The following is a 72089-nucleotide window of genomic DNA, read 5'->3' as shown; positions in this document are numbered from 1 at the left end:
TCGATTTCCGGTCGAAAGCTCTGACCACTGAGCTATGGAGGCTTATCTCTTACCCGCGAAATTATTCAATATATGCTAGTGTTTCATTCAACAATTACTGCTTGTTACATTTTTTTCACCTGAGAACAACCAACTTTATTTTATATGAGAAAGGCATTGTAAGTGCTAACTCTCTCACTAGATGGCGTTGAGACAAATTGTCTACATTTTTAGGTGAAATACTTGAACTTGTCAAATATTAATTATTATTTTTTTGATAAATTAATGTTTTTTTAAGACAGATTTTATTTATGCATAGCACAAAGGATAACAATTATTTTTATAAGCAATAATTGTTCGCCTGAAACACTCATCCACATTGAAAAATCTCCTGATAAAAAATACATGACGCCAACGGGACTCGAACCCGTGTCCCTTCGATTTCGTTAACCCTTCAATACTTTCATCACAATTTTGTATAAAAACTTTGGGTCAACAAAACTACAAATACTTAGGAACAAATTTCTTCCATAAATTGCTAGAAATTATAAAATCACTTAATGATAGATTAAAAAAATTCAAAACACAATTTAAAAGAATATACTGAAAACCTTAACTAAAAAATAAAAAAAAATGTAATTTAAAAAAAATAATAATTGAAAAAAATAAAAAAATTTAAAAAATAATAATAATAAATCTAAAAAACTAAACAAATAATACCTCATCCCATGCACACAAGCAATTGCTTATTGTGGGAAATTGACTAACTACCTAGTTAGACTCTAAGACTCTAGAGCAGTGTTTCCCAGCCTTCTTTATGCCATGCTCCACCGTAGTCTTTTCAAAAGTCAGATGCCCCACCGGCATCTCCTTTTAATTAAACAGCAGGTAAATTTTCAAATCACATTGTAATATGTTTATAAACATATGAACCCCTAATGAAATTAAATAAAACCTATTATAATGCATAGTTTATAACTGAAATTAAATTTCTGTAACTATCCATGTTCGCAGAAGTCAAGCTTAATGGCAAAAATTCGCATTCATACTAATGAAAAACCTTTCTCATGTTCTTACTGTAACTATTCATATTCACAAAAGAAAATTTGACTAACATTTGCATTCACACTAAGGATAAACCAATTTCATGTTCTTACTGCGATAATTCATGTTCACGGAAGTCACGTTTAATGAGACACAATAGCACTCATTCTTAAAAAAAATCATTCTCTTGTTCTTACTTTAACTATTCATGTTCACAAAAGATAAATTTAATGACTCACATTTGCATTTGCATTAGCACAAAGTTTATGCATAAATAAAATCTTGTCTTAAAAAAACATTAATTTATCAAAAAAATAATAATTAATATTTGACAAGTTCAAGTATTTCACCTAAAAATGTAGACAATTTGTCTCAACGCCATCTAGTGAGAGAGTTAGCACTTACAATGCCTTTTTCATATAAAATAAAGTTGGTTGTTCTCAGGTGAAAAAAATGTAACAAGCAGTAATTGTTGAATGAAACACTAGCATATATTGAATAATTTCGCGGGTAAGAGATAAGCCTCCATAGCTCAGTGGTCAGAGCTTTCGACCGGAAATCGAAGGGACACGGGTTCGAGTCCCGTTGGCGTCATGTATTTTTTATCAGGAGATTTTTCAATGTGGATGAGTGTTTCAGGCGAACAATTATTGCTTATAAAAATAATTGTTATCCTTTGTGCTATGCATAAATAAAATCTTGTCTTAAAAAAACATTAATTTATCAAAAAAATAATAATTAATATTTGACAAGTTCAAGTATTTCACCTAAAAATGTAGACAATTTGTCTCAACGCCATCTAGTGAGAGAGTTAGCACTTACAATGCCTTTCTCATATAAAATAAAGTTGGTTGTTCTCGGGTGAAAAAAATGTAACAAGCAGTAATTGTTGAATGAAACACTAGCATATATTGAATAATTTCGCGGGTAAGAGATAAGCCTCCATAGCTCAGTGGTCAGAGCTTTCGACCGGAAATCGAAGGGACACGGGTTCGAGTCCCGTTGGCGTCATGTATTTTTTATCAGGAGATTTTTCAATGTGGATGAGTGTTTCAGGCGAACAATTATTGCTTATAAAAATAATTGTTATCCTTTGTGCTATGCAAAAATAAAATCTTGTCTTAAAAAAACATTAATTTATCAAAAAAATAATAACCATGTAACTGTTAATTTTCCTAAAATAAAACATATAATTACAAAAAGAACATGATACATGAATTTTTATAAGCATGAATGCGAATTTGTAACAATAAGCTGGATATCCGTGAACATGAATGATCGCAGTAAGAACATGAGAATGGGTTTTGCTTAGTATGAGTACGAATGTGTCTTCTTAAGCTTGACTTTTGTGAACATGAATAGTTACTCTAAGAAAATGTGAATGGTTTATCCTAAATATGAGTGATAATGGGTGTAATAATTACAGTAAGAATGGTTTTTATTAAGTGTGAGCGCTATTGTGTCTCATTAAACGTGACTTCTGTGAACATGAATTATCGCAGTAAGATCATGACAATGGTTTATCCTTAGTGTGAATGCAAATGTGAGTCATTAAATTTATCTTTTGTGAACATGAATAGTTAAAGTAAGAACATGAGAATGATTTTTTTTAAGAATGAGTGCTATTGTGTCTCATTAAACGTGACTTCCGTGAACATGAATTATCGCAGTAAGAACATGAAATTGGTTTATCCTTAGTGTGAATGCAAATGTTGGTCAAATTTTCTTTTGTGAATATGAATAGTTACAGTAAGAACATGAGAAAGGTTTTTCGTTAGTATGAATGCGAATTTTTGCCATTAAGCTTGACTTCTGCGAACATGGATAGTTACAGAAATTTAATTTCAGTTATAAACTATGCATTATAATAGGTTTTATTTAATTTCATTAGGGGTTCATATGTTTATAAACATATTACAGTGTGATTTGAAAATTTACCTGCTGTTTAATTAAAAAAGATGCCGGTGGGGCATCTGACTTTTGAAAAGACTACGGTGGAGCATGGCATAAAGAAGGCTGGGAAACACTGCTCTAGAGTCTTGGAGTCTAACTAGGTAGTTAGTCAATTTCCCACAATAAGCAATTGCTTATGTGTATGGGATGAGGTATTATTTGTTTAGTTTTTTAGATTTATTATTATTATTTTTTAAATTTATAAATTTTTTTATTTTTTTCAATTATTATTTTTTTTTTAAATTACATTTATTTTTATTTTTTAGTTAAGGTTTTCAGTTTAAACTTTTTAATTATGTTTTGAATTTTTTTAATCTATCATTAAGTGATCTTATAATTTCTAGCAATTTATGGAAGAAATTTGTTCCTAAGTATTTGTAGTTTTGTTGACCCAAAGTTTTTATACAAAATTGTGATGAAAGTATTGAAGGGTTAACAAAATTACTCATGATAGTGACCATAACATATTATGACTCTAAGCATCGGTCTCGTGAAAGACTAAGACTGGAAATAGTGCGACGTTCACGTACATAGGTATCATGCAGTAATATATACATAAGTGAATGAATGAAGAGCAGAAGTGCTAAGGGATTCGTTACGCACTGCATTCGTTACGAGTCGAGGTCGACGGACGGTATGCGTGGCACTATTTAGGCTGGATAATCGACGACGAAGCTCTGACGAGCTGTACCGAAGTTCGTCGTACGCAGCGCGTTCTTCTTCTTTCATTCTATACATATTACCGTACGCGACGATGTTTGCGTACGTCGGTCGCGTTTAGTGATCAGATTAATTTGGAAGACGGCTATGGGTACCGCTGTCAGGGTAATCATTAGTTGGTTAAACAACATCTCTATTATGGGTCACACCAAGTGGTTCGCTTCGTTTTAGCGTGAGGCGCCGGATGGATGCCGGTGGCGGATTTGTCTTCCCATCAGCTGCGCTTCGTTTCCTTTTTCTATGTTATCTGTACACTGTAACTCTCTAATCAATTGAGAATGTTTTTATAAAACCCTTATGAAGATTTAGGTCGAATCGAAACCGGTTGGTTTAAATATTATACCAAAATAAAGTGGTCTTCGACCTGAGTTATTTTATTCCGATTATGTACTCTTATACCCAAAAAGTGATTTCTACATGTCAAAATTATTAAGTGGGAGTATTTTGTAATTTAGTTTATGAAATGTGTTTTGATTTTTAATGAAAATACCACCATTCGGAAACGAAACGTTCAATTTAAAATATCGTAGAATCGTCTTCATTAATTTATCCTTTTGACCGGGCGTAATGAGGCTGCGGGGGTAGTCGGGTAGGTGTTGTGTGGTAACGGGACTTGTCCCCGACACCTTCGTGCGAGGGAATGTCTCCAAAGCAGGATCATGCCTGATCCCTTTAAGGCATAAACAGCGCCTCTAATCCACCTTTTCAATGTGAGACTAGATTGATGGGATAGAGGGATGCTTCCCCCACTCCCAACCTTAGATACTTAATACCACCTTCGTAGTTTGCATACCAATTATATTTTAAATACACTTCATAAAACTTCACAAACTATCATACGTGCCCATGAGATACATCAATAAGATTTTAGATTCGAGTTTTGTCGTTTATATTTGTAGATGATTTGTACCGATAAAGTTCAAAACGTTGGGTTCTCAGCCAGTAGTCACCCAGCAATGCAATATACAATTGAAAAATAAGATAATAATATTAAATCACAGACAAGACACAGAAAAATAAAAAGATAACGGTCACAACTAGGAATCGAAGCATGTTTATCCAAGACGCTGTAAGATAAGTTTTTGACCATTTTCATCAAAAACTTTTTGGACATTTAAAAAGGTAGATGCCAAAAATATTGGGAAAATTAATTCTGAATTTGAAATATGTGATCAAAAAATATGAAGCTCAATGAATAGGTCATTTAAGACGCCTGTCCCGGTAATACAAGAGATCCTGGGTTCGATTCCTACTTGTGAAACAGCTGTCACAATAATAAAAACTAAAACACTTGCAGAACTTAATAATAACACTTTTAAATTTGGTTTATATTCAATTTCAGAAATATGAAATGAGTTCCAAAATAACAAGTAAAAACACGAAATTAACTTACACAAAAAAATAATATGAATGATTACTTTTTGTCTTTAAATATTTCATAATATTCTTTAACATACTTTAAATTCACAGCAATACTGTAACGTAACCAAGTGAACACCTCAGCACAGTGGGGTGTTTTTACGCTACTTTATAATACAGTATTTAATATTAATATTTAATATTTAACAGTACCTAATGTCATTCTTACAAATTTTACATAATTTATAGTAAAAAAAATTTATTTGTTGTACTTGTATTATAATTGCATTATTGTAACTGTAAAATAAAAAATTAAAAAAATGTTTTCAAAATGCAGTCTTCAATCAAATAAGTTAATTTTCAATTTAAATTTTAAGTTTAATTGAAATTCTTTTATATCTGGACATTACCAGTGTCCCAGGCTCGAACGCATCAAAATTATCAACATTGACAAGATGAAGTTATTATCAATTAGTTGATACATGATCGCCGGTCGCGATTCTGCTAAGTTGTCGATAGAGCTTTGTTAGTCCCCCTGGAGAACAAACCAAAGTTATTAAAACATTCCCTTAGCTTAAAAGAAATACAATAATAAAAATAAAAATGTTTTCATTTATGTTTCTTGGTTTATTGTACAAACATACAGTCTGTAAATAGAATAAAAAAAATAAAAAACCTTCATTTCTGTATGTTTTTTTTTCCAAATGCCTAGAGGGCTATTTCTTTCTAATTTACCTCTGAAATACTTTTTTTATAAAATTGAAATCTTTTCCCTTTGAATTAAAAAAAACCCTTTTAACTTGATAGGCTTTGGGCACAAACTGGCAGATCTTCAAAGCATTTTATTTTGCGGCTGGATTAAAAATGGCAAGTAAGAAGATACTTGGGTATTTCCACCTATATAAATCATTAGAATTTTTCGATTTCCAACATTTTTTTGATTCAGTAGAATATAGGTATTACGATGAGTAGGTACCTTTCTATGTATTTTATAAATCAATTTTGTGTTTTACAACTACAGCTACTTTCTTCCCATACTTTTAAATTACTGCAAAACTTCATGGACTGCCCTCAAATGTTTAGTGTTGTAAAAATACTCGTGTTCCTGTTAAATCTACTCCACTTTTTTCCATTGTGATAACCTTAACACTAGCAACTATTCATGTAACCATATATGACACACACCAGCTTTTCATCAAACCAAGGTTGTGTGGGCGTGGTCACTAAAATTAGAACCACATTCGCTCAACGACATTTCTGGTTCATCTCTTCTAAAATAATATAAAATACATTGAGCACCTATGTAAAGCCAAATGATACTATATCCCTTTTTACTATCTGTTTTCAACATTGGATATTTGAAAAGGGACGAACTTTTTTTAAAGAATACATGAGTTCCTAACATGTTTAAAAAACAAAATATTTATATATTTATTTTATATTTTAACATTCTACCTTATTGATTTTTTTCACATCACTAAAATCAAATGTGACCATAAATAATTTAGGGGCGGGTTTGTGTACCGCTGCCCCGGAGAGCCTTCTATTTGTGGTTAATGTAAAAAATATCAAAACAAACATATACTGTTTTCGACAGGTACCTTACCGTGAATAAATTGGCTTACCTGCGTTAAAAATTTTGTCATAAAATAATTGTTATTATTTTATTTTCTGAATTTAAATCTTACTTAGGACGGGTTGTTTCAGAGAATTTGAACAATTCATCAAATTTCACTGTTAATTTATGAGGACTGTGAAATTAATATTCAATTTCTATTATTATTTGAGTTCTGTGAAGTAACTGGCCCATGTTTATTTACTAATACAACTTCAATAAGACTTTCACAGAACTTTGAAATTAACTTTGAAATTTGATGAATTGTTCAAATTCTCTGAAGCAACTCGTCCTTAGTAAAATATTGATTTTTATTTATATTTTATATGGTATATTGTTTTTAATTTTATTTCTGTTATGGATAATATAATAATATTGTTTTTCCTTTTGTTTTATTATATGTTTCCACGAGCAAATAAAAAATACTAGTTTACTTTTATTTATTTCATTTGGACAATCACAGCTCATTTTACGATGGGTTATAAGGTAATAACATTATTATTTATAGCATTATGACTACCACAACACGGGCATAAGCCTAGTGTGGGAGTTATTAAGTATAAAAAAATTGTAATACATAAAATTTACAGAATAAATAAAAAAAAAATAAAAAATAAAATATATATATATATATATTGAATTATAGTTTGTCCTTAAAACGTCGTGGTAATTTTATCTGGAATGAAAATCATTGTTATTAATTCTTACTTATGATGGAGGTATAAGTAATAATATAGAAAAATACTGAAGAGGTAAAATTTATGTGGAGATATGTAGAGAAAACATTTTTTACCAATAAACAAACGAAGCTCTGGAATTAAAATCGACTATTAATAAAAGCTTCGTAAAAAGTCTATCGCGAATTGTTTTAAAATGATCAAAAAAATTATAAATTAGTTTTTTACGTTAGAAAAGAATAATATGATATGTCTTTTTGAAATAAAAAGTGTATACATTAAATATTAATTATTATAATTTAAATCATATACGACTTCCATAATGTGAGAATATGAACCTATTATTAGCCCGCCAGGCAATAGGTTGTCTTTACTGTATAATGTGGCAAATAAAATGCTTTAAAAATTTATTTTATTAAAATAAACACTAAACACACTTTTTGACGATGTTTTTTTCCTGCATAAATGAAAACAGACGGCTGGTGTGGAGCAGGAATTTAAACCTTATCGCCATCTTCATAAGGATTGTTATTGTTAGCGGCCCGATGCAAAAAAACTTTAGACGACGCCGACGGGGTGACGGGGTGCCTTAAATTATTTTTAGTTGATATTTTAAAGGTTCGGCCAAAACACGTATCACTCTGTACACAGCAGAGTGATGGCTTACATTATACAGTACCTACATCACGCGAATGATATGCAGAATATCTCTCCTGCACGCGACCTTATCCGATAATAATATTATACACACTAGAGATATCGTGTGTGGTTCTTCAGAGTGAAATTAGAAAACATAATACTTCAACAAAGAAATGTGCAATGATCATGCTAAATAAATGATTTTAAAATGAGACCCGTACTAAAAAAAATAGATTATTTACGTTAATAGCATTGTCAGCACAATCATAATTAAACTAACCATCACGCCGTTCCTCCGCAGGGGTAGGCAGAGAGGTCGGACCGCCAAACAACTCGGTCTGGGCACACACTCCTTGCCTCATTCCCATGGCCCGACTCAAGTATCTGATTCACTTGGTCATGCCATGTCTTCCTCGGACGTCCCCGACTTCTGCTACCATTCACATTTGCATCGTATATTCTCCTTACACTCCTTTCTTCGCTCATTCGCTCTACATGCCCAAACAATCTAAGCTTCCCTTTCTTGATCTTACTCATTACACTTACATCAGCCTTGCACTCTTTGCGGATCTCCACATTTCTCACACGATCACACATGGTTTTACCACACATACGCCTCAGGGATCTCATTTCTACAGCATTCAATCTGCTTTCAACCTTTCTCTGCCAGTTCCTTTTACTTCGTTTTATATAAAAGCCCTATGGATGCTTAAATAAAATAAAATAAAAAATTTACACCGCGTTCGGAATCTCGTAGTACAAACCGGAAACAAGTTAATTTACATCACATAGAGAAATTTCGGCAAACTAAATAGTGTTTTAAAAAAATACATTATGTTGTTCGTTTAAGTTTTTCCCGTTAAACTACAACTAAGCAGTTTGTAAACAGGATGTACATTTTCAATTAAAATGCAAATATGTATACATAGTATTATTAAAATTATAATATAAATAATATTTTTTTTTTTTTCACTTGTAGCAAACACTTTGTGGGTATACATAATTATAATAATTAAAATAAAATAACTTTGTTTAAATACCACTTTATTGTATATATTTATAACCAACCGGTTTCAGTTCAGCCCGAACCTTCATCAGGGTTAATAAAAACATATTAAATTAATTACAGAGGTGTATGGGTACTTATAGTTAAGCTGGAAGAGGGAGAGAGAACATCAACTTTGGTGGGGGTGGAAGACTTAGGTAGGAGAGAGGGGGTAAACATAGGTGCAGGAAATGGAAATATATTTAAAATGGGGCTGTTTGTTAAATCTAATTGTTTATTTAGTAAATTGATTTTATTGACTTTAAGGGATTTTTTTATCTCGAGTGCTTCTAAATTGTTGAGGCGTAGACCTATCCCGTTTCTATGTAATACTTCTACACCTGAAGGCTTATCAAATGAGTGATCTTTATCTATTAAATGTGTTGCAAATTCCGAAAAACCTATGTTGTTTAAGCATCTCAAGTGCTCAACTACCCGCGTTTGAACATTTCTTGCAGTTTTACCAATGTAAAATGCTTCCCACCAAAGTTGATGTTCTCTCTCCCTCTTCCAGCTTAACTATAAGTACCCATACACCTCTGTAATTAATTTAATATGTTTTTATTAACCCTGATGAAGGTTCGGGCTGAACTGAAACCGGTTGGTTATAAATATATACAATAAAGTGGTATTTAAACAAAGTTATTTTATTTTAATTATTATAAATAATATTGTTGGTACGAGTATTTAGTTGGTTTATTCAGATTATTATTATTAACACAAATAGTCTAAAATAACTAAATAGTTAAAAATCCTTTATATCAGGGTCTAAGCTTAGAGGCATTTTAAAATAAATAATCAATTAGCTGAATCTATAATGACAAATGAAATAAAATTCGAATTTCGTACTCGATTTAATGTAAAACAAAAGTTTAAAATAAAAAAAAAGTTATACCACAATAATATTAACTCCATACTTATACCAAATGTGACGTAGATTCAATAGTTTCCCTTTGTACTACGAGTTTCCGGATACAGTGGATACATAAATATTTTTAAAATAAGACAAAGTAACAAAGACAATCGCATTAAGGCGATGCCATACGTAGTAATGCAAAATCATGTGTTTTTGGTTTGAACATTTGGTCGCCTAGAAACGTTTCAGATGCTTTAATTAAATACTGCGAGTAAAATACATCTTGACCTTTGAAACAACGGAGTACTTTTTAGTTAAGTCTTTTTATAAGCCCAGAAAAAAATAATGTATAAGGCCTATGAAAACTGCTTTAAAGTTCAAAACCTCCTACTTACGAACCCATTTTCGGTTATGATTTTATTGTAAAATGTGGCAAATTAAGTTATTTATAAAATGATCGGAAAAAATTTTAATATTTTTGCCTGACAATCCACAATATAAAATAAAAGGCACTTTTTGGCCATGTTTTTTCTTGCATAAATCTATACAGGCAGATGGTGTTAAGCGGGAATTTAAACCTTATCGCTATCTACGTAAGGGTTGTTATTGATAGCGGCACAATTTAAAATTTTACACGACGTAGTGCATCGCCTTAATAATATTTGAAGGCAATCTATACTTTTTTAAAGAATTTATTTTTTTATTTTTTTATAGTGAATACTTCACAAGAGTCCCAACTGCTCCCGTCTGGAGCCAGTGAGACTATGGCATCCCCAATTGGGGGATGTTGTGAGGCTGAAGGTAAGTGGGGAAGGGAAAGAGGAAGGTGGGGAAGTACCTGGCTATTCAGATCTAGTCACTAAACACGGCTAAAGCCATTTGGAGCAACGTTTCAATTCTGAATGGTGGTCTTACACCAGGGCGATACTGGTAGTATCTTCCACTCTGGAACGTGCCGCAAATATACTATATATTATTTTAATTAATTAATTGTGAAATAAAACAAATTAATCAAATAAAATTTATTTGCGCACGCCGGGTTCGAACCCGCGACCTTCGGAATGGCAGTCCAATGCGTTACCACTGGACCATGCCGGCCGTCAATTGGGACATTGTTAATCGTTCTCATAGAAGAAATAAGCTTAAGTTTTGTTTTGGGTTCGATTTCATCCTAGAAGCTGTAAGAAGGAAATTATAAATAATGTCTAAAGTTTCACTGCGTATTTATCAACGACCTAATATATTTTAAAGAAATAAAGCAATAGTAATTTTATTAATAACCACGAATTTATTTAATTTATTTCTACCGGCTGATTTCGCTTACACTGAGAAAAATGAGAATTGCTAATTTATTAAGAATCTCCACAAATTTTTGGGAAATCCGGTAAATCACTTGTTTCCGGGGAATACAGTAATAGTAAATTCGTAATATATCGGAACACGTGTTCATCCACCTGTTTTGATAATAAGCAATGACGAAATGCGAAAATATTAGAATTTTTATGAACACTTGTTACGACATCGTGATAATACTTTCATATTTTACTAAAAAAATATTGGGAATCCTATCATTTCATTTCTTTAGGGCCTGCGATCTCCGTGTAACATATCTACCACAGCTTCATCTGTATCTTCTTCCCCTACCTACTTACTACCTTTAGCCATAACTGAATTTGGGATGTCATAGTCTCCTGGCTCCAGACCAACGACAGCAGCAGTTTCAAATAACCGACTCTTTATTTTGTTTATTCGATTCATCGCTAAACATAATTGAAGCTACCACTTGTGGGGCAAATGATATCTATACGTAATACCACATAAAAAACCCAATCTGAATTGCACTTTAATCTTGGATTCCAGTTATATCTCCACTATCCAGAATGCAACCTGATTTGTTGTGATTTCTTCTGATTTTGTAGGGTGGCCCCATTCCCGGTAGCGGCGCTCAATTATAATTTTGTCACGTAGCCTTTTTAGTGCTGACTCCGGGAGATATGTGAAGCGCGTAGCTGCCGGGATTGGGACCGATCCTGCTATCAGCCGCGGGCAGGGCCGGAATGGTATACACCGTATTCGAGGCACTAGTTATCGGGTACCCAATAAATACAACACTAGACTCCACGCACCATTTAATGTAGTTGCTTGTCGCACTAATTTTAGGTACACAATTCTTATTCACAGAGATTAAATTGTATGGGGAATGAAACTTGCTTTGTCGATGTAATTCATTTTAAATTGCTTTCTTTAAAAAGCAAACATTCAAACATATTAAATAATATTGAACTGCATGGGAGTGTATTATATTACCCTATTCGAGGCACTAGTTATTGGGTACCCAATAAATACAGCATAAGACTCCACACTCCATTTAATGTAGTTGTTGTCCCACTAATTTTAGGTAAACAATTCTTATTCACCGAAATTATATTTTGTGGTGAATGAAAATTGCTCTGTTGATATACTTAAATTTAAATTGCTTTTTTAAAAAAGCAAACATAAATGCAGATATGCAATAATATTTAACTGCATCGGTGTGTATTATTTTTTTTTACTAGTATATCAAATCGGTAGTGGATAGGGATAGCGATAGAGGCGCTATTACGTACTAATATCTCGTCGAAATGTATTCCCATGCGAGTAGCAGTCGGCGGTCACTGAATTCAGTAGTGTCTTGTCGTTCAGCAATAAAGCGCCAACAGCATTGGAGATCAAATTGGACTAAAATCGGAGGCAAAAAGTGTAACCAATTTTTTACATTGTGTGTCATCTAAATAGTATAAATCAATGGATATAGTCTGAATTTTGGATAAATCAGTTCCAAAATAATTTAATCTAAAAATATATATTTATTATAGGTAGGTACTTTATCGCTTATCTGGAATTCTTCAAACAAACGTAAATACAAATAAAAAGTTTTAGAGTTCAATGAACCGTAGTTACAGACAAACTCACAACCAATTTTTTTTTTAAATCGAGTTGAACAATAATTAACTCCTTGGTCCTGGCCTGTCCCTCCAAGTTGAGGATTACCCCGGGAAATCGATTTAAATTGACAACAAGACTTGGCAAATCCACTGAGACTTGAAACCCTCTACATACAGTCAATGCATATAACCTACCCTTTGCAGTGTGCAATGTGCATCCTGTGTACTGTGCAATAATGCGCATACGAATTCCAACTAACCAATTTATAATTTCAAATTTTCTGTAAACCTGCTGATCTTCTCTTTTCGATGAAAACCGACTTAAGTCCAAAATACATTGGATGGTGAATCGTTTAAGGGGGAAAAATATTTATAAAGTATATATTATTTATGTGAGCCACTACTAGGTATAACAACTGGATTATTTATTTTTTTAAGTCTGATCTTGGTTCAAATTCTTTTTGAATTTTCCCATATAAATATTATTTACTATAAATTCGCCTTCCCTTTCTCAATTTGGGGAATGCTCCACAAATTGGCAACCCTGATGTGGATATTGTAGACCATAGATATGTTACTAACGTAGACTGGTTGTGATAAAATAGCTGATTTAATCGTAACAACCCAACAGTTTTGTGTACGTGGATTGCTGACTTTTTAAGGGATAGGTCGATTCAGGCGGTAGCTGACGGTTTCACCTTTTCCTCGCACTCCATAAATGCTGGCGTCCCACAGGGATCGGTTCTGTCTCCGTCTTTGTTTTTGTTGCACATCAATGACCTTTTGACATGTGCACCGATTCATTGTTACGCGGATGACAGTACAGTTCATGAAAGCTTTTTGTTTGACAAGCCCCCAAAGGGCACACAAACTCCAACGGATCGGAGGGCTTTGAAGTAGAGAATGGACGGTTATCTCGAGAGTATTTCCTCCTGGGGTAAAAATAATCTCGTCGAATTTAATGTTTCAAAGACCCAATCCTGTCTGATTACGTCTAAAAGGGATCCAAATGATAATTTAGTCTCATTCAACGGAAGCAATCTTCCGAACAGGCCTTCCATTGACATGCTTGGTGTAACTATAAGTGACCAGCTCAGGTACGGGGGCTCCATCGAAGCCAGAGTAAAGTTGGCCTCTCAGAAGCTGGGCGTACTGTACAGGGCCCGCAGATACTTTAATAGTACACAACTGCTGACCCTGTACAAATCGCAAGTGCGCCCTACTGTCGAATTTGGCAGCCATCTCTGGTCCGGAGCCCCTAAATACCTGAAAAAATCCCTTGACTCTTTGCAGAAACGGGCGGTCCGTTTGATAGATTCCCCAATCTTAGCAAACGGACTGAAATCTTTAGAGCACAGGCGTCAGGTAGGAATGCTGTCCTTGTTCTATCGGTATTACAATGGAAGATGCTCTAAGGAACTAGCGTTATTGATCCGTTCGGCACCGGTGCGTAGTCGGGATACACGCCAAACGCGCGCCCAACATTTGTACACAGTTGACATTTGTCACATGAGAACGGGTCGCTTCTACGATTCGTTCTTAAGTTCAACAGCTCGGCTGTGGAACGAACTACCGGCCTCTGTGTTTCCTCCCTCCTACAACATGGGACTCTTTAAGACCCATGTTCACTCCTTCCTTTCCACAATAAAACCCTCCACACAGCATCCCCAAAGATGACATAAGCCCTGAGGGAAATTATTTTCTTCAGGGCCTCCTGTGTGGAGTTAATATAAAAAATAAAAAAAACGGTGTGTTTTAATTTGATAGTATTTTATTCGTTTGAAACCATCAAGGGATAAACTCAGAAACCCTGATAAAAAAGCCAATGGGTTTCGAAAGCAACAGTTTCTTCGTCGAAGTACTTGGTACGACAAGGTGTTATCTAGTTTCAAGTAAACCATGGTGTGTCTCTTCTTCTCGCTGCCTCGAATATCTCCGTATCGTTTATATGTGAATACTGCACAAGAGTCTCAACTGCTTCTAACCGTCAGGAGCCAGTGAGACTATGGCATCCCTAATTGGGGCCATTTTCGAGGCTGAAGGCAGTGGAAACGGGAAGAAAATGGGGAAAAGGAAGGTCGGGAAGTACCTTACGTTACAGAACTGGTCACCAAACACGGATAAAACCATTTCGAAGAACGTTTCAAATCTGAATATATATTTTATAAAATTATTTAGAATCTCCTCAAAATTATTTGTAATCCTATTAAAACGGGACTGCAGGCACTTTACGAATGAATTGATAGGCTTTTAGGACGTGTTGTTTGACAGCATTTGAACAATTCGTCAAACTTCGAAGTTCATTTTCAATATTCAAGTTTTGTTATAATATCATTATTAGCCAGTTGTTTTACAAAACTTAAATAATAACAGAACTTGAATCGAACCTTTACAAAACTTGAAAATCAAAGAAATTTGATGAGTTGTTTAAATTCTGTGAAAAACCCCATCCAGAGTAAAATGCGAATGTATTATAACGAGATCGGAACACATTTTCATAAAAAATCTAAATTTTCGCATTTCGTCATTATATTTATCAAGGCGTTCATGCACATACATTTGCCTTCTACTAGGAATTTACTAAAAGTTTATCAGGAAATGGCCTGCATTCCTGTTTTAAATGGTATTACCAATCATTTGAAGAGATTCTTCATAATTTAGCAATGCTAATTGTTCCCCATGTGATTTTCTTTCCTCAGAGCGATGCTGAGAGTATCTTCCACTTTGGAAGTACATCTATATTATTTTAATTGAATAAATTGTGAAAAAACATAAGTCATCCAAATTAAATTTACTTGCTCACGCCGGAATTCGAACCTTGACCTCCGGATTATTAGATCCTTACCACTAGACCACGGAGGCCTTATCCATATTTATTAGTAGGTACTTTTCCCTTACGCTTTTTAAAAAAGGTTTTTGTTTTCATTTTAAGTAGTTGGCACAGTGCTGAAACTAAAAAAACTACTGGTATTGGTTGTCATTATTAAAGTTTTTTATGTTTGGCGATATCCGTAATGTTGATTAAAGTTTACGCTGCAACACGAATTGATATCCCAAACCTTCCCATCGTTTCGCTAAATGGTTTCCCTCGTATATATTTAGCGTGGATATTGAGAAACTAGGTTCGACTTTTGACCTCTGCGTTATTACCAAACTTATACCATTACACCCATCTTCTTACCAAACTAAACCACTAACTAAGGCAATCGACTAATTCAGCCCTATCTATGTTACTACTGTCAACAATGAAAGAATAAATTTGAAAAATTATAAAACAGATTAAATGAAAAAATAAATTAAGAAACCTTTTTTATTATTTTATTCATTTTACGCCCGTAGGGCTTTTTAAATTAGTATACTATCAACATGATGCATAATTTAGAACTTTAGAAAGATATAGTAAAAAAAATCTTTTAAAAATAGGTTAACAAAGAAACAACCAAAGTTTCAAAAATAAGGTTGGATAAATAAACTGTTCCCACAAACAGTTCTCCAACTCGTCGTAGAAGGAGATTTTAATAATAGGTCATTTGTGTTAAATGAGGGATTTATAGATACTTCACGTATTACAATGGTGACTCAATATTCAACCTAACTAGAAACTGGCTAAATGATATCTGAAAACACCAAGTTGTCTGGGAGCATTCTTAACAGGTCCTGGCGACTACTGGCAACTAGCTGCCATCTTGCGGACTTCCACGCAAGCTCTACGCACTGCCCTCTATGAGTGCATCTGCGAAGCTCTTACTTCCCAACAGTTTTTAATATGATCCACAAAATTCACCAACATTAAATACATCAATATCACCTAAGTATTAATTTCCCATAGTGTGAAACCTCTGTCTCGAAGAATTATCAATGTAGTTGCGCTTCTGCACCTGCGGTGGAACAGAGTATTGTGTAGTTTTGTTATTGTGGGTATGTTTAAGTTTATTTTATATTGCAGGAGTTCGGAACAGTAAAATTCAGAGTTTGGTATTTTAAATAAAAAAAATATTTTAGTCTGTCTTCTAATGTATTATTTTTTTATTTAAAGTTTTTAAAAAGAAAGCATAATTTATGTATTCGCTCAGTGTTATTAATATGAATTTTGTCAGAGGAAGACCAAACTACTGAGTTGTATTCGATCAGGCTTCTAACTAGAGAAACGTATAACAGTTTTATGGATGTACGGAATTAAAGTTATTGTTCGTTCTTAATATGAAGCCTAGTATTTTGATACCTTTTTTCGCAATTTGGTGGATGTGACTAGCAAAGATTAGTTTTTTTTTAATCTAAAATGATACAGATCTCTCATTTCTGTGACTTTTTCTAATGCCATGAATGGAATATTCAAATAACACTGGAGATTTGTTTTGGTAGAAAGTCAAGGTTTTGGCATTTTTCTACATTTAAGTATAGATTATTTTGAATGCACCAATCTTTAAATTTACTATTGTTTGACTGAAGTATTTAATGATGTTCAGGAATTTTTTTGTATGTTTTTATTTAGTTATAAAAAACTACATTTTTATATCTAGTATAAACCTTTTAACAACTTATTTCTATAACATTAAGGACAGTTTACAATAGATCTAAAACTTATTCTGGTGATAATCTGGCGTATAAATAGCACAGACCATCAGGGAATATTTTAAATCTCTATTAAAAAAAATTAATTGATCAATGAATTCACTCTGCAGGAGAAGACAACTTATAACGCAGCTACCAAAATACATATGAACAGAAAGACTCGCCAGAAAATAACATTTGCAATTGAGTTTTGTTCCTTGATCTTCAATCAGCACAAAATATATTTGAGTTCGCACTAGGAGATTATAGTGTGTCACCATCTCTCAAGAGAGTAGAATTATTAATGGTGAATCAGCACATTGCAATAATAAGCACTGCACATTATTGTGACAAAAAATATTATAATATCATTTTTGTCTTAAATAGACCTCTTTTGACAAATGATACAAACTGGATAAATCCATCTGATCAATGCAAAGGTGTCGGTAATCGGTTATCATTCACCTGCAGAGCAAAATTCATCCAAAAATGACCAGAGATATCTCTTTTGTCCATTATATATATTAAAAATTGATTAATTCATATATGTATTTTAAAAATTAATTCACACTAATATTAAATTAAATTTTAAATTTTAAATCGACTGCTTCTCCATATTCTTTAACCCGCAAATAAATGTAAAACGTCCCTCGGAATAAGACAGATTGAGTTGTAAGGCTTCGAAAAATATAAATCCAATAAGAAAAGTGTGATTATTATATAATATATTCTATAATATTTAGGCATAAACCATGAAAAAAATTATTGAAAAAGAAATATATTATTTTACAACATAATTTATTTTTATTTTTGATGATTGGATAATTTTTGGTGAAGTCAAGTACCGGAAAAAAAATAATGTTATTATTAAAAGAAAAAAAAATTCTCACAGTTGAAAAGTTAATTAAAAATGTGAAATCAACAATTTAATATTTATTCACCATGTAACCTTTAAAATAATTTTTCAATTTTTTCAGCACGCGCAGGGGTATGTATGTGAACCCTTTACTATCCCGCAAAGAAGTGGGGGAGTAGGTAGTACCCGAAATTACTATCCTCCTTATATCCTCCTTATGTCAAATACTTGACATATCATTTTAGTATTTTACGTATTCCTGCGCAAATACATAAGTTACCATTAATAATTGACTGAATAATTGGGAATAATTTCTATATTTTAAAAGCCCAAAAGACAGAAAAATCATGGGGTCGTCGGAAGACCCACTTGGTTACAGATGTTTTGTTTGGCATCTTGGCCTGTCAAGAGTTAAGTTAGCTAAGTCGATATTTATTCAATACAAGATATTTAGTGGATATAAATTTTAAATTAGAACGCAGAAATCGATAGCAAAATATAATATGTTATGTAAATTAGGGCAGGGTGTTTGAAAGAGAGCGTACGAAAATAGTGTGAATGATAAATACCCTGAGCAGGTGGATGAATTTGTGTATTCGGAAAGCATGTTTACGAGAGATGGGAGGACTGATAAGATATATTGAAAGAAGGGTGAATGCAGATAATTCCATTAGTGGAGGGCTGAACGCGGTTGGCGCCAACGAAAAACTGTGCAACCAAGTGAAGCTAGCATTCCACAATGGAGTGCTGGTACCTACACTGATGCATGTGAGGAATGGAACTGGCAGAGAAAGGATGGAAGTAGACAGCATTCTGTAGAAATGAGATCCCATCCATGTACTATCGTGTGAGAAATATGGAGACACCAATAATGCAAGGCTGATGTAAGATTAAGAAAGGGACGCTAAGATGGATTGGGCATACAGAGCAAATGAACGAAGAAAGGTGTGTAAAGATAATATATGGTAGATGAAGTCAAAGACGCCTTAGGAAGACATGGCACAATCAAGTGAATCAGATGCTTGAGTCGGGACATATCGAGAATCAGAATAATAGATGAATTTGTATGCGACAATGATTGTGAATGACGCAAGGTGTATATGTTAAGACCGGGTTGTTTGGCGGTCAGTTCTCTCTGCCTACCTCTGCGATGAAACGGCGTGATGGTTAGTTAGTTAGCTTAGTTATTAGTTATTCTAAATTAAAGAAAATATTATTTTAAAAAATTGTATGCGAATACCGGTACCCGGATAAATCATAAAAATGATAACTCATCACATCTTTAAAAAGTTATATAAAGTCATGGAAAGTGATGAAACAAAAACTGTATTGACTGGGTTATGTAGGTTAGGTTAGGTTAAAATAAATAAAAATATTGTTTCTAATGACTTTATAACATTTTTTTAAAGTGTTTTGAATTTTCACTGTGTTGAGTTATCATGGAACCGCGAATAACACACAAGAGTACCAATTGCTGCCGATCGTTTGGAGCCAGGGAGACTATGGCATCCACAATTCAAGCAATGTTTCAATTCTGAATGGTGGTCTCTAACTAGTGCTATATGATAATATATTCCACTCTTAAACGTGCCGCAAATTTATAAAATTTACTTACATGCGACGGGATTCAACCCACAATCTCCGGATTGGTCGAGATTGAAGTCGAGAACACCTGGAGAAGCAGTCTATTTAAAATTTAAAATTAGTGTGGATTAATTTTTAAAATACATAAATGAATTAATTAATTTTTTATATATATAATGGACAAAAGAGACATCTCTGGTCATTTTTGGATGGATTTTGCTCTGCAGGTGAATGGTAACAGATTACCGACACCTTTTGCAATGATCAGATGGATTCATCCAGTTTGTATCATTTGTCAAAAGAGGTCTATTGAAGACTAAAATGTTTGAAATATTTTTTGACAATAAATGTCACAAATAACGGCAGTACGTATTATTACAATGTGCTAATTCATCATTAATAATTCTACTCTCTTGTGAGCTGGTGACACATTATAATCTCCTAGTGCGAACTCAAATATATTTGTGCTGATTGAAGATCAAGGAGCAGAACTCAATTGCGAGTGCTATTTTCTGGTGAGTCTTTCTGTTCATATGTATTTTGGTGGCTGGTTTAAGTTGTCTTTCTCCTGCAGAGTGAATTCATTGATCAATCCATTTTTTTTCATAGGGATTTAAAATATTCCCTGATGGTCTGTGCTATTTGCACGCCAGATTATCACTAACACCCTTCGACATTGAGTCCGTCAATATGTAATAATTCAATCTTAAATAAATATAAAAAATCCTGGGTGTTGGCGCAATTACATTCATCTCCCTTTAACATATTATGTTTCTGCATTCCATTACCTGTCCCTGATGACAGTGTGAAGTATCTACATACCTACATGAGTGACATTGCAACAATTTATTATACATCACCAGTCTGTTAAGAAAAACTGTACGGTGAACACGTTACGTGTTCTCTCAGTGTGTTTTAATACGTATGTACGAGTATAACGGAAGCTTGAACAGTGATAACCAGCAGTGTCCCTCAATCCATAATATCGATAGAAAAGATCAAGAGTGATTCGGAATTCAATTTTAACTGCCCTTTCAGCCCCAGTGTTAATTCAAATTAACATGAACTTTGTGAATTTTTTTACCGTAACGGTAGCAATTTAGAAAAGCCATGTTTTCGTTTTCTTATAGCTTGTAGTCATTTCTGTGGCGTCTATTTTTTCTGCTCGGTTGAAATCCTTATTCCCGCCACAACAAAGATAAATATTTTGACATCTGCTGATTGTGAGTTTCATCGAATTTCTGCCGTCATTGAATACTTAATTTAAGGTGAGATGTCAATATTTTATACTCGAATTACAAATATTTTAACGCATTAAGATGTGATCTATAATAATAACATCAGTTCAATTCACTGATCACAGTCATTTCCAAGAATATTGTAAATGAATTTCAATGTTCATTCAAATTAACACTGGTAGTGACGGACATGTTTTCAACTAGTATGGCGAATTTTTAAAGATTTATTATCCTAGATTATTTCTTTATTTATGAATGAATTTAAGTTAAAATGTTATTTATTTGTACCTTAGAGATTATTACTACACTGTAAATGTGCATTTTTGACATGAAACAGTTATTTGTATTACTTTTGTGGTATGTTTATTTCATGTTACTATTTAAAAAATACCCTCTGACGCCCAATGTTAATCCAAATTCTAAAGAAAAAAAAAATTAAATACCAAAATTTTTAAATAATTTTCTGAGGTATTATCAGCATTACATATTTTATATATGTGGAAACAATAATTCGGGTGTGAAAGGGTTAACCACAACTCCCCCAATAGTGATGTCAAATATTGGTGAGGACTCACAATAAAACCACAAACTGATTCGCACATAATATTTGCGACTACTTTTGGGTTTCGTTTAAACTGGTAATATTCGCCATAACTCTGCTAAATTAAACCTAATACTCTATTGCTGTAATAATTATAGCTCGTGCAATGATGGAAATGTATAGATGCGAACCCAGCACCCTAGACCACTTAGCCACAACATTTGTATTTATGGAACTGGGAAATGTATCTGAAGTAAAGGTGAGGTGAGATACACTTTAAGACACTGAAGTCAAGTAATTACATTTTCTCCTAAGTATCCAAGATTGTAAACGCACGTTAATCATTGTGCCTTTGCAGTCAACACCACACGGCAAAAACTTACTGGTATATAATACTATTATTTTACTAAAAATCTGGTCAAATTAATCGTTTTCCTGTTAAAAACAGGACTGCAGGTTTGACAGAGTTCTTAACAAAGTATCAGTTAAAAGCGAATGTTTTGTGAGAACGGCGGAACAAGTGATCATAGAAATATTGATATTGATATTGATACTGATATTGTTGCATTCCGCAATGATATTTTTAAGGAAAAGAACACGTATTCTCCATATATTCTGAATGACTAATATTTTAACAGAAAATAGGCATGCTATCACTTTTTTTAACAGTATCATTTTTCTCTGCAGAAAATAAATAATCCGACCGTTTTTAAAAGAATCCATAATTCAATGTAAATACCTACTTACTTCATAATGATACAGATAAAATGTTTCTCGTTATTCGAATGAATTTCCAGCAATAAAACGCGAAAGAGCGCGATCCGCGCAATAATACGTTTTCCCCTTTTTCCGATTGATAATCGGGCTGGGTATGTTACCCGGAATAAAATAATATGTTCCCTATCATAAATGAAATGAATCAAATTTCAACCCACTTAATGCGGATTTTATATTCCTTTCGATCCCATAACAGGGGTCGGCAAACTTTTCAGTGAGAAGTGTTCAAAATTTTCGTGGAACCGCAACAATTTTTTTAATTATTTTATGCTGGGTTTTAATGGAAGTACTTGATTTACTTTAACCAGTGGTTCCTCATATAATTTTGAGTAAAAATATTAATGAAGTTTTTTAATCCGGTATATTTTTTAAAACTTAAATCTTTTAAAAACCCTTAGATATTGGACGGTTATAATCGGGGTGAGGGGTCAATCGGTTATTAGGCTGAACTAGTGACCAGATTTAAAAACATCACGTAACAAATTGAAAACATTATCAAACTGATTGAAAATTCCTTCTGGAGGCGAAACAGCTATCCTATATATAGTAATAATTACACAAATTACAATTTTGATACAAATAAACATTTTATTTTTGAATAATTAAATATAAAAAAAGATTGAAAGAGATTCTACAAAAGTGATTTGATAACAATTTAAAAAATCATCAAATATTCACCCTTGACATATAATTTTAAATAGAATCGCTGTTTTCAACGCATTCTTAAACTAAATACTGTTTTTGAATGCAAATGAAAGCCTTTTTTAGATTTTAATAATACTTACAAACGAACGTATAACGAAATTTAACATTTAAATTAAAATTTTGACGCAACCATGGCTACTGTTTTAAAAATCATTAACCGATGGTTCATTTCTTGTAAATTTTATTTTCCACATAATACGAAATTTAGTTAGATGAACGCATTATTAAATTTATTGTCGCTTTTTTGTTTTTTATAAAAATAATTATTTTAAAACAGGCATATCTTGACTTAATTTATTTAAAAAAATCTTAAATTGTATGGGAGCATTTATTGTAAACTTTAAATACAAAGTAAAAGTTTAGTTTTATATCTTTATAAATCTGTTCATAGTAATAGAAAATGAGATTTTGTGACAGATATAGCACTACTTGAGTGGTTTTATGGCATAAAACGCGATAAAATCAAGCTTATTCATTCAGTATCGGCCGTACTACCAAAACTACGAATCACGCAAAATATTTTTCACGTGTTACGCCTTTTATTTATTTGAGAATTTAGACCGCTGAAACAATACTTCATAATTGGTTGACTGCGTTGCAATATATTCAACTAAATTCGTTTGTATTTGTGATAGTTGCTGATATTATCAATTATCTAACGGTTGACACAAATTTCCGTCAATGGCGATGGGCGTTGAGGGCTTCTAGCTGTTATTTCCAACGTTTGACACAAATTTCCGTCAATAGCGTTGGGCGTTAAGCTGTTCCAACAGTTGATTGAGCACGCAGGGAGAGAACAAACACAGCGATTGTGCCATTTGTTGTGCATTTTGTTGTATCTCCGGGATTTCCTCACAAACATTCTTAATCAATAAACCTCGGCTTCAACAACACATTTTTACTTTTATTCTGAGAGATTGACAATAGATCTAAAGTTTTTACGCACAATTACGAAAAAAAATGTTTACCAATACCAACCCTTACACCGGAGAATGACAACGGCCGACGCAAATTGAATTGAATTGTGTTGGGATAAACGATAAAGCTCTAAAATGGATAAAAAGTTATTTATTTGAACGATACCAAGTAATCGAGATAAACAACTCACTTAGTCTACCACTAACAAGTAATTTCGGGTTACCGCAAGGCACAATCCTAGGCTCCCTACTATTTATAATTTATGTCAACGATATTTTCAAACTACCACCTAACGCAAACATAATATCATATGCCGACGACACAGCTATCACAGTGAATGTGATCGACTGGAATGCAGTAAACGAACAAGCACATAATACATTTTCATGAACACATTGAAACAATGGACATACTATATACATTTCTCAATTTACAAACTAAAAACACTCCCTAATACTAAAATAATTATTCACAATAACAAATGTAATAAAAACACATGTATCCAAGGCTGTTCAATATTGAACTCAGTGTAAGAAATTAAATATCTCGGAGTGATAATAGAACAACATATGAACTGCAATATCCGTTAATTGGTTAAGCGTATCAGAAAGTGTGTAAATATATTCATAAGGTTGAGAAATATTTAAAAAAGAAGTAATCTAAAAAGACTACGCATTAATCGAGTCGTTAATTCAATACGGAATTATTCGATGGGGGGGTCATACAATAAGATTCCAACCCCGATCAAAGTGGTCCAGAAGCTAATCCTTAAAGTAATCCTCAAGAAACCCTTCACATATCCAACAGAAACGCTATTTGCAAATTTATAAAGATAATATAATCAAAAAATTTGAAACCCACCTATCAAAAAGATATCAATACAATATCAAAATTCCAAAATGTAATACCAAACAAGTGCAAAATAAGTATACCTATTTAGGAATAAAGTATTTTAACAACCTTCCGATTGAAATAAAGAAATTAAAGGATATTAACATACTAAAACTAAAACTGAAGTTACACTTTCAGAAATAATTAACTAAATAATTGCATTTTTTTCCCTTTGTTGATATTTATTATCAATCTATACTCATCTCCACTGTATTTAGATGTTGCTAATTACTCAATAATTAGTATATACCAGAATACTATACATGAACAACTACACATATAGATAATCCAGAAGTTTCAATTGTTCCTATTATATATATATATATATATATATATATATATATTGTCCTCTTCCCGTATTATGTTGATCCAGTAAGAAGTTGTTAGACTAAGTTGATCCACCTTTAACACCATATAACTTGGCTATTATGGAATACATCTGAATGAATTGACAACAGTGGTACAATAATTATCAATGTTGCCAGTTTGCCAGAAAAACCATTTGATATACTGTTAATAAAATTTTCAAAATTTGTATGGAAATCGGATGCATAATTTATGTTGATCTACCCAAATTGGCATACTTATGTTGATCTCATATATATTGATCTATTCCCGTAGTATGTTGATCCAGGTAAGAAGTTATTAGACAAAGTTGATCTGTGTCCCTATATATGGTTTTACTAAATGAACCAATCAAGGGGCAATCGGTGGACTGTTCATCACAAGGTTTTATGTGGTTCCGTAATCTTTTGTGATATTGAACTCAAAGTATTAGTCTCTAGAGTCGAATATCGCATGAAATGACTGTGAAATGGTACCGTTTCAAATCAAAATGACGTGTGTTGCTTGAATTGTTTATAAGAAATGTATGCGTATTTAGATCGAAACGAAAATTTCGCAAAAACAAATCCATAAAAAAATCATAACTTAGCAGGGGTACACGGGTTCATAGGGTGAGGTTTGTCTAGGTCCTGGCGGCGGATGCGTTTTCCCATCTACTGCGTGGCGGGCCGGATCGAAATAAACTGGTTGAGGGATACCTTTCGACCACAAAAATCCAAAATGGCGGCAAAAGGAATAATGTTATGTAGGAAATTTTGAACCTGTATCTTTTACCATCTCTCCTGATTACGCTTCGTGACTTAGTAGGGGAGGCCGGGTTCTTGGTTATAATGGGTAATTAATGGATGGTTGGACGCGGTTGGAGCTAACTAAAAACTGTCCAAAGAAGCGAAGCTAGCAGTCCACAATGGAGTGCTGGTACCTACCCTAATATATGGAAATGAGGCATGGAATTGGCAGAAGAAGGCTGAAAGTAGACAGAATATGATGCCATGCCTCACTTCCATATATTAGGGTAGGTACCAGCACTCCATTGTGGACTGCTAGCTTCTTTGGACAGTTTTTTGCTATCTCCAACCGCGTTCAATCATCCATTGATTACCCATTTTAAATAATTACCCATTATAATCAAGAACCCGGCCACCCCTACTAAGTCACGAAGCGTAATCAGGAGAGGTGGTAAGAAGTTCAAAATATACCATATAACATTATTCCTTTTGCCGCCATTTTAGATTTTTATGGCCAAAAGGTATCCCTCAACCAGTCTCTTTCGATCCGGCAAGTCCACAATGGAGTGCTGGTACCTACCCTAATATGTGGAAGTGAGCATGAAACTGGCAGAAGAAGGCTGAAAGTAGACAGAATACTGTAGAAATGAGATCCCTGAGGCATATGTGCGGTAAAATCATGTATGACGAAATGTGCGTATGCTGTGTCTATTCTAGGGGTATTTTATTAGAGCCTGTTTATATATGAACGGGTCGTTTCTCCAACTCGTTTTATCGTAAGTCGGCTCGCATGTGGAACGAGCTATCGGCATCTGTTTTTCCTCCTCCATATAATCCGGGCCTCTTTAAGACCCGCATTAATAAATTCATTCCTACAGACCCTACCTTAACCCGCCCCATAACGCTGCCCAACTGGGTGGCGACATAGTTTCTCTGTATTTAACGTGTAAAGACAGGGGCGCTCTAGTGAGATGTGTCACATAAAAAAGTCATACCTCCGAATTTGAATATGGAGACATACAAAATGATCTATATTATAAGTTATAACCAATGAATTCACACAATTTTTATCGATTATCACTTTTTATTAGGATTTAAAAAAAATCGTAAACTTTATAATCACATAACTCTTGAAAAGAAAGTCCCAATGATTGGCATAAATCATTCAAATCGAATAAACATTATTTTTTAAATATTAATATTCTGTTTAAATTATTGTCACATCTTACCGGAAATCGTTATATTTTAAAGTTCTCTAAATAAAATTAAATCTTCTTATTTAAAAGAATTATCTCACATTTAATATTATTTAAACAATATGACCGGAAGTCGGCATCTTTCAGTGGAATATACTAAAAAAACACCACAAGGTGGTTACAAATGCAATTATATTTAATCAATTTTTTCGATTATATTTTATGTGAAGAATTTTTCACAGAGGCCCAATGAATATTAATGAAATACAATGAAATCACTTGCTTCATCGGTAGAGGAGACCAAAGCCAATTGAACCAATTTGACTTTAACATTTTCTACGTCTTGCATATAAAGTTTACGAAAAAAATACTTATAATCAACGTCAGACAATTTAACTGCCCACCAAATTCGTATATGATCTTTTTTCAATCTCATATAAATTAAGCTATATTCTCATAAACCAATTGAGTGAAATGCTGCAATGACCCCGACCCCGGGGTTAGTATTAGTTTAATTTAGTTAGGATTAGTTTAAACTTACTCTTCAAAATTTCATTTTTTTTTAACGTAATACACTATATATCCTCAAGAAAATCTGTTTAATCACGAACCGTAACTACTTGATGTAATAAAAAAAGAAAAACAAATATATGTTAATATCATAGTTTGCTTTAATCTCGATAAAAACAGAAGAAGAAAAAGTTTTTTTTTATGAATGAGATAAAACTTTACCCCAAACAACGTGTAAATATATTAATTAAAATCAAAATATAAACTTCACATTAGGAACGAACAAATAATTACATTGACTAAGTGTTACGGACGGACATGCACTTGAGCAAGACTTGGGAGCTGTACTCACAGAAACTTTAAAAAAACTTGGGTTTATTTGTAGTACGGGGTCAATTATTATTATTATTATTATGTAATGAGCAGGCAGCATTCTGCTGATGCGCTCATATCTGATTTTACAACAAGTTTGACAGTAATTGAGTTGTACTGGTATAATTATCCCCCGAAAACATTAAAACGGAAACAATATAAACTACTTTTTTAAAAGAAAGACATACATTCCCGGGTTTCGAATAACCTGGCAATATTTGAAAATCTCCTACTACCACCACAGTCAGCTGAAAATGTTGCTTGTGTTGTGATGGAGGACTTAGCCAGCCCAGGAATTGAACACACTACGCCGCGCCTGGGTGGGACCCAAACGCGATGTCAACTCGGCCACCGACCGGTCTAAAATATGACAGAGATCGCTCCAGTGGATAAGTAATAAAACGTAGTTTATAGGCAGTTTATAAAAAAAAAATTGTCTAAAGAAACAGATACATTTTTAAAACAGTAATAAATAAAGTACATTCTGGAATCGTTAATAAGTCGTTTTGAAATATTTAGCCGTGTTAAGTAATCAATAGTATCCGGAAACGCGGTGGCAAAACGTGGAATTCCATAGCCGTTTTTAATTTATTAAAAATATTTATAAAATCAAAGACAAAACAATTAAATGTATTCTAATCAGGGTGTCGTTATAACAAAAAAACGCCGACATGGATATATCGCGGCGCGGGCGGCCACGCAGCTGCATTATCTTAACAACGAAGTTTAGGTCTGATCAAATTCACAATAAAGTATTATTTTTTAACGAAATTAGTTTTAATACAGAGAATATCCAAATAAACCTTTTTTGTGTATAAAAACATATCGGCTTCTTTGTCTGGATGTGGTGTGATTTGATTTGTATTTTTTTATGAAACATTATTATGAAGCATCGAAGAATTATCAATATTTAAATAAAAAAATATTGAAGTGTTTTACGCTCTCCTCTAGCTGGTATTAGTATAACATGCAGGTGTTCGGTTCTAGACAAACTGTGAAAAAAATCAGCTTCTCATTGGGTGGTCATGTAAAATGAGTGTTATTCATTGATGTATTAATGTCACATGTTAGTCTGCTATTGTTACAATAATATTGAAATTTTGCCATTTTGCCGTGCTAAAAACACTTTATTCAACTTCTCGAAATTAGCTGTAGATTTTTAGTTTTGAATACCACACCAGAGTCCTAACTGCTCCCGTCTGGAGCCAGTGAGACTATGGCATCCTCAATTGGGGTTGTTGTGAGACTGAATATATTGTGAACCTCGAAGGAGATGAGGAAGTTGGGAGAGTACTTGGCTCTTCAGATCTGGTTGCCAAACACTAATTGTAAAATAGTACAAATTAATTTTAGTAAAATTTATTTGAGCCCGCGACCTTCGGATTGCTAGTCGATAGCCTTACCCCTCGATAACGGAGGCCGTCATTTAGGAACGTTTTAAATTATGTTTTACATTTGAAAGTAGACGTTTATTACAATTTGGGAGGAGAGTATGTGCACCGCCGCCCCGGGAACCATTTATTGGATAACCTACACTTCTGCCATAGGTCTCCCCAAGTTGTTGGATATGTTTGGTGACTTATCAGGTGTGCCCGAGTTTATGGGGTGAGGTATGTGAGGGGCTTGGCGGCGGATGCGCCTGCCTAATAACTGCGTGGTGGGCCGGATCGATTAGTCCTCTTTCAACGCATCGCCTTGCAACGCAGTAGGAGAGTTGGATTCTTATGTATATCACTCAATCACACTGAACCCCAGATTACTACCCACCCATCATACCTATTTACTTCCCAGAACCCACTCTCCTTCCTTTCCTTCAAAATTCCCCCAACACAGCATTCACAAAGATGACATAGGCCCTGAGGGTTACGATTTTCCTCAGGGCCTCCTGAGTGGATATGTTGTAAAAAATATAAGAAATAAACAACAATCTCGCTAAACGTTGACGGTGACCTATGGTAGGGGTGTTGGTTATCTAATAAATGGTTCCCGGGGCGGCGGTACACATAATTGTAATAGTTCTCGAGGGCTCTGATGTACAGACATTATGGCTCTTGTTGATTGACGAACATATACTAAAAAATCGTTGGTTGGAATCGTAGCTTGAAATGACTTTAGCCATGTTTAGTAATAAACAAATTAGAATAGATTTTTTAGCAATCATAATTTAAAATTTGTAAAATTTAATTCTCACCAATCTAATCGCCGCAATTTTAATAGGCACATATTATGGATATTACGCTTTGTTTCAACTTAATCATTACAAGAAACTTACGTCGGGAGAGATGGTAAAAGATATATTAAAATAAAATTTTATTCAATCAAAGTTCAAAATTTCTCTTTTAAAATGACCCAGACAAACCTCACCCTATGAACCCGAGCACCCCTGCTAAGTCACGAAACGTAGTAAATGATGTATTAAATTTACAATTTTTGTTTAATCAAGTTCAAAAGATTTTTTTAGCATGGATTTGACGTTTGCGAAAGTTCCATTTCAATATAAATACTCGTGAGGCAGTCTATCCTCTGTAAGTATAAAGTCATATTCATAGAATATGGATGTACTAACAGGATCTAAAAAGTACGACAACGCGCGCGAAATTGGCGGTTAAGTTACAACGCATGCAAGCCGTCAAGTTTGTCAGAAATATATAGATCAACAAAATAAATCGTGTAAAATGTATATGCGACCGAAAAATGGGCGTGGCTTACAGCTAAATCTCGATGACACAAGTTGATCTGTAGGGATTTACATATGTATGCCAGCTTGGGTAATGGATCAACATATCCGGGGTGGATCAACAAATGCAAACGGATCAACAAATACCTGGCGTACCGTCGCGCGAGATCAACATAGTACGAGAGGGGATAAATATATATATGTATATATATATATATATACTTACCAATAGCATAATGGTATTTTTTCATCATTTATTTTTCTTATAATTAGTGTAACTCGCTCACAAAGAACAAGAACCAGTTTCTTCATTGGTGAGATTGCGAACATAAATATATTTTGTAACCATATGTACTTATATAACATCCTGCACCCACTTACATGTATTATTATTTTTTTAATAAATTAATGTTTTTAAGACAAGATTTTATTTATGCATAGCACAAAGGATAACAATTATTTTTATAAGCAATAATTGTTCGCCTGAAACACTCATCCACATTGAAAAAATCTCCTGATAAAAAATAGTATAATACTAAAAATGTAGACAATTTGTCTCAACGCCATCTAGTGAGAGAGTTATCACTTACAATGCCTTTCTCATATAAAATAAAGTTGGTTGTTCTCAGGTGAAAAAAATGTAACAAGCAGTAATTGTTGAATGAAACACTACCATATATTGAATAATTTCGCGGGTAAGAGATAAGCCTCCATAGCTCAGTGGTCAGAGCTTTCGACCGGAAATCGAATGGACACGGGTTCGAGTCCCGTTGGCGTCGTGTATTTTTTATCAGGAGATCTTTTCAATGTGGATGAGTGTTTCAGGCGAACAATTATTGCATATGAAAATAACACTTATATGTATTAAATAAAAATAAATAAAATAAAAAATCTTAATTAGCAGGTGGTTGGAATAATAAAATGGACCTCGACCTTGAGGTTCTCACCTTCTTTGTGATCTTATTACTCTCGACAGCTTACGCCATCTACGGGTAACCTAATAGATTAATCTAGTGCCATGTATGGGTGAGCTCATATACTAATATCAAGGATATTACAATTTTATGGGAACGTATCATGATCTTTTGACGAAGCTATAGAGTGGAGATGAAGCTGGAATTGAAAAGCCGCAAATTCCAAATATGTTCGCATAGGCTCGCGAGCCGGGGTCTTCCTACCCCCTCACTACACGATCCAGAATGCTTTCCCCAACATTTATAATAATCCGATTGATATCATGGCAATTCGAAGTATTTTATTGGGAATATTTTAACCATCGTTATGTAATTTATCGTCGTATAATTTAAATTGGAAGCTTATCGAAGATAATCCTTCGTCCTAGGTTCGATTAAATAATTCTCTCTCGTGAAAATTTCTGTAGAATTTTAAGGCATTATTATTAAGAAATCAGTTTGAAGGGTATTCGTTTATTTTTAAACGATAAACTTCTCAAGAGATTATTATTGAATAAGTGAGCCGCAAAAATTCATGGGAAAATATTTAGTAGGTACTGATATTGATAAATAAATTATTCACTTTGCAGAAGTATTCATAACAATCAATTTTTTAATTGAACATTGTACATGTTTTTTAAAATAAAAATTAAATCTGTTTACATCACTAAATAATAAAGATAGTGTTTATTTTAACGTAGCGTAGACCACTGAAAAATATTTACAATTATTAATATATAAATAATTCTAATATATAAATAATTATAATTGTAGAATTTGTGAAGTTGAAAGTACTCATAAAACAATTTCCTCAGATTTGCGTTTAAAATTTTTTTTTTTTTTACAAATTCGAAATGTATCTTTCGAATGAACACCGTTACTAAACTTGTGAAAAATAACGATATCTGTCAGAAATTTAAACAAAAGAAATACTCATAAAAATTAAAATATTAAATAATTGTTTAATGACATCTCATTATATTATTTTATATATTAAAAAACAAAAATCTCTTCACTTTATATGTTGTTCTACATACATATGTATGTTAAGTTTTTATTTTTATATTTTTTACCTTTACACACGAGTGTTAGACTCCCGTAAAGGTAAACATGTTTAATTATAATTTGAAATATGTTCTTATTATATAAATTTAAATAATTATATTGGGTTTTATAAAATAAATAAAAAAAATATTTAAAAAAAATATTAATGTACTTTATCGTTGGTTCCCACAATCAGATCAAATTTTTAAAATTAAAAGTTCATTGAAAACATTACATTAACATTATCTATAACATATTACGCCGGCATACTTTACATGGCTCTCTGCCAATCACTGTTAGAATACGGCATTATCGGATGGGGCAGTGCAAATAAAAATATACTAAATCTACTAATTAAAACTCAAAAAGCCAAAATGAAAATTATACTGAAAGTTCCTGTAAGAACTAGCACTGACGAAATATTCACCAATCTTAACATCATGTCAATTAAATAACTATATTCTAAAACTATACTCATTTACATTGATAAGTACAAAACCCAAGAAATAACAACAAACACGTACAATAGAAACACAAGATGTCATGGTCAAAAATTTATCCAACAAATAACTACTATTACAACTTTTGGGCAAAAAAGCTTCTTATATCATAGTATTAAACTCTACAATAAAATACCACTCTCACTCAAAAACCTCAACATTATAACATTTAAATCTCAAATAAAAAGCTGGATACTTAATATAGGGAGATCTGAAATAGAAAATATACTGATATAAAACACAGACTAAAACCGAATCTACTAAACTGAACTATACAAAAAAACACTATTTTAAAATTATTATAATGTCACATCATACAATGTATAAGCTTCATATGATAATATAGGTCGCTTTATCAGCTCGATTAGTAGTAATTTGAGATATATTAAAAAGATAATCAGAGACGTTCACTGGAGACATTGGGTCTATGTCAACTCTTAGGTAATTTTGTGAGGTTTGATTTTCTCCGTGTGAAAACCACACGGAGAAATATCTACAAAAAACTTTTTTTTCGTGAGACAGAATTAGGGGAATAATAACTCGGGGTATGACGATCTTTAAATGCAAATTCAATTATCTGATAGACATTATGAATAATTAGAAACCTCTATTCATTTGTAAAAAGCCATCTTTATTTAAAAAGACGTCGAAAAGTTTTTTTAAAAGGTACCCTATTACAAGTCTACTTCCTTCAGTTATACAGTAAAATTATTGTTTTAAACAAAAACACAAATGTATGCTTGTTTTATCATTCAAAGTACTTACTTACGATACTCCTAAAACACATACCGTTGTAAAACTACCGAAAATTGTGATAGGGAATCAGAAATAAGGTTTTTTTATACATCTAGGGGCCTACTTAAATACATTGAAATAAGATAATAATGTCTCTTTTACATTATATACTTACTCAGTTATATCACATTTATATACATGTTTCGCTTGGTGAAAAAGTATCATTTTCTATTAAGCATAAAACAGGTCAATATATTGATTTTTGAAAATTTGACTCAGCCATTTCGTAGCCATAGACAATAAAAATAAAAATATTTTTACTACTTAAATGTACCTGTACCTACGTTTTATCTATTGGTAAAAAAATAACCTTAAAAATTTAAAATCTCACAAAAGTTGAAAATTGCAGTGGGGAGAGGAAGGAGATGGGGTACAGAAAAGTGGGGAAGTATCAGATCTCGTCACCAAACACGTCGAAAGTCATTTCAAGCAATGTTAACATTTGAATGGTTGTCTTTCACTAGGGCGGTACTGAAAGTAAGTATCTAACGCTCTGGAACTTGCCGCAAACTCAGAGTCTAGAAACTCGTAGACAAGCGGGTAAATGGTGGATCTACATCGCAGAGAACCATAAATAAATTTTTTCATTATAATTATAAGAATAAATTGTTAAACAACACAAATTAATCAAATGCAATCTACTTGCGCTTGCCGGGATTTGAAACTGTGACCGCTGGATTCGTAGCTAAGACTAACCGTTCTACCTCGAAGGTAATTAGATAATGACAGACATCGAAAAAAAACCTGTAAAAAAACTAAATATTGTTAGTAAATTTTTTTTTTTAAAGTCGAAGTACAAAATATCAGATAATGTTCACGAAACAGCTAATTAGAGTCATAACGGTGAATCCCCTTTCCTATTTGGGTTTGAAATGAGTATGAGTATGTTTTCTCAAAGGGAAGTAGGTATATCTAATTATTTCCTTTTGTGAAAACATTGCTCATGTTAGAAGGGAAGAAATGGAAGTGAAAATCGAGAAGTAATTACTGTTTTGTCGGGAAATAAATTAAAGTTTTATTTTTATTTTTTTTTTATTTAAAAAAAAGTAAATATTCACAAGAGATAAAAAATATTACATTTCATATCAGATATCACTTTTTTTTGTTTACCCAATTTGTAGAGAAATATTCTCGGGTCAATCTGGGGAGCTAGTCTATGTGCTTATATATATATATATATATATCCCGCTACATTTGTTGCGTCCGACCCCTAAAAACTCCATAGCATTGCATACGGACGCTACAATGTTTTGAGCTCAAAATTGGCCAGAACGATGCTTACCCCATGTAGAATCGTATGGCAAAAATTTTTGTGGAAGCAAAAAATCTCTCAGAATGTCTGGAAACGAATATTGAACGTTTGACATTTTGCCGACAGGTTCGCTACACGATGTATATATTGAGCAGTGTATGTTTTTATTCATTTCTACGATCTTGCCGCGTCCACGAAGTAATATAATTTTCGATACATAACGACGATCGTGCTGCATCTACGCATTACGTCGATAGTATTGCGTCCTCGAGACGGATTACGAGTAGATATTATTTTATATACATAACGACGGTCGTGCTGCGTCCACGCATTACGTCGATAGTACTGCGTCCCCGTAGCCGCTCATGAGAATATACTATTTTTAACACATAATGACAATCGTGCTGCTTCCGTGCATCACGTCGATAGTATTGCGTCCCAGTGAACGATCTCGAGTAGATATTATTTTGAATATACGACGACGGTCGATATAATTTTCGATACATAACGACGATCGTACTGCGTCTACGCATTACGTCGATAGTATTGCGTCCTCGAGACCGATTACGAGTAGATATTATTTAATATACATAACGATGGTCGTGCTGCATCCACGCATTACTTTGATAGTATTGCGTCCCCATGGCCGATAACGCTGAAATATTATTATGAATACATAACGACGGTTTTGCTGTGTCCACGCATTACTTCGATAGAACTGCGTCCCCGTGGCCATTCACGAGTGCATTGTTATGTATTATTTGGGCGTTTGGTTGAGTAAATCATCAGATTTGGCAACATTGGGTTAATTTACAACGATGCCGCTTGACTCTCAGAACTAAGAAGCATCCAGCGTGGTTTTTAATGCATAACGACGATCGTGCTGGGTGTACGCATTACGTTGGTAGTATTGCGTCCGTTCACGAATAGATATTATTTTAATACATATCGAACCCGTGGCCGATCTAGATTAGGTATTATTTTTAATTAATGAAGACAATATTAGCGAAACTCAATCGAACATCTGAAACGGAAAAATCTGAAAAAAGCACTGTCACATTTGGGAATCGAACCCAGGACCTTTGGTTTTCCAGGCCGTGACTCAACCAACTGAGGTAATGTGTCCCTATCCGATTCGGTCATATTTACTGTAATATACTTCGACTGAGAATTATCAACAGAGTGAAAGTTACTCCCAGTATCACCCGGGTGTAAGACCACCATTCAGAATTGAAACTTTGCTCCAAGTGGCTTTAGCAGTGTTTAGTGACTATATCTGAATAGTCAGGTACTTTCCCACCTTTGTCTTCCCCACCTTTCTCTTCCCCATCGCTTCCCCTTCCCCACTTACCTACAGCCTCACAATATACCCCAATTGGGGATGCTATAGTCTCACTGGCTCCAGACTGGAGCAGTTGAGACTCTTGTGAGGAATTCAATATAAAAATAAAAATAAAACATAATCTTAATTTTCTTAACGCATATTTTTATTGGCTGCTATCTTTATGTATGATTGCAGGATTCAACTCGAACTAAATGCGTGAGCAGGTACCCAAGCGATTCCTTCAGAAACTTGATCAGGGTGCTTAGGGTGTGAACATCTTGGAATAATTATCGATAATAACATCAAATGGAAAAGTCAAATAAACTCCACAGTAGACAGAATGAGAAAACTCATCTTTATATTTTTTCGACTTAGAAATTCTGTATCATTAAAAATACATAAAGATATTTATTTTGCACTTGCACATTCTACACTACTACAATAAAGGGAATCGTGGCTTGTGGTGGGGGGGGAGGGTGCATATAAATCATGCCTACTTCCATTTGTGACAATTCAAAAAATATTAATAAAAATGATCTTAAACAAGCCATATTACTATCCAACAATACATGTTTTCCAAGGTTTCCCCTCTCACAAAAATTTATGAAAAATACTCGTACATTAAGTACTTCAATTACATAAAGATTTCTTTGATAAAAATAATATTCCACAATAAATTTTAAGCAAAATAATTATTTATATTGGAGGACTAACCGTACCACTAGTTTGAACTACAACAGCACAACATCACTATTTAACGGTATAAATTTTTTTAATAAATTACTTCTAGATATATCAGAGAAAAATTATAACAGTTACAAAAAAAAATCAATTTAAAATTCTCTAATACCACCTCATAACTTTTCTTATTGTTTGATATTATTTATTTATTTATTTTTATTTCAGGGAAATCAACAGTTTACAATGTGGTTCATTTATACATGTGTAATTTACCTAACTGAGAAATCAATTACAGATTTCCTCAATATACTATTCTATAATGTATCTAAAAATTTAAACACTATACTTAAATTTATCTAAAAAATATTAAATTTATCGAAGAAAGCAAACACTTTGTGGCTTGACATTATACAAATGAAACAAATACTTTGTTTTAAACCACATTATTTTAATTTATATTTCGTCGACCGGTTTGGATTGAACCCAAATATTGTGTTAAATAAATATAAAGTGGTTTAAAAAGAAGTATTGTTTGATTTTTTGTAAAAAATATAACTTTATTCAAGAGGGAGATTATTATAACAGGAGATTATTAAAACAGAAGATTATTATAAAATAATACTACATAATATTTGTCATTACATTTTATGCAGTTTGGTACACGTTTAATACATTTTTAATTGAGTTTTTATATTTATTTTGGTGACATTGAAGATAGAATTAGAGAGAATGTTATTATACATATGTTGAACATATTCTTCTAAGACAAGAATTTTTATTTGAAATGGTTTTACAGTGTTTTTCTTTAAATAGATTACATGAGCGTGTGTGCCGTGTAGGTACTTTTCAATTATGTTTAATAAACTCCACATATCATGTTTCTGCTTATCATTCTTAGGTATTATTTATAAATAACCTGTTTTTATTACTTTTATTGTATTTTCTTGTAAGGTTATTGATAGTTTTTACAAGCATCTGATTTATCAGAAAAGTGAATGAAATATTATGTTGTAAATATTGTAACACTAAAGATGTTAAGAAATATAAATAAAAATATTTTTATTTTAAACATAATGATAAAAATAAGTTTAGCTCATTAATTGAAATATTACAATTTGAGGTTGAACTAATTAAGTTAAATATAAAAACATATATTATTATATTGAATACGTAACGACGGAAGTGCTGCGTCGATGGTATTGTATCCTTGTAACCGATCACGAGTAGATATTATTTTGTATACATAATGACGGCCGTGCTGCGTCCACGCTTTACGTCGATAGTATTGCGTCCCCATGGCCGTTTGTGAATTTGTACATTTTTATGTATTGTTTGAGCCCTTGGTGAAGCAAAACGCTAGATTTGGCGACATTTAGTTCATTTACAACGATGCCACGTAGCACTCAGAACTAAAAATCACCCTGCGCGGGTGGACATTTTTGTAAGATGGATTACAGTAGACGGTAAATTGACGTCCCGACCTAAAAAGGTCCGACCGCCCTCTGTAATCGAGCGAACTGGCGCGTTATGAAATGATACATTTTTACTAAGGATATCTTTGTAAAAAAAATTGTCACACGCCTGCGCCCAGTAGGTACGTTTGTATACAAGATGCAACAAGATATTCATTCAAACTTCTCACTATCAGTAGACAGTTTTTTGTCAGGTCTGGTGTGTTTCTGGATGCCAAAAAAATAAAACAAATATATATACATATATTTTTTAAATACCGCACAAGAGTCTCAACCGCTCCCGTCTGGAACAGCGAGACTGTGGCATCCCCAATCTGAGTACAAGGGTGAAGGTATTGGCGAGGGGAAGAAGATGGGGAAGAGAAATATAGAAAAGTACCTGGATATTTATATCTGGTCACCAAACACGGCAAAAGCTTAGAAATAACGTTTCCATTCGGAATGGTTGTCTCACACCAGGGCGATACTGAGAGTATATTTCACTCTGGAACGTGTTGCAAAAACACTTTATATTGTGTTAAATGTATTAATTGTGAAATAACACAAACAAATAAAAAATTATTTGGGCATGCCGGGTTTGACCGTCAGATTACGGGATTCGGATTGCGAGTCGAGAGTCTTACCTCTCAACCACAGATGCTGTATTTAATTAATTTAATCACTATGAACGTGAAAAGTTCACTGAAGAGTAAGAAATATTTTGTGTTGTTTATTTATTTGTTAATTTATTTTTTACACCTAATAGACTTTTACATTCTAGTTTGATAGTTGAGTATCGCAGTTATTATAAATTCTTCAAAATTAAAACAATAGAGAAAACAAAATAGAATGAAAATAAAAAAAATGTTACAACAAAAGCGTATAATGAAATAAGATACATTGGTAAAAATGATAAGAAGTCTCACATAAGTAGATATTCAAAAGATTGCAAAAAATATAGATGTCTATTTGTCTCGATATATAAAAGAATTAAAATAACCAATATTTATATTGATTATTTTTAAGGTGAAATATATCTCCCATATCAGAATAAGTCATGCAATCCTTAGGGGTTTTATAATATAAGGGGTATAACAACGGCTTAAATGTACCTTTTGAAACTCTCAAAACAAATCCAAGAGTCTTAAGGGCCTTATATACGGAAGACGTAAAAATGAAATCGACCTTCAAAACGCCATGTAACAAACAAATAATATACACTCGGACGCCATAATAAATTATTCAGTATGGACGTGAAACCTTTATTAGAATAGTCAGCAATATACGGAAGACGTAACAATTGAATTAGAGTGAACGGACGTGAAACCTATATTAAAAGGAACCATCAATATATAAAAAATATACACTCGGACGTGAGTATGTACGTGACGCTAGAAATGTATGAAAGTGTAATAAACATCAAAACCTGCATTATTATGAATATTAAAAAAATTTGATATTAGCGATTATTGTGAGTAAAACATAGTGCAATATTCACAAAAACAATCTAAAAAAAAGAATTAGTAGTGCTGGACGCCCAAAGACGGATTTACGCACGGACGCAATAAATGTTGCGGGACCTTTATATATATATATATATATATAGATAATAATATGTATAGTTACAAAAATGGAAAAAAAAAACTGCAAAATACTACAAAATATTGTACAATAAGAAAATTACATATAATTATAGAAACAGAATATCAACAAAAATCAACAAAAATCAACAAAAATATAGCGACAATATAAGCAACAGAATGAATCTGGAAATCATCGATTAAAGTAAGCCAATATTCTCTGTAAAAATATAACGAAATTTTTTTTTAAATTTAAAATAATTTTTCTCACTTTTAATTGTATCCGACAACTCGTTAAATAACTTTGGGCCTATATATTCATGATGGTGTTGTGCAGCTGTAGTATTGCATCTAGGTACATACATGTTCCCATATGTTCTAGGTCTTATACTTCGCGTTGAGGACCTTTCAGAATCTTTAAAAACTTTTAAAATAGCATTTCTTTGAAATAGTTTTGAAATCGGTAGGACCTTAAATTTTTAAAAAAGTTCGTTGGTTGGAAAAATTCTTGGTTTTTTAATAATAACTTTGATTATCATTATTTGTGTTGTTACTTTCGAATACAGATAATTCTTATAGATACCTCCCCATGCGATTATTCCGTACTGCAACACTGACTGTTTTCAGAAATGTTTAATTTATTAAAGTTGAAGTCCTTCATACACATTATAATGAAGCATGTTCCAATCCGGTCAACAAGAATGAAATATTACTGGTTGCATTTAATAAATGCAATTAAAATAATGCATTACTCATAACTCATACATTACTCAAGAAGTCACCGATGTAAACCTTCGTTATCGGTTTCTTTGTAATGTTGCATGTTAAATGTCATGACCTCGGTGGTAAAGATGGCGGCATCAAATTCCTGCAAGGGCAAATGAATGCACATAGGCATGATTAATTGTCATTATTTATTATTAAGACGATGCACTACGTAGTAGGTAATGCAAAATCAAAGGTTTTTGTTTTGAAAATTTGGTCGCCTAGAAATGTTTCAGATGCTTTAATTAAATACTGCTAGTAGAATACATCTTGGCCTTTGAAATAATCGAGTATTGTTAGATAAGTCTTTTTATAAGCCCAGTAAAAAATAATGTATAAGGCCTATGAAAACTGCTTTAAAGTTCAAAATCTCCTACTTACGAACCCATTTTCGGCAATGATTTTATTGTATAATGTGGAAAATTAAGTTATTTATGAAATAATCGGAAAAAAATTATATATTTATCCCTGAACACCCACAGAATAAAATAAAAGGCACTTTTTGGTCATGTTTTTTTCTTGCATAAATCAAAACAGGCTGATGGTGTTAAGCGGGAATTTAAACCTTATTGCCATCTACGTAAGGGCTGTTATTGATAGCGGCTCGATTTAAAATATTACACGACGTAGTGCATCGCCTTAATCAAATAAGCTCGGTGATTTATTAATTTTAAACACGCTAAAATAATAATAATTTTTTGATTTTTTAAATTTTACATACCCTCTTCCCGTGAAAATTGTAAGAAAAAAACTTCATTCCATTCCATTTGAATATTACTTCCGAATGTGTACGACAGAATTTAAGTGTAAGAGTATTAATAATATTAGTACGTAAGAGAGTTTTTCTCTGATAGTCCATGAGTAACTCTCTGGTTGTTTGTATTAAAAATTCTGTCATGAATTGAATTTGTTTTATGTTCATCTTGGCTTTTTATGGTAACTCATAAATGAGAACCGTGATTACAGATGTAACTGATAAAAATATGATTTTTTTTTGTTATGAATTGCAAACTGATTAAATATAAAAATGTGTGTTTTACCGACACCTCACAGGTTATTTTTCTGTTTAATGTTACTTTTTGTTTATATAATTCTGTTTTATTTTATTTTTTTACCTACACACATTCTGTCTTCTTATTTGATTATAATATTATGGTTTTTGTTTTTTTTCTGTTTTAAATAAACATTTAAAAAAAATTGATAAATATAATAATAATAAGTGTTTTATTATCTTTTTTTTGTGTAACAAATAGATATAATGATATCCTCACTGGGATCTCACGTGCTGAGGATTTCATTTACATATTATGTATAATTTAATTAAAAGAATACATAGAAAAAAAATATTCTGGATGTATCCATTTTAACTTAGTAGAAAACGCTTTCCGTGAACTTTGTTGAATCAAAATAATGCATGAAATGGTCATAAATGTGTTAAAAGACCAGTTCTCAATAGTCAGGTACCTACTCAACCTTCACTTGCTCATCTACTTTCTTTAATTGCTGTCTTTCTACCATCATGTAGAATTACCTCCCGAAGTTAGAGCACTTTACACACAAAAACATTATTTATAAATCAATCATCATCACGACCTGAAATTGTTCAATGCAATCAGAAACATTAAAGAAGCTCCACCGTGACTCCGAAGTTCCCCTCCTTAAATACCACATCATAAGTCTCGCGGAATCTTTTTATTCTGGCATTCCAACCCATACAAACCCATTCATTAACTTGCTCGCCCAGTACGACGCAAATGCCAAAACTTAGTATAAAAAACCAAAACAAATACTACGTAAATTACCCCCCTAATTGCAGCCTTGTTTCATTGCAAAAATTTTTTCACAAAAAACTAAAAATTATTTTCCAACAATCAATATAAACTCATGATGAAAGAGAAAGGGGCCTTTTTGACCCGGAGCTCTGTATGCCAATATTTCAAAAAGTCAAAAATATATTGTCAAATAACTTTTTGAGATTTATTGTATGGTGTCGTGATAACCGCTTGCAACTTAACATAAGCAAATGTCCAATTATGCGGTTTTATCGAATAAAGAATCCAATATTTTTTGATTATTCCATTAAAAATATGTCGTTAGTATCTGTCTCGGATATTAATGACTTAGGTATTTGATTTGAAAAGAAACTCGACTTTATCAAGCATATAGAAATAATAACCAATAAAGCTTTGAAAATGTAGGGATTTATTTAAGGATATCTAGAGATTTCAATAACGTCAATACTGTAAAAAAATTATATATGTCACTAGTAAAGAGTTATATAAAATACAATTCCACGGTTTGGTACCCAAATTATGAGGTTCATTCACATGCGATTGAAAGAATCCAAAATAATTTTTTAAGTTGTGTAAATTTTAAAATGGGCATTCCTAGAGAATGCCTAAATTACGATAACGTAGTTTGTTCATTAAATTTAATAAAATTATCTGATCGTAGAATCATTTCCGAATTAACCTGTTGGTATAAAATCATTAATTCAATGTTTAATAACCCTGATTTATTATTTGTAATCTCTTTTCATACTCCAAGCAGGTCAGTTACAAGACAGTACCTACCATATTATTGTAACAATTCTACACCAACGTTCCAATATTACACTCCTATGCGACGGATTCAACAGCTAGGAAACAAATATTCCGATGTTGTTGATATATTTAGTACATTAATTTCAATATATGAGCATACCTTTTGACGTTTTTATCATCAAGTAGGGAAATATTTTGATAAAGCTATTTAAATTGACTAACACATTAACGGTATATTGTCAAATGAAACAAAAAAAAAATTGGATTTTTTATATTTTGTACCTACATACTGTGTGCATCAAACTCAATAATATTTTTACTTTAAATTTATTTTTGTGCAAGTGTTTTAAACAGTCGTTTCCTGCACTATTTACGAGTATAATTTTGTAAATATTGTTATTTATATGTAATAGCCTTAATAGGCGTAAAATATATAAAAAAAATATATTAAATAAAATATTTTGTTTACAAATTGTTAACAAAACAGCTGTGTTGTCTTTATCAATTTTTCAGTCAGTTTGATTTTAGATTTCATTTCATCACACTTCACTGCAGAAATAATAATCGTATATCATTTCAGAAGCTATTCATAATAATTTTTCAATGAAAAAAATCAAATTTTTCCTCTGAACTGACGACAATTTTAAAATATATATCAGAATAAGACATTGGATCATTACAACAAACCTTAATGCAAATATCATAAAAAGCACTCTCCTTTACAATGAACACTCTAAATTAGTCCCTATTTGATATGACAGTATGGTTTAAAATAGTAAGAATTTTTAATGCAACTTGGTATTTTTTTGAGTCTCGTTTTCCAAGCGGTTCGTGCATTTTATTGCGAACGTCTGAACGCTCCCACGACAAAAGTTCGCGGGAAATTTTACGGAAAAAGAATATAAAAATAAAAGAATTGAGATGACGTACAGAAACAAAAGAAAACAGATGCAGCAGCGATACGAATGTTCCCAAACGATGGTGTATTAGTGTAAATAGATCTGGAAACTAACTAATGGTTTACCGTGTAATATTAATGTTTATAATTTTTTTTTGCGAAATAATTATATATTTTAATTTTAATAAAATGGATAACTTGGTAAATACAACTATTTAATCAAAAAGAATCAATTTTTCTAATACAATACAGCCAGCTTTTTATACGAATAATAAATTGAAAAATTATATTCTAAATAACAAGGACAAAGACTTTAAAATGAAAAAATCCGGAGTTTACCAATTGAATTGCAATTATTGTAACCATTTTTACATAGGTAAAACTTGTAGAAATTTTGAAACAAGGATTAAGGAACATTTGAGATGTCTAAATAGCAATAATTATTCGGAATTTGCTAACCATCTAATTGAATTCAACCATTCATTTGACATAAATACTGGTTTTAAAATTTTACACACTAATGTTAGTGGTTTTCAGTTAGACCTTTTAGAAATATTAGAAATTAGGAAAAATGTCAATAGAAATTTAAATATTATTAATAATCAAACTAATTTTGTGAATAACCCTGTCTTAAACATATTTCCATTGTAATTTTTTGTCTTTGATCTTCTAAACACCTCCCCTTTCCACCTCTCACCCCTCCCTCAACCCCCCCCCCCACACTACTTCCTTTTCTACCCACACCTGTCTCTATATACTTGACAATTTAGTTTTTAGTACATTAATTGTCCTGATGAAGAGAACATCGTTCTCGAAACATGTTGACTTTATATAAAAAATAAAGATTTTCGTGGTAAAAACAAAGTGTTTTAATTATTTTATTAATAAAATGGTGCCACAAAGTGAATTTGCAAAATTTGAAGAAGAAATTACAAATTGGTTTGCGTTGAGTATAAACTTTTGGAGGTGAAATGTGTTTTATCTTTTATTGTTGTAATTATTCAACATTGTAATTAGAAATAAGTACGTATAAATCTATAGAAACAAAATTTTTAATTATGTTAGGGTGGCAAAGTTATATTTCAGACATCTTGGGGATTTACGATTACCTACAGCCGCTAGAAGTTTAGATAAAATATAATAGTGAAAAAATTTCTTTCTTAAATCTCAAACGCTTCGTGGCAGAACTTCCTACATAACAAAGTTAATTTGATTACCTTTTTCATCGTCGTTTGCGTGTTTCCATGCTTCCAAGCATCCCTGTAGTAGTTCACCAGATGTGGCACTAGGAATTGCACCGAAACGGCCAGAGCTCCACCGGACCACCGTGCATTTTATCGTAAACGTCGCGCGGCACGAATTCTACAACCGAGGGTTGCATCCCTCAAGACGGATAAAGAATTCTCAACTAAATAAAGGACACAAACAACAACCTTCCTTCTATTTTATTTATTCCTTATCTAAGTGTAAACACTTTGGAATAAAATAATACCTTGTAAACAAACAAAATTCAGTGTAAAATAAAATAAATTTCTTGTAGAGAATCGTAAAGTTTATGGCAGCATTTGTTTGATGCAAGTTTTTTTGCTGCCGCGGATGTTTGTTTGGCGTAAATTTCATGTCTTCCTATTATGGTCCCAAGATTATTAAAATTTTATTTATTCATTTATTGTGTTGGAACATTTACAGATTATTATATTTGTAACATAAGCATTGGAAGTGTTCAAACTGTTTGATAATGCCTTCAAAAGGCTAAACAGCTCTCACGCATAGTAATATAAGTACATAACAGAACTTGTTTGTAAATTAGCTGATGATTGAATTGAATAAAAATACTATAGAAAATATAAAAAAAAACTTAAAATTAAAATGGAGTTCTGCAAATTAAACTTGAAAACAATAAATAAAACAAAATTTAGATCATTACAAAATTTTCTTTGTGAAATCATTATATAATTATGCTTACATCAGTCCAAGCCACGAGAGTAAAACAAAATTGCTTGTTAATCATTGAAGACAATATTAATGATTCTCAAATGAAAGATTTGAAAACGTTCTGTTAAAAAGATTTCGCATTTGAGTTAATAAATTTTAAGTTAATGTAAATAACGAGTAATCATTATTTTTTTGTGTACTAAAGTAAACACAATATCTTTTAATTTTTAAGTTGATAATAACTTAACAAGTATATAGTATTTTATGCTTTATTTAAAAAATCTTTTCAAATCTATGTTCTACTGTTGCATTCAATTTAATAAGCGTAAAATTAGTCATAATCGTTTTGTAAAAGCCCAATAGGACGTTAATAAATAAATTAAAAAATTGATAAAAATATTCATTCAGAGCACTTCAACGGCCAGGAATAGGTCCTGGGTTCGGTTATCAGTAATCTGTTTCTGTCTTTTCTGTTTCACATCTTTCAATGTAGAGTAGTTAATATTGTCTTCAATGATTAAATATTACAATTTGAGGTTTTATTCATTGTATTATCTGTCTATTATCTATATAAATAAAAAATGTACAAGTTTGTTTGTTCAAAATCTTAAGACTCCGGAAGTCCTTCACCTATTGCTTTGAAATTTTGACACAACTTTGCATTTGAATACGCGTGTGTTTCTATACACTATATTATATGGATTTCACCTGTGACAGGTAAAAATATGATTTTGTCACCTGCGACAGGTAAAAATATGATTTTTTATCAACTGTGACAGGTAAAAACAGTTTTTTTTTAACAGCGCCATCTATTGGACTTAAAAGCAACATACGCAATTGTTTATCTGTCTGCACATACACAGCAACGCTATCTCCAATATAAAAAATTAAAGATTTTTATTTATTTATATTTGTTAAATTAATTTGACGTACGTGCACGTGCATGGTCAACTTTGTAATCCCATTCTGCAACTCGTGTTAGCACTCATACAATTTAAATTTACATGTGATTATATTATTTCGTGTATAATAATATGATCCCATATGACTAGTTACTATGTTCATTAGTTTTATTCCTTGTATTTTCATTCCGAGTAAGCCTTAAAAATATTATTAATTATTTAGACACATTATTTACAGGTGTCGCCGACTGTTAAGCTGTAGACGGGTTCAGACTTGTATATTGATTTTCCAAATAATATCTGCTATATTAGATTACCGGGTCACACTGAATAGATAATATACACTAGAAATGCCTCCTTTGTAGTTTGAATTTAAGCCATTGTTGCCACCGATTTTCTTACATTTACTTAATGACATGTTAAACTGGCAAGCAAAAAGTACGTCAATTGTACTGCTTTCGATTTCGTAGATTAAGAACTAAACTGTCACGCCTCGCGTATAGTCATGTGCTACATTTAAGAGGACATAAGACGTCAAAATAATATCAGTTATGGGCGTTTTTAGTGGGCGCGGCTATAGCCCTTAGAGTAATACTATAGCCCAAAACATTTCGTTTACGCCCCGCGCTGGTCAAAATTTCGCACAGTGTGACATAGTTTGATTTCACACGGACAAGTTTTATAATTATAAATTTAAAATGATAATAATAATTTTCATTATTGTTGGCATTAGTTAACGAATTGCATAATTTGCATGGTGTTTTGAAAATCGTGGTATCTACATACAGTATATAATCATCTGCAGTATGCAAGGCATCCCAAATAATCATAAATCACAAATACTTTATTGTTATTATTTTTTTCTTGATAGAACAATCCCGATGAGTTAAAAAACTCACTGTAGGACGGGAAGAACTTACAATACAAAGGTAGGAGTAATTAGGTACAATTTTACATTGGTATTTTGATATCAAAATTATAAGTTTCACATAAGAAACAGTACAAAAATAGAAAAATAAAATATTTTTACTAATAAAACTTTGACATAGAAAATAGTTCCTACATTACAGTTTTTTTACATCTCAGATTTTAGATTTTATTTCTTGCTAGAGCAATCCCGATGAGTTACAGAACTCATTGTAGGACGAGAGGAATTTACAATACATAGGTGGGATTTAATAGGTAAAATTTTATGTCAGTATTTCGATATCAAAAAACCTTCACCGTCCAATGCTTTGTTTTTCTTTTGAAGTGGAAAAAATATGTCATCGGAAACCAAAATGAATGTACTTCTTATACTTCAAATTGAATAAGCTCAGGAATCGCTGGAAGTTTATTGAGTGCGTATACATGTATATACCTACATATTTATAGATTTATAAAATTAATTAAGCTGTCATTTTACAATTATGTTCTGTAGAAAATTTAGCCCAAAAATTTACTTTTAAGTGTTTATTTATGTAGTACCGTCTCAATTCCGTTAAGCATTTTCCTTGGTGCCGTCATTTTGTTCGGGATAAAACTCATTTTGTCTTCTGTTTTCCCATATTTAACTGAAACGTACGTATATATTAGCCAAGAGATTTATTATAAATTGGTTCAATTTTACCTTAAATTTGAAAATCATTTCAACATAAGTAAGTGCAGTAACTTGGGGAGATAATTGTACAATTCTATCTACAACAAATGATCTAACAATCTAAACTTAAAAGATGAATAACTCTTTTTAATATTCGAATGACTTTAGGTACTTTATAGGTAACATTTGTCTAATTGTCTGTACGGAGAAAAACTTTCGATGTAGAGTATTTGTTTTATGGAAAAAAAAATTTCGAATTTCCAAAATTTTATACCGGTCACTTTGTATAATACCTTATACTAGGGCAGACCCAGTTAATTCTTGAAAAATCTGTTTGCATTTTAAAGTAAAGCAATTTTTGGTTAAAATATTATATTAGGTATTTATGGCATGTCTGAGTTCTTCACAATCAGTTCCAATTTTTCTGTGCCCAAAAATTGGTGTGACTGAAACCCAAATAATATAATTTATATGTAAAAAGAAACTACATTGTTTATAATTATTATATTTGAAATACTTTTTATATGAAATAAGTTTTACTTGATAATCATTTTTAGGTGTGACTATTACAAATAAAAATCGCACATAACAGCGGAACTTTTTATTCAAAAAAATATTTAAGGTAATATTTAACTATTAAAATAAATAAACTTAAGAATTAAAAAAACTTCTACCAAATAAACTGTTTTCATATTTTTTTAACAATGTCCAAATTTATCTGAAACATGACCACTGTGCACATTTTAAGTATAAACAATTGAAAAAAAAAATGTTTTCTTTTATATTGGTGAAACATAAAAAAAACCTTTACTCACTTGAGGAAGGAGTTAAATTATAAAAAACAGAAAATTTCACTAATAGATTTAAAAGTAATCGTTTGATTAAATAAATAAATACGTAAAAGAAATCACCGTACATTCGGGCCGGAACAGAGGCGACCTTTCCGGCTTGAGCTCTGGCCGACACTGAGCTGGAACGGTCTAACTACTTCAGCACCTGCACACGAATACAGTTGCGTGCGTTACAGTATTAAAGTACTTACGGCCGTGTTACCTTTAGCGGTATAGAAATTGGAAATTTCAGAGTGTTATATTTTAATTAATTCTTATGAATACATTAATAAAATCTCTAATGTTTCTAGAGGGATTCGTCGGGAAGTTACTAATTCATCGTCTACAAAAATAAAATCTGGTGCTTGCCGCTTATCTTACAACATTTTACAATTAATAAAATGTGCATACCTTTTTATATAGTATATTTAATGATAAGGTCCTGTTTTTATTAATCTTAAATATAAATAACTTGCATCCCTTCGAATCCCTCTAGAAACATTTAACATTTTAGTCATAAGCTCATCAGAAATAATTAAAATGTGAGCGTCGGGGCAAATCCCAGTTATCAGGGTATTGTGTCACCTTAAGGCGATGCACTACGTCGTGTAATATTTTAAATTGAGCCGATATCAATAACAACCCTTACGTAAATGGTGATAAGTTTTAAATTCCCGCTTAACACCATCCGCCTGTTTTGATTTATGCAAGAAAAAAACACGGCCAAAAAGTGCCTTTTATTTTATTTTGTGGATGTTCAGGCATAAATATTTCATTTTTTTTCGATCATTTTATAAATAACTTAATTCGCCACATCATACAATAAAATCATAACAGAAAATGGATTCGTAATTATGAATTATTTTATAAGCAATAATTATTAGCCTGAAACACTCATCCACATTGAAAAATCTCCTGATAAAAGATACATGATGCCTACGGTATCCCTGTATCTTTCGGTAGCCATGTATCTTTTATCAGGATATTTTTAAATGTGAATGAGTGTTTCAGGCTAATAATTATTGCTTATAAAATAATTGTTACCCTTTGTGCTATGCATAAAAAATCTTGTCTTAAATATTAGTTTACCAAAAAAATAAATCGTAATTAGGTGATTTTTAACCTTAAAGCAGTTTTCATAGGCATTATATATTATTTTTTCTGGGCTTATAAAAAGACTTTTCTAAAAAATATTCGATAATTTCAAAGGCCTAGATGTATTCTACTCTCAGTATTTAATTAAAGCATCTGAAACATTTCTAGGCGACCAAATTTTCAAACCAAAAACACACGATTTTGCTTTACTACGTATGGCATTGCCGTGAATTGTCTTGAAAAATGCCAAAATGCCCTCGTGTGTGATTTAATCAAAGAAAATGTTTAAATTACTAGATAAACGTTAGTAAAAACCAAGGAATAATATTTCATTTGTAAATACTTGGATATTACCATTATTTTTAGATTATGATGTTATTAATTTAATAATACAGTTGTTTCCCGTCCGACGATGTTATGCGTAGTAGAGAAAATGCATGGCCGACTAGAGAAAAGGTCTGGGCGTGCAACATCCAAATTACGATGCCGTATAATGAAAATTTCATAATGATGATGAGACACAAAAGAATGGTCAGACTTTTGGGTCACACACGCCCACATCGCATTTCTTGTATTCTTCTTTATTCTATGCTGGGTCAGCTATCGACCTTTATCATTTCGGGTAAGTACTTACCTAGCTGGAGTTTTTATATATCTGGACCTGACATTTGACAACGGTCATCATTTCAAAATTGGAACGTCCTTTGGTAAAATCATCCAGATAAATACTCCCACCTCGCCGTGGAAACAGTTGTTATATTGCGTTCTTGATAAATCTCTTTTTTTATGTGACTTAAGAATTCTAATTGGCGGGAGCCAGTAAAACTACATTAACCTATTTTTTAAGAATTTCGCAAGATTGAATCGAGAGAGGGAGTGGAGTGAATTCGCTAAATATGCCAAATTATTATGGCTATAGCAATTTCAAGTTAAGTTTGAAATCTGAATGGTAGTACCTGTGTCACAAGCGTGGCATTGATAGTATTTTTCTCTAAATATAACTATGAACTTTATTATTCTTACATGGCATAATACCCCAAAAATAACTCACACATTATTTGTACAGTATTTACTATATATGTTTTAACCCAATTATTTAACACCTCCGCCACCGGGTATTATTAAGAAAGGAATCCTTGTGAATCAAATACTTGTGTGTTTTGCCCATGACAGGTTAGAATAACAAAAGAGTATGTATGAGACGATATATGAATGTGAATGATTCAAAGCGTGTATGCCAAGACAAAGTTGTGTAGCAGTCTATCCTCTCTGCATACATTTGCGGGAAAATGATGTTACGGTTGGTAAATAAGTTTGTTGTTCACCTGGCCATAGAATATAATTTTACCTTGACAGAATTGAGATTACTAAAATAATATTTGACACTTTTGTTACATTGATAACCCATTTAATTTTTTGGACTTCGGTTGATATTATTAATCGAAGACTTCGTAACCAGAGGCGACGCTCGAAACTACTGCACATTGGCTTGGCACTGATTTTACTGTACACTGAGATCAAAGCGTTGTCTGTAGCGGTGAGTGTTCAAGTTTGACAAGCGATGCAAAGGGGTTGGTTCAAAACTTGTAGCAGGGTTGTCACAGTAAATAAATGAAAATGTTATATAAAATAAAACGATTTAAAATGGCCATCCTTATGTCGTACTTTATAATCGTATGTAATAATGTATCTGTATTTCTTATGACGTGTATATAACATATTTTACTCAGCGTCCCTGAGGTAATTTTTTACAAAAACGCGCTTTACAAATCATCGATTTTTTATTATTATTTTTGAGAATAGATACTAATGGGAAATCATACATATATTTAAAAAATGGGAATCTTTCCCTTTTAACGCAATTTTGGCCGCTGTATGATTTTTTTGTTCTGAGTATTTACCTTAAATATGTGTAAATCACTTATTTTAGGAAGTTTTTGTAAATTTGTAATCGCAAGAAATTTTAAAAAATCCACACATATTTGTATTATTCCGTCCTTTGTAGAAGAACAAATGCAACATGGAGGAAACTGATAAATTTATCTAAGTGACAACCAGTGAAAACAATTATTTATGGGCTGATTTCTAAAAAATTAAAAAAAAAACGACGGTAAAATACAAAATTTTAATCTGAGCTCTAATTTGTAAAAAAAATGAAAGTGCAACTTTTCAATACAAATACAATTGATTTTTTCTGTAGTTTTCCATGTCTTAATTGAACCTTTTAACATTTCCCGGCTGATTGAATTTAGATGCCAAGTTAACGATTTACTTTTAATTTTAAGTGTTTATTTAGCACATTATATTGAAGTGTATGGTCAACAATCAATATAATAGTATAGAATATGTCGGGAGCATCTTTTATCCTTATACTATATTCGTCTTCCTCTACGCTTTACCTAATAATTGGTTTAAGATGAAATAAAAATTCAATCCCCAAGCAACTTAACCATAAGAAACTTTCTTAGCTTAACCTTAGGTAATTAAACTCAGATGTAGGTGTATCCGATAGATCTTTGTAATATAAATGTAAGCTGTTTGTTTCTTATAAATATTTAAATTATCTCAAGATGATAATTTAAAATACATGATTAAAAACGATAAACATATTATGCAAATAAATAACTAAGAAATATTAAAAACCTTGTTCCACATTCTTATTAAAAGATGCCCTAACTGTTTCAACACAACGGAGGCGATGTCTATGTCAACCTAGAAATATCACTCCATGTAAAAGATGACGATGAAATTAAATGATTAAAATTGATGCAATTATATATTCCACTAATATTAAAATGATTTACCTTCTTTGCGCAGCCCTGTCCGCGAATTCAGTGTAAACCTCTGACGTTAAGCAATCACCTCTGGCCGCCGCCGTGACAGTGTGAAATTGGCCACACATGACTCGGCGCATCCGCCAATGATCCGCCCGTAACGACCCGGTAATTTCACTTTATTCCGCGCCCGGAACTCGCCCGGAATACCCGGAACTATTGGCACAACCCTAATTAGCGACCATCCGTCAACTGTCCACATTTAATGTGATGTGTCGAAAACAAAAGTATTAGATTGTGGATTTTGGAAGATTTGTGTACGTAAGCGGGATAGGTGTGACTTAGGATGTAGGATGATTTGTATACCAAAACAGGATAGGTGTGGCGTCTGTTGTTTGTTTTAAAAATTTACCAGCTTAGAGGGGTGTGTACTGTATAGGAAACATTAATCTTTCGTTAAAATTAATGAACTGTGTTAAATTGGATACAATAATGAAAAAAAATATATTTTGTAATTTTTTAAAAGGTTTCATACACATTAATCAATAGGGGATCAAAACGTGTCTGAAAAACTGTTACAAAATAATTTTGATTCATTTGCTATGTCTGAAAAAGAATAGTAGGTTTTTTGGTTGTAAGGATGATATTTCACGTACCGCATGGAGAAAAATGAATATTGCTGATTAAATTAAAATTTCTTCAAATTATCGGTAATCTGGAAAAAACTGAATTGCAGGCCGTTTCCTGATAAACTTTTAGTAGATTTGTAATAACATCGGAAGACGTGTTCATGCACCTGCGTTCGTGGTAATTTTATAATTTTTGTATATCTTAGACATCGTTACAAAACATTGGTATTTTACAAAAATTTTATCAGGAGACCTGTATCAATGTATTCGTTAATGGCCTGCAATCCCGTTTTGAACTGAATTACAAATAATTTGAAGGTATTCTTAATGAATTTGCAATATTATTTTTTCGGTAAGTTTTCTCGGTGCAATACACTGCCAGAATTACGTACGGACGAAATTACAAATGAACGAAAGTAAACGTGGAGAGAATTACATGTATTTTAAAAAATAATTTATTTAAATCAAATTTAATAGTATAATTATTAAATTCTGTAAGTTATTTTTTGGTTTTTTATTGTTACAGCTATTTCGGCTTTCAATGCCATTTTCAAACTGTGATTTTAACCACGTTTAGACGACTTATTTATATGATTCTATTTTACCCTCTCCCAATTAAAAATGATTTATTACCGGTTAAACCGATTTACTAAAAACATAATTGTGACAATAGATTTCATATTATGTGGGAATATTTTGAAGTCGTTTGTTTTCCCCACATTAATGTTATCTTAATTGTTTTTTTTTTATATTTTGGTACAATATTTTTACATTTCAGAGTTCTCCAGTAAAGTTGGCCTCTGGGTGGCTTACCCGTGCTGAGGCCTTCATAATGATGTGGCTGCTATTAATTTATTTAAATGTGTTATATTGTTAAGGTTTTGTGAACATACTTACAAGCGGGGTATAAGTAATTATCCTTACTTTATTAATTAATGTAATATTAGAGTCATTGGTTCTTTTATTGATTTCTAATTGTTCAAGTAAAATTTGCAATACTAATAATGTTGTCTTAATAATATCACGTGATTTAGTCGCGTCAAAACGCGGATATTATTGTAGACACTTCGTTCACAGACACTAATCCTTAGTAGTGTTATCTTTACCCATTCTTTATTTTATGTGTTTACCAATTTTATGAAAAACTCATGTTTCCAATTTAGGTAAAACCTTTCGGTGCATAAATCCCAGAGAGACCAACAAAATAGTTGATGTTTTATGCAACAACAAAACCGACAGATATTTGAAAATATGTAGTCAATCATCAGAAGAACTGACCGCGTTCATGGTTGAGAAATTGCAATCAGCGGCTGCGATTACGAAGGGCGAGGGTTTAATTCCTGGCGTGCGCAAGAAATCTTTTTTTGCTTATTTTCTGTTATTTAACAATTTATTCATTTAATATAATATATAGTACCTTCCTTCATTTAAGACACGTTCCAGAAAAAAACACTAAAATTTAATATTGCTAATGTATTGGGTATCTCTTCAAATTATTCTTAATCTGATTAAAAACCGGGTTTTAGAAGCTTAACGAATGAATTAATAGGTTTCCTAATAAACTTTTAGTAAAATAATGTTTCCTAATAAACAATGTCGATGTCAATCATGATGTCGGAACACGTGTTCACAAAAATGCTAATATTGCTGCGTTTCATCACTGTAAATTATCAAAGCAAATAATATATGTGCATAAATATGTGTTTTCATATTTTCTTTTCCGGACCGCCAATAATTTGAAGAGAGTTCAATAAATTAGCAATACTTATTTTTTTCCCTGTAGATACGTAGTTACTTCACCTTGGTAAAAGATTGCCATTTAAAATCAATACGTTGACGTTGCTTGGAATGAGCAATTTAGCCGGACCGGTCAATGGCTGAGTTGGCATCGCTTCTGATTCTTACCATGGTCTCGTGAGTTTAATTCCTCGGCTGGCTCCCTCGTCACTACATAAACAACATTTTTGCTTTCCGTCATGATAGTGTTTAAAACATTTTCTCGTTATTTGCAACCCCAAATTCTTAATCTCCTCCCCTCCCCACTTTTTTTTTTTTTTTTTTTACAGTATTACCGCACAAGAGTCCCAACTGCTCCCGTCTGGAGCCAGTGAGACTATGGCATCCCCAATTGGGGTATGTTGTGAGGCTGAGGGTATTGGGGAGGGAGGGAGATGGGAAAGAGGAAGGTGGGGAAGTACCTGGCTATTCAGATCTGGTCACCAAACACGGCTAAAGCCATTTCAAGCAACGTTTCAATTCTGAATGGTGGTCTTACACCAGGGCGATACTGAGAGTATCTTCCACTCTGGAACGTGCCGCAAATATACTATATATTATTTTAATTAATTAATTGTGAAATAACACAAATTAATCAAATAAAATTTATTTGCGCACGCCGGGTTCGAACCCGCGACCTTCGGATCTGTAGTCAAAAGCGTATACCACTAGACCACGCCGGCCGTCACTACGCCACTACCTTAAGAGTCGCATCATACCTCCTATTGGTGATGCTATAGTCTCACTGACTCCAGACGGTTGCGAGCAGTTCTTGTTCAGTACGCAAAGTAAAAAATAAGTATCGAAAGGGTGTTTTATAAATTTCAAGAGAAACGAGAAAATATTTGCATAATTTGGGCTCACTGACACACTCACAACACGCATCCATCCATCTATTGAATAGTATCTTCAGTAAGTCAGTCCAAAACCCGCTTTTTAATTAATGGCCAAACTTCGCGTAATTTCACCGCTATAAGCGTAATACCAGCACAAATTTTATTTTATTTTTTTATTTTATTTAAAGTATACAATACAGAATATAGTATATTATATAAAGCATTGTACTCCCAGGTGTTAATAAACTCATTGCGGGAATGATACGCATTACATGAAACATATAGCTGTATGTATTAAATGGACATATGATGGGACATACACAACATTATTATTTCAGATAGTAGATGAAGTTATAGCATGTTAGTTTGGGTCTTTTTAAATTGACTTGCACATTTGATCTCGTTGGGTAGTTGATTATATTTTGTGTGAGCTATGTATTCTAGGGATCTTAGTCCATATTTTGTTGATTTGATTTTTGGTATATGTAGTTTGTTGTGATTTCTTGTGTTGTGTTGGTGTACGTCGTAATTGTAATAGAGTGTAGTGTTGGAATGTGCCGAGTGTTGAATTACTTGTAATATAGTTTTCGTTATTTCAAAAGTGGGAATGGTATTAAAAGGAAGTATTTGGGTGTTTCTGTAGATGTCTTTGACATGTGTGTCCCAAGGTAAACTGAAAATATTTTGCAGGGCTCTATTTTGGACGACTTGGACTTCTGAAATCATTTTTTTTGTAGCAAATCCCCAGATTCCGGCGAGATATATTAGATGTGAGTGAATCATAGCATGGTAAATCGATTTTAATAGAGAGGGAGGAAGTAACCCGCGAAGTCTATATAAAACACCAGTTATAGGAGTAATTTTGGATAGAAAATGTTTAAATTGGTGATTCCATGTGAGTTGTGAATCAATGAAAAGGCCAAGATATTTTGTAACATCAGCCCTTTCAAGGCGGTTATTATCAAGACTTATATTAAGACTTACATTTTTTTATTTGCAAACAGTATGTAATATGTTTTTTTATGTTTAGGCTAAGTTTGTTTAATCGCAGCCAGTTTGCCAGGCAAGCTTAAATTAAATTAAATTTAATTAAATTTGATCATATGGAAATCAAGCTCATTGTCTATCCATACCATCGGTAATAATATCAAACACAACAAATCAAATCAAATGATGCAATATAGTTGCTTCAAAGTATTTCAGGGCAAGTTTAGAAAATTATTTAATTTTGACAGATAAATTGTTATCATCAGAAGTGAAAGTATTGAAGAGGAAATAAAAAAATATATTATTGGATATTAAGAAGCAATATCTATATGATATGACTATTTAACGAGCAGATTAAAATAGATTTATGCTACTTGGCCCTAGGTGCGGATTTTTGATGGGCTTCGCCCAATTTGTTCAAGATTTTGTATATTCCCTGATGCACTTTGAATCTGAATTCCTTTACAAAAAATATTCTTTACTGTTGGAATAGTGAATTTAGATTTTTGATGTAAAGTTTGGAAATTTTCACCAAGGAAAAAATACTACTGGGAAAATTTTAGGTCGGGAATTGATCGGAAAACTGGTGGGGAATTTTTGATATGTAGCTTCAAGAAGAATCTAGATTAATTCATTTATAATAAGCAGCTCGACGCTACTTAGGTACGTACTTGCAGTCGAAATCAAAACAAAGCAACCTACTTACTACAAGCACCTACTTGTCTATCGGCGACAATACTATTGCAAATCAGTCTGGAATGTTACGAGAATTCGCCAGAAGGTTTGAGTCTACCGCCTAGGCATAATTGCCGCGCCGCCAAAATTTCGCGAAAGGCCCAGACTGAGCGAGTGCCTCGAATTTAGTTGCAATTAACTACCCGCTGTTGCCACCGGCCGAACAGTATAAATAAGCCCGACGCAGCGAGTCAGGCAGTCAGTCAACATTCTGCCGTCAGTGGACAAATATCACGAGTGACGATCGGTGCGCCCCCGCGCCCCCCGCGAAGGACAAGATACCCGGCTTCGCCCGTACAATCGTGGACTCCATCGGGACATCATCTTAGCGCCTTGGCCCAGATCGCCGTCCCTGGCCAGCGCTACTCGGATTACAAACGCCCTGGTTCTAGCGTCTCTGACCAGCGCTTTTTCCACGCCACCATGACCACCACGAGGACACGCAGCATCCTCACTGGTCTACGCTGCTCCCGCTCAACTGCCTACAAGGTCCGCCGCACCTTCGGCCTTCCGTCAGCACTGGAGTATTGATTCCCCAGATCGCCAGTGCCTGACAGTCATCGAGTCCGGTCTCAACGCGCCGTCGCCAACTACCGCCTAGACCACATCACCGCAACAACCGGAGTATTCAACATTTGTCCTACATCATCTCCTCGTCACGGCAACTGACTCAATAATCACTGTGACCTTCACGACACACTTTTTCATTTCGTGCCTCTCACCATTGATCCCCAAAGATATAATGTGAAGTTCAGAAATTTTGGAATTTTTTTTGTTCTTCCGGAAAATTGGAAAAATCGGAAATTTGGCCCGGATATTTTCCGGAAATGTGTCAAGTAATTTTCAGAAAATATTTATCATTTTATCTTTGACTTTGCTATGTGAAGTTTGGAAATGTGTTTTAATCTGGATTTTTTTTTCAACGTAATTAATAATTTAACTGATAGACCCATATTTCATTTGTTCCGTTTAAAACAAAATTTTGTGTCCCTCTTTTCTATTTGTATTCCTTTCAGTCACTAAAGTTTCTTCTTTTCAATTCATCTTGGTCTCTGTGTAATTATGATTAGTTGATATAAATATAAGCCTTGGCGAATTTTGAGATAAGCAAAATGAAGTTGACTGTAATTTATGAATTCAATAAAAGTGGTGTTTATAAAGTTCTTTGTTTAAAAAAACTTCTTCTATAATTGCAAAGTCAATTTTTGGCGTTATTTTAATTTAAAAATATAAACACTGTATATACCACCATTTAAAGCGAAATAATCGACACAAATCTAAATAATTCATTTTAATAGTAATATTAACCCCACCAGCGTTTGAGGGTTATATATGACCGGGAGTACATATTTTATAAAAGTATTTTTAGCTTTTTATCTATCATGCGTAAATACAAGAAAAATGATATAATAAAGAGAAATAATAATTATTTCCAGTTTGTCTCAAATATAATAGTATTTTATTTATTTTATACTGGAATCCATTAATAAAATACTAAAATAGCCAAAATTAATAATCGGTATAACTATATCAACGAGATAAAAGTGAAGGAACAGTTTTCTTACAAATTCCTCACACAAAATGAAAGTGTTTTAGAAATATAGAGTTCTCTCAATTTTTCTACAATTGGAGTAAAAATGTACCGAACATGTGGTCAAAAAATGCCCGCTGGATTAATTCCCCGGCGGGATTGATGAGGTCCACCGGGTGACGTCTGAGGCTATCAGACGAGTTCACTGACCTAGATGTACCCTCTGGCCCCCACTTTACCAAAAAAAGAAGTATTTAAATTTACTAACCACTTGTTTCACTTGGCTTAAATTTTATCAAAGAGTCGGTATGTAGTCATGTTTATTGAACTATAAAGACGGATACAGAATAAAAAAATTGTGAAAAACTGTTGTTCTGAGTTGTGATTATCTCATTTACACTTATATGTTAGCCAACTCTGTGTGGTTTTGTTTAGTTTAAATTGTTACCCTGATGATTTTTCAGCGAAACCGATTGGTGAATTTAAAACATTCAGTGGTTAAAAATGAAGTGTTTGTTTCATTCAACTTCATTAGTTACCTATCCGAAAATAATGTTATGCGTCATACCAAAAAATGACATTTAAAAATCGTCTAAAATCCTAATATCGGTTATATTTCTTTCTGAAACTGGTTCAATTTTTTAATTTATTTTATATATGTGCATCTATATAAAAAGGTTAACATTTATTTTTTTGGCTTTGCCTGTCTCACTAGGAAATCCTGTGTCGAGACAGACTTGCTTACAAATATTTTATAATATTAAAAGAAAGTACATTTTTCAATAAAGCAAAAATATTTGACAAAAAATTTCATGTTGGTGGGTAGTGGTAACAATAACGAGTTAGAAGATTATATCTGGGTGAGGTTATTAATTATTGCACGACCTTTTTCGATGATCCATTGTTTGATCAGGATTTTGTATTTGTTAAAATTATTCGATTGTCTTGTTTTATCAGGTAGGTTATTGTATATTTTAGACGCAATGTATTTGAATTTTTTTGACCAAATGTTGTTTTTGTTTTAGGTGTTTGTATGAGTTCTTTGGTTTTGTTCCTCGTCTTTACAATATTTTGGGTATTTTCATAAAATATATGTGTTTTATTTTACAGATGAGTTAAGATAGTTTTTGTGTAAATTTGTCGAATATCTAATACATGGAATTTTTAGAATATATTTGCAGTACTTGTTATTAAGCAAACTTTAAGAATAACTTTCATAATTCATTTTTGTGCCTTCGATAATGAATCTACACCTGATAGTGTTGCACCTCCCCATGCGATTATTCCATACTCAATGATGGATTGACAAAGAGAGTAATTAACAATTTTCATGAATTCTAGAACTTGGATTTACTTTGAATTTAAATGTCATTTTCAAAATTGTAATTGTTTGTGTCAAAAATTCAGACAAGCGATAAAGTAGGTAGGTTTTATAATATTATAACAGATTTTTTTTAGATTGTCTTTTTCAAAATAGGAATCACAATATACCTTTTTAAATTTATAAATCATCTAGTTTGATTTTTCAAAATAAACTTCAGAGGTGAACCTGAAGCTCGAGAAGGTTTATGCCTGGGATAAGGCCAATCTGGTCAGTTTTAACGCCTCAAAAACCCAAGTGTGTGATTTCGGCAACCCAATAAAGACTCCATTGAAATGCTTGGAGTAAGCATATTGGACCGGCTTTGGTGACAAGGCTCTACAGAAGCCCCAGTAAATCTGACTTCCAAGAAACTGGGCGTCTTTTATAGGGCGGGCAGATTCTTCAATAATTACCAGCTAACCCTATACAAATATCAAGTACGCCCAACAATTGAATTTGGCCCCCTCTGGCCTGAAGCCTCACAGTACTTGATAAACTTACTTGATCCTGTGAAAAGGAGGGCAGTCCGTCTGATTGACAATCCATTGTTAATAGACCTATTGCCATCTCTAATGCACAGACGCAATGTGGGCATGCTGAGTCTATTCTACAGGTATTTCAATGGAGCTTATTCTAAGAAGCTAGCATAATCGATCCCCGGTAAACCAGTGCACGTGGGTTTAACTCAACGTACACGAGCGGAGCACCCGTTCACAGTTGATGTTGACTTCATGACAACGGGCTGTTTTTATGTAAGACGGCTCGTATGTATGTGGAACGAGTTACCAGGATCTCTTCTTTCTCTTTCATATAATTTGGGCCTCTTCAAGACTAGCATTAATAAATCACTCCCTACAGCCCCTATCTTAACCCGCCTTACAACGCTGCTCAACCGGGTGCCTTTGCATCGTACAGTTAGGGGCGCTCTTATGAGGTGTCACATAAAAAAATAATTTAAATATAATGTCACATCCCAAAGTATTTGCTTCCTTCTTTAAAAAAAAAAAAATTTTGGTTAAGTGCTTATTTTTCATAACTTTCCCGTGATTTTTCACGCGTGCATTAGTAATATTTTGTATTATTTATTTTAGTGAGTGATCTTGGCCAAACACAATTTGCATATTTTTCTTATAAAAAAATACAATAAATGAGAGTACGTAAATATACATTAACATAACATAACGTAACATAAATAAACTTAAAATCAACGGTACAGAGCTGATAAGAGTAAGTAATTACAAACTTATAAAAATAGGAACATGTGTACATTAATAATGTTATTTCAAAATAGAATTGTCTAAATACTAGTAATAATAATAACGTTCTTGTTAGTTAGTAAATTTTGCATTACATAAGAGAAAAACATTCTCATCTCCATATATTTTATACGTAACATTATCACGTAACGATTTGATCTGATCTTCAAAGTTTGAGACATCTCATCCCCGGCGACCGTATATCATTTTCCAAGAAAGTATCGAATAACTCTGAATATATCTATTTGCCTCCATTGTTCTAGAATTCCAGGGTCCTTAATCACAAAGCAAGTGGCCGTCAAGCCCCTGCCGCATTATTTGCCGGCCAATATAAAGACACATGTCACTTAGTTTGAGAACAGCTGGCCCCTTGGACCTCAAGCCAAAGGTCCTCCTCCCATGTCGAGTGAAGGACCTTTGAAAGTCTCTCGTAAGTGACTTTCGATAGTATGAAGTGTGTACAGTCTATCTCTTTGTTCTAAAAGCAGGGGTATCAAACTTCCGGACTGATGCGATTTGTGATATTTTAAATAGGTACATGGTTTTTTAGTGATTTATTTCATTGTTATTACGCCAAGTTGCCCTACAACCTTCTTTAGTCTATGTTTTGACAGCGTTACAGAGTCCATCATCATGGCATATGTGTAAATGTATGGTAAATTATGTGCTTATGTATGTAGATGTGATACCGTGCTGTTGACTTCAATTGTTACTGGTATTACTGGTTTTCTGCATTTAGTTTTGGTGTAGCCGTCAATAACTGGATACCAAGAGCTTTTGAGCTTCTAACATTTTCTTTATTTTTGTAAATCCATTTTTTCGGTATAATTCTCACAGCTTTGTTTTGTAATGTTATTTGCTTCATTATTATTTCGTACGGTTATTAATCCATTGTTTCATAATAATAGAAGGCTGCTACAGTAATAATTGTGTGGTACAATAATTGATTTGTTTACATTTTACTGGAAACTGTGTTAAGGAATATCCTTATTTTTCCCAGCAGTAAAATTGTGTTTTTTTTTATCATGTTTTGTGTTTTGAGAAAAAGTCAGTTTGGAGTTCAGTATTACCTAAAAATATTTCATTTCAAACATTTCATTCAAAGCTTCTCCGTATATTAATATTTCTCTTTTTTTGACATTACTCGTTTTCCAATGTTCATAAATTTTGTTTTATTTTGATTCAATTTTAGTTCAGCCATATTGATGTATTATTTAGGTTTTGATTTAATTGATTCATTATGGGTTTATAATTTTCCCTTGTATATCAATGCGAGCGTCGTCTACAAATTATTTTATTGTAGAATATTTCAATATTTTTACATTACATTATAAAAAGGATATGTCCGAGAACAGACCCTTGTGGTACCCCCCAAGGTAATATTCATTGTTTCAATTTATCGGAAATTTGCTTCGTACGCAATTTTTTATTTTTAAAAATAATTTTAAATCATACCTACATCTTAGCCAATGTAATTAGGTTAATGTTAAGATGTCAATTTTAAAGAATGTTTAAAGATGAAATGAAAATGAGTTATTATTTTTTATGCATTTTAATATTGGGTTAGCAATAAAACATACATTTAATCGATATATCGGCAGTGAAAAAATACCAGTCATAATACGTGGTTGGGTTAGGTTAGGTTAGGTTATGTTTTTCTAATTGCTGACAACAAGTGGCAGGTCAACTTATGCCGGAAGAAAACTTTTTAGCGCTGACCAAAACCTCAATATTATGGTGACAATTTTAATGATGCCTGAAAAAAATACATGTAAATGAGATTTAAAAGTTTATTATGACACGAAAATAATCAATAAAAATGTACCACTAAATATTCACTGTATGACTGGCTGGAATCTCTGGCGAGGCTTGAGTTTTACTCTTTACTTGGGTAGGAAAAGGTAATGGGGTGGTTGTAGATAGTAGACAGGTTATAGGCATGTAGACAGTTTTATAGATTTGTGTAAAAAGCAAAGACATGCCGCCCGCCACAGACACTCTTCTTTATATTTGCATAAAGATAGCAGAATTTAATTTTTCATTTATGGCGATTTATTTACTCAATCTTTCCTGGAATCGAGCAACTGTTCAAAAATATATTTTAGATTTATAATTTGTATTGTGTTTTTTTTCCTATGTATTGGATGTAGGGTACTGCAGAATCAATCTAGTTTACGTATATTGTTATTAACATTTTTATGTTTTTTTCTTAACAAATAAAAAAACGTATGACAGTGATGTAGGTACACAAAATAATAGGGTTGTCTACATATTTTTTTAAGATTACTATTTTTTTAAAGTTTACACAAAAATTTATTTGATTTGAAATCGCCATGGTTTTTTTGTATTTTAAATTATTGTTTAGTGAAAATACCGACATACTAAAAAAGTTGTCAAAAGTCCCAAAAACTCTAAAATATTCAGTGATTTTTATAGTACGAATAAAAAAATGTTTATAAAAACTGTTATTGTCTAGTTAATGTTATTATTTATTTTTCACGGCTCACGCGAATTTGTAGTTTGAGACCTCTGTTGAGTATCACAGCAAAGAGATATCTGAAGAAGTTACGTCCTCTAAAAGAACTTTGTATCAATATAGGTTTACTGGAAATATTTTGTGTTTATTAATAATTATTCAATCCGAGTGAATTTTCAAGAAAAGCGTTTGTGTTGCAATTTATTCTGTGGCTTCAAGTGTTTATTTAAAAAAATATACAAACCTCTGAATAGTTTGTATATTTCCATATTTAAATATCCATCCGCCATCATATTATCATAGATCTTAATTTATATGACTCAATATTATACAAAAAGCACATACATTTCAGTAATAGATGGATGGAAGCACATATTGTAAGAGAAGAAACAAGCGAGATAAATCGGGATACTAGAAGAAGTCGGGTACAAACAGGGCGTACAAGCCGACAAGACTAAGTGTGCGGTAAATCCTCTTAGCGTACTTGCGGTGTAGTAACGATCTATCACCAACACAAACAAGTTTCTTGCAAACAACTTCTAGGCTTAGCGTAATCCAGTTTCTTCATTGCTTTATGGTTATTTTTATCTCGAATTAACCTTTCTTAAATATTTTTTATCTTTAATTGTTTATGCATTTTTTAACCTTTCAAATACATTGCATTTTCTTAACATTATCTACATTAACGTTGAAGCTAAACTTATGCAATAAATATAATATTAGTTCCATAAATTAAATAAAATAATCACTTAGAATATTTCCCGTATCCTTCCCAAACATAAAATCACGAGCACCATCTTTCAAATTACCCAACAGTCAATCCAAGCTACTTTACAATCAAGACATCTACAACCACAATACTCGGAATTAAAATAAAATCTGCATTCCTGTAACACACACTACGAAATATGGGAAAAAATCTCTATATTGCCTACACACTCTATAACTTTCTTTTAGATATGTATAAAAACAGCCAGCATTTATAAAAAATTCAAAGTAAGGCCTTAAAATATTATTTTTTTAAAACGTATAGAAACGAAAATACGTAATTTTGTCTTTCTTTATTTATTTATTTCATTTAAACGCCCATAGGGCTTTTACATATAATAATGTACATCTTTATTTTTTTAGTTATACATTTTATATTAAAAAAAATATATATAGATTACATATAAAAATGTCAGATTTAGCAAAATATAGGTTACATAAAATATAAGAGTTTAAAAAATTAGGTATGATAGAGTGCAAATAAGTGCGACAAAAAATATAAAATTTGCCAAAATCCTCCAAATCAACGATAATGTTAATAAGAAGGTATAAAATTAGTTGATAACAATAGTTTACAAAGTATGTAAAAATAGTTCGCACATACTCCGTTTAAAGTTGGCCAAGTTCAAATTATTGTCAAATACATTTATATTATTTAAGTATTTGTTACCAAGACTGTGTAAGACTGTCTTGTTTCTTTCTCTTTCCTTTCCTATCTCCTGTATTTGTAATCGAGCATAATCTATTTTTACCTGGTAAGTAAGTACCTTCTTGTAAATTTCTACCTCTGCTTTGTGCTTATGTTTACATCCATGTCTGTTTCTTTTTTGTTTATTCTTTTTCGTTCTACTTAACCTCACTTTTTTGTATTGTTTTATTTTTGTACTATTTTATATTTGAAACTTAAAATTTTGGTTTCAAAATACCAATGTGACATTGTACCTATTAACTCCCATCTATGTATTTTAAGTTCCTCTCGTCCTAAAATGAGTTTTCTTACTAAAAATAATAAAAAAAACTGTTTTTTGTATGAATACGTTTGGAGCGAATCACTGAGACTAATTATGGTATCCCCATGTTGTGAGACTGAAGGTAGAAGGGAAAGGAAGGAGATGGGATAGGCGAAAGTGGAAAGTACCTAGCTATTCAGATCTCGTCACCAGCCATTTGAAGGAACGTTTCTTTTAAAAAGGCGATAGTGGTAGTATCTTCAAATATTCTATTCATTATTTTAAATTAATAAATTGCGAATTAACAAAGATTAAGCATATAATATGCCTACTTGCGCACGCCAAAATTAGAACCCGTGACCTCCGGATTGCTAGTTGAGAATCTTATCCCTCCACAACGGAGGCTGTCAATTGTGAATTGTGTTTATTTATTATTATTTTTTATTTTTTTTTAAAGAAAGACAAACATTCCTGGGTTACGAATAACCTGAAAATATTTGAAAATCTCCTACTACCACCACAGTAAGCTGAAAATGTTGCTTGTGTTGTGATGGAGGACTTAGCCAGCCGAGGAATTGAACACACTACGTCTGGGTGAAACCCAAACGCGATGTCAACTCGGACACCGACCTTTATTATTATCTTTTATCATTTCAATTTACATTCAAATTAAAACAATTTATATTTCAATGTTAGTTATATTCATAAAAAATAATACAAATTAATCAGACGGTAGCCTGTTTCTCAGAATTTAATTTAATTTTAATTTAATGATTTTAAAAAACAATCTGTTTTTTTACTTACAGCCTTACTAATAAATCTGTTTTAAGTTTTACACAACGTATGAAATAAGTAAATATTTTAAACAACCTTCCTTTTATGCATGGTAAATGATTGTATATCAATTGCGTAAAATTTAAAAATATATAACTCGGTGGGGGCCTTAGTGTTTTGGCTAAATGATGTGGGTTTTTTGCATTGAATATTCTTAAACATAAATGAAATTCAATCAAGATACTTTTTCATATTCACTTTCTCATAAATTTCATGTTTTAGTAATTTATTTGTGATTCAAACTTTGAACTTCAATACTATATCTCCTGCATACAAATGGCAGCTGTAACTTTGTTGTTCCAAAGACACAATATCTGTACCTAGTACACAAACGAATCAAACCTGGCCCTTTTCTCCCACATTTAAAATCACAAACACAATACTTCCCAATTAGTGTAGGTAGTTACATTCCCACTCGCCACAAGAAATTGTGACTCTTGTATTGTGTTCTCATAAAATAAAGTTTGTTACCGAACCACCCAACACCAACAACGGAATATATTATGATTATATTTCTTAGCTTAAGAGGAATATCTGTGCGGCATTTTTTGTACAAAATTTTAATTTGGTCTTGAAGCCAAAATACCAAACCAAACTGAATAATTATTTTGTTTTAATCAAATTGTATAGCAAATATATCTAGTATAGATATGTGCAATTTTATTTATTTGTTATTTAAATTATTATTTATATTCCATTAAAGAAATTATTAAAAAGACAAATAACTTTGAATCACTTTTTGTTGTTTGTTTTTGGGGTGTTATGCCGTGTTGCGCTAACTCCTTCTTTAAGAAAAAAAACACCCCAAAAACACCCCAAAAACAAACAACAAAAATGCTTTTGGCCGTGAGAATCTAAAAACTTACTTGCATCACTTTTATTTATATACACAATCTACTGTGTATATAAATAAAAGTGATGTGTTTCGTGAACGATTTTCACATCATCAGGATTAAATGTACGCATTAAATTAAATGTAAAATGATAAGGTGTACATTTAATCGTGATGATTTGAACATCGTTCACAAAACATATAGATGGTGTATTTAAATAAAAGTGATGTGAACAAAGTTATTTGTCTTTTTAATAAATTCTTTTAATTAAATAAAGGGTAAAAAATCGTTTTTTCGCTAATTTAAAAAAATTAAATAGGGTATCCGGGGGGTAAAGTGCGTTTACTTCGGGAGTTGATTCTACATGATGTTAGAATAATAAAAAAAAACTTTTTTCGAAATTATAACTTTTTTTTCACATAATTTTTTTTCATGGTAGAATATTTCTTTTCTCACTAAATAAATTCAACAAATTTACCTAAAAGCTACCATAAAGAATTTTGAAATAAGTTATTTTTATTTTTTACTTGTAGTATTACGTAGAATCACCCCCCGAAGGACATCCTGTATACCACGCAATTCTATCCCTAGATGCTGGATAACGTGTACCCGGCTCGGGGACTTATCAATGGTTTGGGCAAAATTAGGTCGTTGTGAATTCTAGGAACAATCGGGTTCATTTTTTATATGGAAATAATATTATTGTAAAAAGTATTTGTTTCACTTGATCGTGCCATGTTTTTCTCGGACGTCCTCGACCTCTTCAACAATTCACTTCCAAGTTATAAGTCATAGTCTTCGTTTATCACATTTACAACAAATAAATATTTTTGATTCATGTCTTCCCTTGGCATCACTGACTTTTCTTACCGTTTACTTCGTGTAGTATTTTGATATCCAAGTTTTTACAATAAAAAACTATATTTTTTTACTTTAATTCTTCTCCGTATCTCATTCCTGCGCAGATATAATACGTTTAGTCTTTCTCGAGCGTCCCCGACTTCTCCTACCATTCAAACGACTTTCTAAAAACTCTTAGCACTATCAAGTATAGGAATGCGTACGAAACAAACAAATAAACACTAAGCAAATCAGTCTTTCTCAAAGTGGGCGACAACGCCCCCTTGTGGGCGCTGAAGGCTTTCATGGGGGCAATATAAGGCTCTAATAAAATTAGGGGGCGTTTAGAAAATCTAGAGTGGCGACGGCAAAGAAGTTATATCTATAAAAATACGACAGAATCTTGTTGAATTAAATAATTATATTCAGGAAAAACTTTTTAACTTATATAATTTTTACTATTTATTATGTTAGTTTATACAAAATTTGAATATAAACAAGATAATATTTAATTTTTAAACTTTAAATATTTTTACAGTAAATATAACATTTATTTTTAAATACATTCATTCTTCAGACTTTCAGGCATTTTATCATACATCTTTAGTCCTTGGTACACTAGGCAGTTCTGTGATTTTGATTTCTTCATTTGTGGCAATCTAATTCTATTTACATTTCGGGTTTCTTAATTATGAACATCTCTACTAAAAACAATTTCATCCTTAAAATATTTTTGGCATTTGGTTGTTCGTGACTTTATGCACAAAAATTAACACATTAAATAACAGTCTCTTTTATATTTAAATCAAATTTAGCTGCTCTCGCATTTGATTAATGCTTACGTATTTGCCTTTTCCCAGTATACATCTCATAGCTCTATTCTGTATAACATCTAGTTTATTCAAATTTCCTTCATTGGCCAAATATAACATAGAGCAATAATCTAAATGTAGAGCAACTATAGTTTTATAAATGAGCTCTGTATTGTTTCCATTCAGTTTATTTTTTAATCTATTAAGAAAATTGACCTTTTTTGATACCTTCTTTAGCACATATTCAAAATTTGTTGTGAAAATGAGTTTTGAATAGAGTATTACGACAAATGGTAATGTAAAAAGGTGCGTTTAAAAATAGGGTGGTCGAAATATGTTTGAGAACCTGTGACAGATGAAACAAAAAAAAATATTTTTTTAATAATTATCTATACTCTATTCAAAATTGCTTCTAAAATCACGAAAAATTGAATCATTTAATGACTTAAATTTTATAATTTAAAACATAAATAAATTAAAAAAACACATATCCATACTTGGTTTTTGCTATAACTTTTGATTAAAAAAATATTATTTAATTTGGTTACGTATTTTGTGGTCAAATCGAAATTTAAGTTTTGTATGAAAAAGCAGCGCAGTCGTTCCTCTTAAGCAATATATTTATGATTATATGTATTTGTTAGCGAGCAATTCAATGGCCTTGCCTCGACTCGAAGGTTTGGCGACATTATAGCGTGTTGGAGTGAAATTCGTCAATATTATTTTTATGCATAAAGCCTCGGGTAATAAAATGCGATTTCAGCTATCACGCACGCACAAATGGAGGCAATTCGTCATGAAACAGTTTCTAAAGTTTCTTTTTGGTTCAATGACTTACGATAATGTGAATGGTTATTATGGGATTTGACTGCCACAATCGCTGGGAAATATTTATATATTGTGTTTGTTTTGGTGGCTTGTTGGGAATTTTGGAATTTGAAGGTAAACAAATTTACCTATGTATATAAACATTATTGTTTCTTTGTTAGTCACTTGTACACTTAAAAACTACTGGACTGATTTTGCTGAAAATTTCAAAGTTTGTTTTTATGAGTGTCAGGAGTGTTTGGAGAGTGGTTTAAATGATAAAAGAATTCGGAGACGACCAAAGATTTAACGCATTATTTCTGCACTGGAATGAGATATGGAATCGAATAAAAATCGATATGAAGTAGGTTTTTTATAGTAACAATTTGGCATAAGAATGGTGGAAGTTGGAGATGTCCGAGAAAGACATGGTACGATCAAGTGAAACAAAAACTTATGAAAAGTAAACTTTTTCAATTCCTGAAGTATAATATTATTTCCACCTTAAAAATAGTCCCAGTTTTCAGGTGATTTTAAAAAAAAAACTTACTCCAAACCATTCACAATACCGAACAACGCCGGGTAAACATTAGCTAGTATGATATAAAATATGAAAAGTATGAATGTTGTGAATATTTGATATTGAAAAAAAAATTTAATAAATTGTTCACCGATCATCATTATATTAGAGGTATTCGTGTCTTGTCAGATATAGGATGTAACTATAGAATAAAGAATACCACCAGAAGTTTCTGTGCCATAAAGTGAACAAATTTGAATGGAAACAAGTGTTTGATTTAGCCCATGGCTCCGCCTCACTTGCACTGTCCTGACATTGTAGATCTTCATCCCATTTCAATTTCATAAACACAGTTTTGTATTGGAAACTTAAGTCTTGATTCGGTCAACATTTGTGTCACGAAAGACGCCCAATATTAACTTCTTTGCCTGCACACCTGTTTTGATGTAAGTATGCAAGAAAAAAGCATCACAAAAAGTTGTTTTATTTTACTTTGCAAAGTTCAGGCACAAATAATATTAAAATGTTTTACGAT

Source organism: Hesperophylax consimilis, chromosome 12, assembly GCF_061612785.1.
Source record: "Hesperophylax consimilis isolate HC1 chromosome 12, BYU_Hcon_1.0, whole genome shotgun sequence".
Lineage (NCBI taxonomy): Eukaryota > Metazoa > Arthropoda > Insecta > Trichoptera > Limnephilidae > Hesperophylax > Hesperophylax consimilis.
The sequence above is the reverse complement of the archived record's forward strand: the minus strand, read 5'-3'. Positions refer to the sequence as shown.